At 40.5% G+C, this 72,089-nt stretch overlaps 1 non-coding gene across 1 annotated transcript; it reads right to left on the bottom strand.

The window, feature by feature from the left end:
* Nucleotides 1-32,934: 32,934 nt before the first annotated feature.
* On the bottom strand, nt 32,935-33,014 carry MIR9312 (microRNA mir-9312). Its single transcript, NR_129056.2, has one exon. It is a non-coding gene; the product is annotated as a microRNA mir-9312 (primary transcript).
* Between the last annotated feature and the right edge of the window lie 39,075 nt (nt 33,015-72,089).

Here is a 72,089-nt window from a genome sequence, read left to right as displayed (position 1 = left end):
AATTCTCAATGTTATAACTTAGTTTCTATAACTCAATGGGAGTTATAGAATCAGGAAAACATGCACATTTTTATCACAAATCCTTTGTATAAAAAAAAAAAAGGTGTTAATTTGGGAAAGGTGACCATTTTCTCAATCTAATTACTTTTTTAAATTTCCATGCATATATACCCTAAACAGTATTTGAATGTTTATTTCAAAACACTTAAATGTTAATTAGATCCTGCTATTCCACCTGGATGTAACTGTAAAATCTGAAACATTAAATAATTAAAAATGCTGTATATTATATTATATTCCATGACTTGCTTCATTTTTTAAAACATATCTTAATATCTACAAAGAACAATCATATACTTTTTAAAAATGCTTATTCTACTTTATGTAGTTACTTTGAATTTGAAAAAACTTCATATGCATTTACTCAGCAATTCAATAGCTTCAAGTTGAAACTTCATTTTATAATACATGTACCGTTGATAACCTTGCTAGCTAAGCTTTAATTCTTCTATTTTCTGCCTTTGTGATTTTAAGTTTTGGCCTAAAACTTTCTAAAATTCTCCAGCATACCTATTATTTCTATATATTATTTTTCATGTTCTCTAATAGAAGCAGCCACTAATGCAAAAGTAATAAATTGTGTTTCTAGTAGCTGTTTACAAGGAATAATTAGGAATGCAACTGGGAAATTGTGTTTTTGAATTAAAAATACAGATTTTCATTATATTTTCATGGAAATAGGTGTTTATTTCTAATTGAATATAACATGTTATTGCTTTAAAACAGTATATGAATCAATTAAGTATTATAGGCATATGTTTATATAATCAAAGAAATATGTAAGTTATATAAACCAGATTAACAGTGGCAGTATTTAGGAAGTCAGGTTTCAGATGGAGGGAAGTGGGATGAGAAAACCAATTGAGATATTTTTCTTCATAACCTTTCTTTGTATTATGAACTGCTAAAAAACATGTATTAATTTTATAATATCAAGTTATGGAATTAAATTTAATGTTGTTATTTTAAAACACTGGAAGGGCAGGAGGAATTTAAAGAGAAATACAATAAAATATTTTAGTATATTGTACTTGAAACACAATTCTCATACACATAATTTATTTTTGTCATAAAAGTCAGGTTTTTTCCCAACATAATCAGAGTTAAAGATATGATCATCAACCACTTAGAATTTGGGAAAAGGGGGTATTTCTATACTTTACACATTATCTTCCTAGTGAGTAGGTGGTATTGTGGTAAACATGAAGATGAAAAAATATGAAATCTGCAGAATATTTCATTTTGAGTTTCAAACTCTATATTAAATAACAATGATCTTTGTTTCTAAAACTCTGTGGTGTACCATTTTACTTAGCCTTAAATAAGTTACTAGATTATATTGTACATTTTTTCATTATAATATTCATGATATATATTTATTTCCTTACATGAGATATTGAATATTTTATAATTTTATACATTATAATTATAACATAATTCCTGTAAGTTATGTAAAATTGCTATAACATAATTCCTATAAGTTATGTAAAATTGCTATAAAATTTTTTCTCCATAATCAATTCAATATTATCCTTCCTTTGGAATATAAAATTTAGAATGGGCTTATAGTACATAGCCATATTTCATTAATTGTTCTTAAAATTTCCACTGCTTCCATTAGAAAACAACAGACATTTTATCCTCAGTCTTTACTAGATTAAGTTTATTTTTTACAATATTTATTTTGGCATATTCATAAAGCTTACTTTGATTTTCTACATTTAATTTTTCACTTCTCATTTTCAAAGTCCTTATTAGGCTTAGAGAGCATGTGGGCATTAAATTTCAGTTGTATTATTTTCTTTTCTTTTTTTAAATATAAAGGTTTGAATGATGACCATTTACAATATTTTTTTCCATGTCTTTTAAAAGGAATTCGGCAACATAGTAGGATACAAAATTAACACCCAGAAATCTATGGCATTTTTATACACCAATAATGAACTTATAGAAAGAGAAACTAAAAAAAATCCCATTTACCATTTCAACAAAAAAATTAAGATACTTAAGAATAAACCTAACCAAGAAGTTAAAAGATCTGTACTTGGGAGAAACCAAGATGGCGGCATAAGGTAAACACCTAACTGTTGCCTACCACAACAATTTTGAAACTACAACTGGAAAACAGAGCGCACACTGTCCAGAACCACCAGAAAGCTGGCAGAGTGGAAAACCTACAACTAGAGAAAAACAGAGAGTCCGCCCCATCCAAGCTGAGCACAGAAGCTCTCACAGCAGAGACACTGCTGATCCTCACAGCCAACTGGCTTGGAGATCAATTCCCACCAGTGATACCAACAATCCCAACCACTCTGAACTCCAGTTTCTGGGGACACGTGGGGGACCCAGACGCCTACGGGAGGGACTCTCGGCCGGTCGGAGAGTGAGAGTGACTTTTCTGTCGGTGTGGATGACACCAGATTTCAACCACTCTCATAAGGGACACATTCAAGAGGCAGACTCAGTGAGCACCAAAGCCCTACTGTGTCTCCAGCACAGCAATTCTTCCGTTATAGACACAGCAGGCCCTCACAGCCAATTGGACCAGAGGTCAATTCCTCCCAGTGTACCAACAGCAATCAGGGCTTTTAACTACACCAAGACTTTCCACTCAGCCCACAAAGGGGAGTACCAAGAGCGACCACCTACGGTGATTGGGGAAGCTGAGCTACAGGCCCCTATAGTCACCGACCACACAAAGCCACTCCATCAACACAGGGAGGCAGCCAAAATGTGGAGACATCGAAGTATGTCACAAGTAGGAGAAATAGATGAAAGCAAACTAATGTACGACACAGTGTTCAGAACCATATTTATAAGGTTACTCAAGAATCTTCTAAAAACCGCTGAGAAACTTGAAGAGACCTTCAAGGACCTTAATGAGAATACCAAAAAAATGGAAAAGGACCAGTCAGAAATTATGCATACACTGTCTGAAATAAAGAATATACAGAGTAGACCACCGCACCCGAAGAGTCAAACCGAAGAGCTGGAATATGAGGAAGAAAAAAACACCCAACCAGAGAGGCAGAAAGAAAAAAGAATCCAAAAGTGTGAGGATAGCATAAGGAGCCTCCAGGATGGCTTTAAGCGTACCAATATCCGAATTTTTGGGGTGCCAGAAGAGAGAGAGCAAGATACTGAAAACCTATTTGAAGAAATAATGACAGAAAACTTCCCCCACCTGGTGAAAGAAATGGACTTACAAGTTCAGGAAGCGCACAGAACTCCAAACAAGAGGAATCCAAAGAGGACCACACCAAGACACATCATAATTAAAATGCCAAGGGCAAAAGACAAAGAGAGAATCTTACAAGCAGCAAGAGAAAAACAGTTAGTTACCTACAAGGGAGCACCCATACGACTGTCAGCTGATTTCTCAACAGAAACTATGCAGGCCAAGTTTAATGGGAATGGCAAGAAATATTCAAAGTGATGAATAGCAAGAACCTACAACCAAGACTACTCTACCCAGCAAAGTTATCATTCAGAATTGAAGGGCAGATAAAGAGCTTCACAGATAAGAAAAAGCTAAAGGAGTTCATCACCACCAAACCAGTATTATATGAAATGCTGAAAGGTATTCTTTAAAAAGAGGAAAAAGAAGAAAAAAGTAAAGATAAAAATTATGAACAACAAATATCTATCAACAAGTGATTCTAAAAATCAAGTGAATTAAAAATCTGAGGAACAGAATAAACTGGTGAACATAATAGAATCAGAGGCATAGAATGGGAGTGGATTGATAATTCTCAGGGGGAAAAGGGTGTCTGTGTGGGGGGTATGGGAAGAGACTGGACAAAAATCATACACCTATGGATAAGGACAACGGGGGGGAGGGAACCGGGTGATGGGGAGATATGGGGGGAAAAAAGGAGAAACAATTGTAATAATCTGAATAAAGATTTATTAAAAAAAAAAAAAAAAAAAAGATCTGTACTTGGAAATCTACAGATTTGGTTGAAAAATAGATAGAAGTGTTGTAGTGTAACCCCATCTTACAAAGGACGCCTCAAGAAGTCGAATTATGGAGCCATTTATTAAAAGCCGGCGGCATACGAGGGAGCCATTCAGCACTCCAAACCTTGCAGCCCTGAACAGCTTGCCACATCTGGCTTATGTTGGCAGAATATCACAAAGGTATCGATTACATCTTTGGGTCTGGAATGCCAAACCTGTTTTGTGCAAAGCATTTACAGAAGCGAAATTGAGCAAGTTAGTTATCTAAAGTATAGTTTTTGGATCTACAGATCACTGAATCAACAGAAACACATTATCTGGGACCACCGGGGCAATTTAGAATAATTGTGCTGTCCAGATTCCGGGACCACTGAGTCAACTGGAATGCATTATCTGTAGCTACTGAGGCGATTTAGGGTCTGTTCTGATTCCGGGACCACTGAGTCAACCAAAACTCATTATCTGTAGCTACTTAGACAAATTTGAATAATTGAGCTGTCCTGGTTCCCAGAAGAATGTGCTTACATCAGTAAGATCACAATCAATGGGATATTCAAACCATCATCAATGGAGTATTGGGATAGCATACATAAGTTCAGAAATCAAAATAACTTTCTATTGTTTTAGCAAACAAATAAGTACAGAACCCAAACAGCAGTTTCTACCTGAAATGATTGCTACCATACTTCAGAAGAAGATATAAACAAGTGGAAGAATATACTGTGTTCATGGATTGGTAGAATCAACATCATTAAAATGCCCATACTACTCAAGGTAATCTATACATTCAATGCAATCCCTATTAAAATACCACCAGCATATTTCACAGATCTAGAAAAAATACTCCAAAAATTTATATGAAACAAAACAACAACAACAAAAACAAATAGCCGCAGAAATTTTGAGAAAGAAAAAAAAAAAGTTGGAGGGATCACAATATCGGATATCAAATTATACTACAGAGACCCCAGAAATCAACTCAAGCCCTTATGCACAATTTATATTTGACAAAGGAGGCAAGAATATATAATGGATTCAAGACAGACTCTTTAATAAATGGGTACTTTTATGTTTATTACATTTAGAAATCAATTAAACATAAATAGGTAAAACTATGTAAAATAATGATATGTAGAATAAACTTTAATTAAGAAAATTAGCTGCTAGAAAAAAATTTAAGATTTATAAATTTATAAAGAACCACCATTTATGAAAAGTAATAATATAACCAGTGATGTTCTACTTATACCACAATGCATCAAGAAAAGGGTAAAAATTAAGGCTATAAAAATTTTATTGGACATATTCCGTATATTTTAGAATATAAAACAGAAATCAATATGCCAATGGTATATTTTTAAAATATCAGAACATGCAATTGGCAAAGTCAGAATTCTTAAAGAAGTAAATTGTGAAGGAAGATGAAAAATTAGAGTAAATCAATAGGACCATAGAGTATTTATCAGAAAATCCTAGGAGAATTAAAATGTGAGCCCTAGCCAGTTTGGCTCCATGGTTGGAGCATTGGGCCATGGGCTGAATAGTCCGGATTCCATTCTGGTCATGGGCACTACGTTGGTGGTAGGCTCTGACTCCTTGCACAGGGTACATGCATGGAGGCAACCAACTGATGTTTCTCTGTCTCCCTCCCTTCCTTCCACTCTCTAAAAATCTATAGAGAAAATATCCTCAGGTGAGAATTAAAAATAAATAAATAAATAAATAAATAAATAAATAAATAAATAAGAGTTAGTTGCCGAGAACCAATTCCAGCATGTAATAATTACAAGAGTTCCATCAAAAGGTTGATGGGACTTGGGTGGCTCAACAAGGGTGAGCCACACATGTAGTTTACCTGTTGGAAATGGCTAACTGGCACTTTCTCCAAACCTGAATAGGATTGTTTGCTGCCAGACAGCTCAGGGCATTTTATTGCCTCCTGTTGGCCAAACACCTGAACAGCTGTAGGCTATTCCCCAAACTGATAATGCTTCTGTATTCTACCCTTTGATACTTTACCATTTGAGGTGTATATTTCCACCTTGCTTTGGGACAAATTGTGTTATAATAAATAGCATGGGGTCCTAGACAAAGAGAGTCTTTAGCTCGCTTTAGCTGAAGCTCCTCTGACCCCCAATGCCTTTCAAAAATATCTTTGGTCTCCAGACTCTTTAATCATCTACTCGCAGCCCCTTTCTCCAGAATGCTGAACCCTTTGTAAGGCTGGGAGTTAGTGGGGACATTGACAGAGACATACAATCCTATATAATAAAAGCCTAATATGCAAATCGACCAAACAGTGGAACAACTGGTTGCTATGACACACACTGACCACGAGGGGGCAGATGCTCAGTGCAGGAGCTGCTCCCAGCTTGCAGGCTCCAGGCCAGCCAAAGTGGGTGCCAGCGGGGGCCCCCCGGTTACCCTGCCAGTCGCTCCGCAGAGGGAGGCAACTGGCGGCAGCAGGGGGCAGGGCTGGCGAACAGGTGGCACCAGGCCAGCCAAGGCTGGTGCCAGCAGGGCCCCCTCATTGCCCCTGCCAGCCAACCCAGAGATTGGCCCTGATCGCCAGCCTGGCCTAGGGGCCCAACCTGTGCATGAATTTCGTGCACCGGAACTCTAGTGAATAGATAAAAATGTTAGCATTTATGAAATATTAGAGCAGTGGTTCTCAACCTTTCCAATGCCACGACCCTTTAATACAGTTCCTCATGTTGTGGTGACCCCCAACCATAAAATTATTTTCGTTGCTACTTCATAACTGTAATTTTGCTACTGTTAATGAATCGTCATGTAAATATCTGTGTTTTCTGATGGTCTTAGGCGACCCTGCTAGCGGTTCTCAACCTGTGGGTCGTGACCCACAGGTTGAGAACCACTGCTGTAGAGCCTAAGACCATCGGAAAACACAGATATTTACATGACGATTCATTAACAGTAGCAAAATTACAGTTATGAAGTAGCAACAAAAATAATTTTATGGTTGGGGGTCACCACAACATGAGGAACTGTATTAAAGGGTCGTGGCATTGGAAAGGTTGAGAACCACTATATTAGAGAGTAATATGTTGCATACTCTTTAAAAAGAATTAGAGTTATTGTTTGGAAAAAGAGTTCACTCTTCTTACGAATAAAAAGCCATAATATTTTGCTACCAATGCTGATAGAATTTTTACTGTGGTTTTCTCATCCATCCATGTCTTTGACCAATATTTACTGAGAACATTTGATATTCCAGGAAAACATAAGGCTTTGTATTGATACAAGTACAATGGATAATGAGGACAATTAAGGTTCTCACAATCTCTGAGTGAATACTGATACATAACAAATTATTACAATAATGATTATGAAGTGTTAATGATATGGATTATCATGGATATGATATCTAAATGAAACAATTTTTATTTAGATGGCAAAGAAAATAATAATTACATAATAAAACTCTTGACTTTCTACAAGAATTACATATATTACATAAGCAATAACTAAATTTTTGACAGAAATAAAATCTTAAAAATAATCTAACAATGGCTTGAAAATAAAGGGGAGGCCCTAGCATAACAACTAGAATATATAGGGTGTCCCCCTTCAAAGTATACTTACTTTACATCAATTTAACCAGTTCAATTCATGTTTCTTTCTTTTCAGATTTAACCCATTGCAATTAATAATTATTCAAATTGTGTACTACTATGTTTTTGGGACACCCTGTATTTACTTATATATTCAAATATTTATTGAGCAACTACTTTATGAAAGATACTATGTATACTACTATTCTGAAAATTAAGTTTAGCCCTTGCTTGTTGTGGAAGGTACTTGCTGTATAGAGCTATGTAAAGGGAAAATTCAGCACTTCCCTTGACCAGTGGTCGGCAAACTCATTAGTCAACAGAGCCAAATATCAACAGTACAACAATTGAAATTTCTTTTGAGAGCCAAATTTTTTAAACTTAAACTTCTTCTAACGCCACTTCTTCAAAATAGACTCGCCCAGTCCGTGGTATTTTGTGGAAGAGCCACACTCAAGGGGCCAAAGAGTTGCATATGGCTCACGAGCCGCAGTTTGCTGACCACGGCCCTTGACTATCGTTATTTGGGTTTACCTGTTTATATTTGTAGAAATTCTAAACGAAGAGCAGATTTGGTTCCTTTTGGAAAGTGGCCCAATCTAGTGTGTTTTTGCGCCCCGTGTGTGTGCTTCTGGAAGGGGGCTACATCCTTATCTAAAAAGGGGGTAGAGATTCAAACAAGTAAATCAAATGTTTCTGAACTCTTGAGGTTAAGACCCTGTAATTCTTCTTTCAATATTATTTATTCTTTTCCTTATAGAATTTCTGTAATTTCCTACATACTTTTCTCCTCACTTAAATTTATTATACCTTTATTATACAGATTACACATGGATTTTTCATCTAAGTTATGACACTCTAAAGGGTGTAGTTTATCAGATTTGTTTGGCTACTGTAAGCATTTACTGAATGAATAAAACAATGACCAGTCATTCATCATTCAATACCAGTAACATTTATGAAAACCACACATTGTCATTTGGGTAGAGAGGGAGACAGGATTTTTAGAATAAAGTACTGAAATACAGTTACCAAGTTATGAGCATTGGTTTTTAGTGCAGATTTTTAACACTATTCAACAGTGAATGATATTGGAGCCAAGAATCCAAGAGGAAAAGTTAACCAGATATTATATTCTATTAATATGTAAGGGAAACAGTGAAGCATTTAGAGTTGAGTTTGGCAAGGTGGAAAAATAATAGCCAGAAACCATGGTGACTTTAAAGATATGAAGGAGCACCGCTCATTAGCCATTAATAATGGCCTTTTTTTGTTTGTTTGTTTTTAAATTCTTTATTGTTTAAAGTATTACATATGTCTTCTTTTTCCACCATTGACCTCTCCCCCAGCATTCCCACCAGCATATGCCCTCACCCAATTCTGCCTGTGTCCATGGGTTATGTGTATATGCATTCATACACTTCCTTTGATTGATCTCTTACCTGCCCCCACACCCCCACCCATCGCCTCCCCTGCCTTCCCTTTGAGGTTGGATGGTTTGTTCCATGCTTCTATGTCTCTGGATCTATTTTTGTTCATCAGTTTATGTTGTTCATTATATTCCACCAGTGAGTGAGATCAGGTGATATTTATCTTTCTCCGACTCGCTTATTTTGCTTAGCATAATGCTCTCCAGGTCCATCCATGCTGTTGCAAGTGGTAAGAGTGCCTTCTTTTTTAACAGCAGCATAGTATTCCATTGTGTTGATGTACCACTGTTTTCTAATCCACTCATCTGCTGATGGGCACTTAGGCTGTTTCCAAATATTAGCTGCTACGAACATAAGGCACACATATCCTTTCTGATTGGTGTTTCTGATTTCTTGGGATATATTCCTAGAAGTGGGATCACTGGGTCAAATGGGAGTTCCATTTTTACTTTTTTGAGGAAACTCCATACTATTTCCAACACTGGCTGTACCAGTCTGCATTCCCACCAGCAGTGCAAGAGGGTTCTTTTTTCTCTGCAACCTCTCCAGCACTTGTCCTTTGTTGAATTGTTGATGATAGCCATTCTGACAGGTGTAAGATGGTACCTCATTGTTGTTTTGATTTGCATCTCTTGGATGAGTAGTAACTTTGAGCATGTTTTCATATGTCTCTTGGCCTTCTGTATGTCCTTTTTCAAAAAGTGTCTATTTGGGTCCTTTGCCCATTTTTGTTATCTTCCTTTTGTTAAGTTGTATGAATTCCCTATAAATTTGGATATTAAAACCTTATTGGATAAAACATTGGCAAATATGTTCTCCTATTCAGTGGGATCTCTTGTTGTTTTGTTGATGGTTTCTTTTGCTATGCAGAAGCTTTTTATTTTGTAGTCCCATTTATTTATTTTCTCCTTAGTTTCCATTGTCCTAGGAGCTGCATCAGTAAAGATATTGCTATGACATATGTCTAATATTTTGCTGCCTATGGATTCTTCTAAGATTTTTATAGGTTCCTGTCTTAAGTTTAAGGTTGTTGTTTTTAAAGTTTTGTTCCATGTTACTTCTTGTTTTAATTAATAAAATATCTATCTATCTATCTATCTATCTATCTATCTATCTATCCATCTATGAGGTTCAGAAGTAAGATATTATTGTAATTAGAAAAAAAAACACCCGAACACCTCATCACCACTCAGACTAGATAATATGGTCCTTCCCACCCCTCTAATTTCTTCTCCTAATGGATTTTCTTCCCTCACTTTATTGCAACTACACTGAACAAAGAGTGTCTTTCTATTCTCTATTCAAATAAAGCCATTTTTATTTCACTAGCATGAGTAAGTATTCCCTTTGCCTGAAGCACTCTTTCCCAGATCCTCACATGACTGGACTCATCTCATTAATCACTTCTCAGTTCAAATGTCATCTCTGCGAAAAAAGCCTGACCTAAACACTATTTAATGTAACTCTCCCTTCCCTCTTTCCATATCAAATTACCCTCTCTGGTATCTTTCATAGTACTCATCACTCTCTGAAACTGTCTTATTTATGCATCTTCTTATGTATTTATGTCTTCCAAGAAGACAGGGAGATTGTTTTGGTTGCTTCCATGTGTATCTGTAGTATACATATATTAGATATATTATATTATATTAATTATATTATATTATATTATATTATATTATATTATATTATATTATATTATTATTATTATTATTAATTATATAATTATATTACATTTATTATATTATACTAGAGGCCCAGTACATGAATTCCTGCATGGGTGGGGTCCAGCCAGCCCAGCCCCAATCAGCGGATCAGGGCAGGGCCTGTCTGGAGGAGCAGAAGGCTGGAAGTTGGCTGGCCAGCCCACCCTGATCAGGCCGATCAGGGCCAGGCCAGCTAGGGGGAGGGGCTGTGGGGAATTGGCCAGTGGGCCCCGCCCCCGAATGGGGTGGGGTGGCTGATTGGGAGCCAGCGACCTGGGGGAGGTGCCATGGTGGTTGGCCGACCGGTCCTGCCCCTTGATCAGAGTGGGGGACCGATCGGGGGCAGAGCTGGCTGGGGGGAGGGGCTGCAAGAGTTTGGCCAGCTGGCCCCACCCCCTATTGGGGTGGGGGGACAATCAGGGGCAGGGCCAGCCAGGGGGTGGGGCTGTGGGCCAATCGGGTTGGTGGGGACCCATTGGGGGCAGTGCTGTCCAGGGGGAGGGACTTCAGAAGGTTGGCTGGCCGGCCCCACCCCCTGTTGGGGGGGTGATCAGGGGAGAAGCCAGCCACTGGAAGGGCCGCAGTGGGGTTGGCCAGCTGTGTTCACTCCAGATAGGCTGGCCCCACCGCCAGATCGGGTCAGCTCACTGGCTGCAGTGGGCATCATAGCAAGCACAGTGGGTGTCATAGCAACTGGTCGTTCTGATCATTACGGCGTTCCAGTTGCTGGCTTTTTAAATATATAGATATTATACTAGACGCCTGGTGCACAAAATTCGTGCACGGAAGGGGGTTGTACCTCAGCCCAGCCTGTACCCTCTCCAATCTGGGACCCCTCAAGGGATGTCCGACTGCCCATTTAGGCCAGATCCTGGTGGGATCAGGCCTAAACGGGCAATCGGACATCCCTCTCACAATCCAGGACTGCTGGCTCCCAACTGCTTGCCTGCCTGCCTTCCTGATTGCCCCTAACCGCTTCTGCCTGCCAGCCTGATCACCCCCTAACCACTCTGCTGCCAGCCTGTTTGCCCCCAACTTCCCTCCTCTGCCGGCCTGGTCACCCCTAACTGCCCTCTCCTGCAGGGTTGATCACCTCCAACTGCCCTCCCTTGCAGGCCTGGTCCCTCTCAACTGCCCTCCCTTGCAGGCCTGGTCCTTCTCAACTGCCCTCCCTTGCAGGCTGGGTGCCTCCCAACTGTCTTATCCTTCTAGCCATCTTGCGGTGGCCATCTTGTGTCCACATGGGGTCAGAATCTTTGACCACATGGGGGCAGCTATATTGTGTGTTGCAGTGATGATCAATCTGCATATTACTCTTTTATTAGATAGGATAGAGGCCTGGTACAGGGGTGGGGGCCAGCTGGTTGCCCTGAAGGGTGTCCCTGATCAGGGTGCGGGTTCCCTTGGGGCGTGGGGCGGCCTGAGCGAGGGGCCTGTGGTGGTTTGCAGGCCGGCCACGCCCCCTGGCAACCCAACCAGAGGCCCTGGTATCTGGAATTTATTTTCCTTCTACAATTGAAACTTTGTAGCCTGGAGCGGAGCCAAGCCTGGGGCTCCCTCCGTGGCTGGCAGCCATTTCTGTTGGGGTTATAATTGAAACTTTGTAGCTTAAGCGGGTGGGCCCGGCCAGGGTTTTCGGAAAGCTTTGCTTCCCCTGTTGCCGGCAGCAACCCTGGCCTGCTCTCTCAAGCTCCGTTCTGCCACCATTTCTGTTTGAATTTGTTTACCTTCTATAATTGAAACTTTGTAGCTTAAGTGGAGGCTTAGGCCTGGCAAGGGCAGGCAGAAAGCTTGGCTTCCTCTGTTACCTAGGAAACCTTGCTCTCTGTGTCTGTAGCCATCTTGGTTGGGTTAATTTGCATACTCGCTCTGATTGGATGGTGGGCGTGGCTTTTGAGTGTGCCGGAGGTATGGTCAATTTGCATATTTGTCTATTATTAGGTAGGATTAATTATACGACAGGCCCAATGCATGAAATTCGTGCAAGGGGCTCAGCCCTCGAAGCCATGGTGGCTGCCTTGGCCCTGGCTTCATCAGGAAGATCATTTGGCTGCCCGGTCTAATTAGCATATTATGCTTTCATTATTATAGACTAGAGGCCTGGTACACAAAATTCGTGCACAGGGGTCCCTCAGCCCAACCTGCACCCTTTATAATCCAGGAGCTCTCAGGGGATGTCCTACTGATGGCTTAGGCCCACTCCCATGGTTCTCTGCTCTCTGCGGGGCCTGGGGGTTTCGTTGCAGCCATGGAGATGAAGTCCCCATGCCCTGCTGTCTGCTCTCTGCCTGCCGCCACCCTGCGCCATGCGAAGGAAGCCCCAATGCCCTGCAGTGTGCTCTGTCTTCCAGGCCTGGGGGCTTCACCGACACTGACACACTAAGGAAGCCCCCAAGCCCTCCTGTCCGGGCTCTGTCTGATGGGCCTGGGAGTGTTCCCGCTGCCTCTGCGCTAAGGAAGCCCCCAAGCCCTGCTGTCTGGGCTCTGTCTGCCGAGTCTGGGGGCGGATCCAGCCTTGCCGCTTGGTCCCTGCGAACCCCTGCGTGGTTGATGGGCCCAGATGCTGCAGCACCGGTGGAGCGGGGAGGCTGGATCTGCCCCCTCCGGCGGACAGGCCCAGACACTCCAGCAGCGGGGCTGAGGGGACTGGGTGCCGCCATCCTGTGGCTATGGGGGCCGCCATTTTGTCATGGAGTAGTGGTTAATTTGCATATTACTCTTTTATTTGATAGGGTTATATTTATTATACTATATTTATATTATATTATATTATATTATATTATATTATATTATATTATATTATATTATATTATACTAGAGGCCCAGTGCATGAAATTCATGCACGGGGGGGGGGCATCTCTCAGCCCGACCTGTACCCTCTCCAATCCAAGAGCCCTCAGGGTATGTCCTGCTGATGGCTTATGCCCGCTCCCTGTGGTTCTCTGCTCTCTGCGGGGCTTGCCTGCTCCACACTATAGCGATAGGCAAGCAAGCCCTGCTGGGTGCTGCCTGCAGCTGCGCTTGTCTGCTCCCGGGTCGCCGTAGCAACAGCCAAGCAGGCCCTGCTGTCTGCTGTCAAGCTGTGCCGCTGGACCCACCCCCAGGCCCACCCTGAAGTTGCCTGTCCAGCCCTGCCTGGCTCCCTGGCCCTGCAGCAGCTGCGGCCGCTGGGGTCTGGCCCTGCCTCCCTCTTTGGCCCTTGAAGCAGCCTCGGCGGCTGCTGACCAGGCCCTCCCCCAGTGCAAGTGCATGGAGGCGGGTCTGGGAGTGGGTGCCGCCCCGACCCGCGAATGCTGATGGGGCGGGTCTGGGCCGATCCGGCCATTGAGAGGCCACCCCGAGTCCCGACCCCCAGCCTCCCGCCAGCCCAATCGTGGGCGTAGCGGAGTGATGCTTATTTGCATATTACTCTATTAGATTGGATATTATATTAATTATATTATATTAGAGGCCTGGTGCATGAATTCGTGCACCAGTGGGGTCCCTCGACCTGGCCTGCAGGATTGGGCCGAAACTGGCTCTCTGACATCCCAAGGGCTCCTGTATTGCAAGGGAGCACAGGCCAGGCCAAGGGACTCCACTAGTGCACAATCGGGGCCAGGGAAGGATGCGGGAGGTTGGCCAGCCAGGGAGGGACTGCAAGCAGGCTCCAGGGCATGTCCGGCCCATCTCAGTCCTGATCAGCTGGACCCCAGTAGCAATCAAACCTACCTGTCAGAGCATCTGCCCCCTGGTAGTCAGTGCACTTCATAGTGAGTGGTTGAGCAGCCTTAGCATATCATTAGCATATTATGTTTTGATTGGTTGAATGGATGACCAGACACTTAGCATATTAGGCTTTTATAATATAGGACTAGGAGCCCAGCACGTGATTCGAAATCGCGTGGCACTGCCCACCCTTGAGTAGCCTCGGGATATTTTCCATTGATTTTTTGAGAGCTTGGAAGAGAGAGGGAAAGACAAAGAGAAACATCAATGTGAGAGGGACACATCTATTTGTTGCCTCCTGCATGAGCCCTGAACTGGGCCCACAGTGCAGTAGCACCTGCAGCCACTGCCAGTCCGGCACTGCCTTGCTCCTCAGGCCCCACAGCCTGCTGGTCTGGCCCTGCCTCACTCCCCAGGCCCTGCAGCCTGCTGGTCCCACCCTGCCTCACTCCCTGGACCCCATAGCCTGCTGGTTCTGCCCTGCCTTGCTCCAAAGACCCCAAAGCCTACTGGTCCAGCCCTGCCTCGCTCCAAAGGCCCCACAGCCTGCTGGCCCCACCCTGCCTCACTTCCTGGGCCCAACAGCAGCCGCAGCCACTGCTGGTCTGGCCCTGCCTCCCTCTCCCGCCCTTGAAGCAGCCGCAGCCACTGCTGATCAGGCCCTCCCCCAGTGCAGGCGCGGGGAGGCTCCTGCTGCCCCTCCCCCATCACTGCATGCACAACCTCCTCCTGTCCAGTTGACCCAATATGGCATCCCAGCCTAATTTACATATTACCTTTTTATATAATAGATTATATTATACTAGAGACCTGGTGCACAAAATTTGTGCACAGGGCAGGGTGTGTCTCTCAGCCCAGCCCGCACCCTCTCCAATCTGGGACAACTGGCTCCTAACTGCTCGCCTGCCTGCCTGCCTGCCTGATTGCCCCTAGCCATTTCTGTCTGCCAGTCTGATCATTCCCTAACCACTCCCCTGCCAGCCTGAATGACACCTAACTGCCCTCCCCTGCCGGCCCGATCGCCCCTAACTGCCCTCCCCTGCCGACCATCTTATGACAACATGGGGGCAGCCATCTTATGACGACATGGGGGTTGCCATCTTGTGGCAGCTATCTTGTGACGACATGGGGCAGCCATCTTTTGATGAGATGGGGGTGGCCATCTTGTGACAATGTGGGGGTGGCCATCTTGTGATGCGAGGATGTGAGGATCAATTGCATATTACCTCTTTATTATATAGGATTATACTAGAGGCCCAGTACTCGAAATTAGTGCATGGGTGTGGTCCCTAGGCCTGGACAGTGATCGAAGCAGGAGCATCTGGCATGGAAGGGCAGGTCCCAGTTGACCTCCGGGCCCTGGGCAGCACCTGGGCCTCCGGCCCCTGCATGCCCCACTCCGCCTGAGTCATGGCACCCAAGTCCCCATGCAAAGATGCGGTGAGCATGGCCGCATGCTGCACTCTGGGCACAGCATGAGCATCTAGGCCGCCAAGCAGCACCACATGGGAGTCAGGCAGGCAGCATGCTCTCTTCCAGCCAACCTCGCAGACCAGTTCCTGTGTGAACCCACGGGGAGCCCGACAAGCCCCTATGATCCTGGTGTTTGTAGCCCGGCTCACCAGGAAGAGGCCACGTGGGTATGAGGTGGGCTCCTTGCGAGCACCCAGTACCTGAGTGTGGGGGCTTCCCTGGTGCGTGAGCCCTGTTGTCCCCGGGGGAAGGTAGCAGGGAGAGTGAGAGCAAGCTTGGCGGACATCCCACATTCTCACTGCACCTCTGTCCATGTCACCCCCACCCCCAGGTAGCTGGCAAGAGGTCACAGCCCCATGCATGGGTTCTGGATCACTGACATCCACCATGTTCTGTGCCACCCGCTTTTGGTCAATACACATCTTAGCAAGTGGTCAAACTCCATTCTCCTGGTTGAACTCCTGGTGGAACAACTGCCTAAGGGGACAATTTGTATATTATATAGATTCTATTCTATTCTATTCTATTCTATTGGTCTAATAGTAGACCTAGCACATAATAGATGCTCAAGAACTAACTAGTAATCCTACCTTATAATAGAGAAACATGCAAATTGACCGCACCTCCGCTATGCCCATGATTGGGCCTGCGAGAGGCTGGGGGCGGGACTCCGGGTGACCTATCCGGCCGTTGAGAAGACCAAGATGGCGGCGCCCAATCCTCTTAGTTCCGGGGGTCCGGGCGGCAATCGCCACCCGGGGGGGCGTGTCCGGGCCGAGCCTGGCGCTCCCGGGGGTCCCGGGCGGTGATCACCACCCGGGGGGCATGTCCGGGCCGAGCCAGGCGCTCCCGGGGGTCCCGGACGGCGATCGCCACCCGGGGGGGCGTGTCCGGGCTGAGCCAGGCGCTCCCGGGGGGTCCCGGGCGGCGATCGCCACCCGGGGGGGCGTGTCCAGGCCGAGCCAGGCGCTCCCGGGGGTCCCGGGCGGCGATCACCACCCGGGGGTGTGTGGCCGGGCCCAGCCTGGCGCTCCCGGGGGTCCCGGAGGCGATCGCCACCCGGGGGGGCGTGTCCGGGCCGAGCCTGGCGCTCCCGGGGGTCCCGGGCGGCGATCGCCACCCGGGGGGGCGTGTCCGGGCCGAGCCTGGCGCTCCCGGGGGTCCTGGGCAGCGATCGCCACCCGGGGGGGCGTGTCCGGGCCGAGCCTGGCGCTCCCTGGGGTCCCAGCGGAGATGGCCACCCTGGGGGGGGGCGTGGCAGGACTCGCCCAGCCCCTCCCAGGGTCCCTGGGAACATTGCAGGCATGTGGTTGCTGAGACCCAGACCAAGCCTCTGGCCACAGATTCATAGCTTTGCCAAGACCTAGGGCAGGGATCTGCCTTATCTGCAGAGAGACAGAGGTTCTGCAGTGCCCCCAAGATGTGGGTGGGCCCAGCCAGGGATCAAGGGGCATGGAAGGACTCCTGGCAGAGGGGCAAGGACCCTCACCCCTGAGGCGGGGGTTGAGGGGTGGAGCCACCTCAGTGAAGGGGTGCTGCACTGCAGGGTACTGGACTGACTGACGTGATTCAGAGAAGCTCCCAGTGCTAATGGGCCTCGCACAGGCGGCCTTCACACTTCAGAGGCAGTGACTACTGCTCCTGCCTTCACCCAAAAGCAAGCTCGCTACACCCTGCCCCATAGCAGAGCATGCCTAGGCAGTGAGTGGGAAGCCTTCCACCTGCTTCGGAGAAGGGGGGGCAGTAAAGAATGGGGGGAGAGGAAAGAATGTGGAGCATCCGCAATGAAGAGGTGCTTGAGAAAGAGGCTCGGAAGCCTGACTGGAAGGTTTGTTCTGTTTGCTGGGCTGCTGCCCCTTAGGAAGCGCAAAGAGCATGGCTCTGAGGGCTTCCTGTGTGCTCTGAGGGCTTCCTGAGTCAAGTTCCACAGCCAACTGGAATTGGCCTGTTTCCTGGTCTGTAAAATGGATGAAGCGTGTCCCAGTGCCTTCACTGAGCTTTGATGGCCAATTGAGATACTATATAAAGAAAATGAGGGAAGAAGTGAGAAAGAAAAGGAAGGACAAAAAACACAAAAGACTGAAAGGAACCTGTAAACCCATTGTCACTTAAATAGGGAATATAGTCAATAGTGTTGTAATGATGGTATGATGCCAGGTGGGTACTAGAAATATCGGGGAACACTTTGTAAAGTATATGATTGTCTAACCACTATTCTGTAACTAATATAAAACCTGAAACCAATACAAAATAATGTTGAATGTAAAGAAATGAAAATTGGAGTGAAATCTTTATAAATTTCAAAGTTTAAATAAAAGCTGTAAAGGAAGGAAGGGGAGAATAAAAAGTGTTTTTCATTTTGCCACTTCATTAAAAAGACAGTTGTCTTTATGTGGTGCTTTTATACTTTTCTAAGTCATTATCTCATTTTAATTTCCGGGCAACTTAAAGACAAGATAAGTATTCCCTCCACTATTCAAAGAAAGGAAATCTTGGTGTCTGGTCCTAATGATTCAATCATCAAGCCCTTATTGTACAGCAGGGTTAGTAAAATTTTCTGTGCAGGGTCATATCTATACTAATAAAAGCCTTGGGGGTGATCAGGCCAGCAGGGGAGGGTATTTGGGGGCAATCAGGCCCGCAGAGGAGCAGTTAGGGGTCAATCAGGCCAGCAAGGAAGCAGTTAGGGGGCAATCAGGCAGGTAGGTGAGCGGTTAGGAGCCAGCAGTCCCGGATTGTGAGACGGATGTCCAACTGCAGGATTAGGCCCGATTCCACAGGAATCCTGCAGTTGGACATCCCCCGAGGGGTCCCATATTAGAGAGGGTGCAAGCTGGGCTGAGGGACACCCTCCCCAGTGCACGAATTTCGTGCACCGGGCCTCTAATAAATAAATAACTGTGGTAAGTAAGTAACTATATTTGCTTCTTTATATGCATGTATCCTCAGAATGTACATTATTCATTTGAACTTTGCAGATTTGTGTTCTATGGAATTTTCTATGCAGCTTATAATATCCTAATTATGATGCATATGCAGGAAATCAATGAACTGATGCCTTGGATATAAAAATTAATGCCTTACTACACACAAATTAAAGATCCTAAAGTCCCAGAGTAATATAAATTGAGATAGAATTCTTTTTTTTTTGTTTTTTGTTTTTTGTTTTTTTTTAGCTGACAGTGTTACAAAAGTTGAATGATGTATGGCTTAAGAAATGTGCTGGAGCCCTCCTGGCTTGGATCAGTGGTTGTACTTCAACCTATGAACTAGGAGGTCATGGTTCGATTCCTGGTCAGGGCAAATGCCCAGGTTGTGGGATAGATTCCCAGTGTGGTGCTTGCAGGAGGCAAGTGATATTCTCTCATCACTGATGTATCTCTCCCTTTCTACCTTTCTTTTCCTCTCTGAAATCAATAAAAATATATTTTGAAAAATAAATATGGTGTAAATTAGAACAGATCTGGATTTAATTCTCATTCAGTTAGATAAGCTTTCTAAAAATGTTTATAAATGACTAGAGGCCCAGAGCACGAAATTTGTGCACTGGTAGGGTTCCTAGAGGCTTGTGGCAGGTACTCCCTCCCTTCCCCCAGTTGCCTGCCACTGGCCAGGGCCTCCCTCCCTTTCCCTTGGCTGCCTGCCGCCACCATCCAGTGCCTCCCTCCCTTCCCCCGGCCAGCCCCACCCCCTGGTCGAACTCCCAGTTGAGGGGACAATTTGCATACTATGGTTTTATTATATAGGATTACCTCCTAGTTCAATGATATCTGCCCTTTCCAAACATAAGAAACAGCTCTCTATATAGAGAAAGTTGAAAGATAAAGAAGGTACATTATTGCACCCTAAAAGACCCCCTACAATCTGTTCTTTGTGGAATATAGTTACCTGCAATTTCCAACAATCTTATGGCAGAATCTGGGCTTTTACATACATTATGGCACTTGGGGTCTTTCCCTATTCTAGTAAAATCAAGTCATAAACTATTCATCTATCTATCTATCTATCTATCTATCTATCTATCATCTATCAATCATCTATCTATAAACACACACACACACACACAAATATATCTCCTACCATCAACCCCCAAAATACACATACTCTGGCATTGCATGCACACACAAAAAGAGAAATATCAGGATATAAACACTATATGGTTATTTTCACAGATCAGGGGCTATTGACTGAAGAACTTAATATGAATTAGCTCTTCCTAATACTGGTGCATCTGTGTGTCCATACTCACAATATTTCCCCAATATTAAAGACCTTTTATTAAATATGTGAGGAACTGTACCAGAAGATTTTCATATATTAACTCAATCTCTTTAATGCCCATAAGAGCACTGAAAGAGAAAGAGTATCATCATCATTTGACAAAGAAGTTGTTATCGCTCTCATTCCAAAATTATGCTCTACCACAATGGGATGTGTTCTTCATTGAAGAATAATCAGTATTAATTCATGAGTAATCTGATCATGGGATAAAAGTTCATTAGTATATTATCTATGATTATAATTCATGAAGGGACACATATTACTGTCTTATGTTAGATGTGATATCTGATCAAGGAAATGTTACAAATATCACTTTAGAATTTAAAAAAAAGTACTGTTTAATTATTAACAATCAAGTTCCATTATCCCATGCCATGTTGACCAAATACATGACCTATTCCAAATAATGCACCCGCAGAGTGGTAAAGCCTGTACCAAACTAGGTATTGTATTATGCCACGGAGACTTTTATAGGGAATTATCAAGGCCTGAGAAAGATTGTGAGTGAGCAATAAATCTTGGTTATAGTAAACCTCTAAGAATTTGGAGTCATTTGTGAAGCATATATCTTGCTATCCTGAATAATCAAACTTGAATAGGATGTAAAATGTCTATCTTAGTCAGTTTAGGCTGCTATAACAAATATCACCAAGTGGGTAGCTTATAAACAACATATTATTGCTCACAGATCTCGGAAATCCAAGACCAAGGCACCAGCATGGTTACCTTTTAGTGACTGCCCTCTTCCTGGTTTACAGATGTTGCCTTCTCACTGTGTCCTCACATGGTGGACAGTGCAAAGGATCCCACTGGAGTCTCTTTTATAGGCCACTAATCCCATGCAAGAGGGTTCCAACCTCATGACCTAAGCACCTCCCAAAGGCTCCATCTCCTAAGATTTATCATCGAGGGTGAAGATTCCAATTACTTTTTAAGGGCAAAAGAGTAAAATCATAGCAGTTGCATACCAGTGTTATGTCTATCTTATAAATAGGTAAGCTGAGATGCAGAAAAATTAAGTAAATTATCAAAAATCAAACAGCTATTAAGAGGCAGAATAAAGGTATCAACAAGGGAAGTCTAATCCAGGATTTCAGCTTTCAACCAGCATAGTTCAGGAAATAGATTGACCATTGCTGAGCTAGAGTTCAATAACACAGCACAAATTATATAGTCAGTGGTTAGAATAAAATTAGAAGAAATATCTGTAATAATCTTATAACAGTGTTTAGGTATTGACAGTTGGTTGCCAACTTTTTAGGCTCATTCTACAAGGAACTGATGCCTATCGCCAGAAAGAAGGGAGAAACATGTAGATTTGTGTTTTGTTTTTTATTTTTTAATTCAGTTATCATGTGAGTATATAAAAAAAATGACAGGAGCTTTTAAGTCTGAGGCCAAACATAAATGGATTCCTCTAATCTTCTACAACTGTTATTCTATATACCATTAATTGAGATCTGGGGGGAGATCCTTACTAAATCTGTTAGGATTTGTTAACTGTATATGGTGCACACACACTTAAATATCACATCTTTAGGTGCCACATGTGATCTAAACAACATTCTTGCCAAGGCTGATTCTTTTATCCTAAGGAGAAAGAGTATTTGGATGATATTCCACATCATGATTCTTAAGTGATTGCCTCATCCCATAAAGTAGTTACCTTGAATTTCAATGCTTTATTAATGTAAAATGTGAGCTATACCATCAAGTAGTTGTACCTTAAAATATAAACTCCAGTGTATTTATTAAAACTAATGTATTACAGTTTTTAACAATGTAAAATGTAAAAGACTTATTAAATACAATGTATAATACTTTGGTATTCTTAATGATTATTGTATTAGAGTATGTTTGAGAATAATACATTATCTTAAGTGCTCTTAGTTTAAAAAAAATTAGAAAATTATATTGATATTTTGTAACTATATATGAATCTCGGTTTAAAGGCATATGGTAAACACACAAGTATTTATGGTGATTAAATAAATCCATATCCATACACTTATAAGAGTATTACATAAGAGCTGGCAAGATCTCATTCCTTATTTCTTAACAAATATTTATATCTTTAATATGAGAAGGGGGATTCATATAGGATTATCTTTTTAGAAGAATGAAACAGGATGGGAATACAAAAATAATTGCTAGGCAAAATAAAATAAAATAAAATCACAAATAATAATTTACAACTTTCATTATGATTAATAGTTCTACCACAGCCTCAAATGTAGTCCTAGATAAAGTATTACAGATATTTAGATTACTTGATGATTATTTTATCTTTTTCCACTTTAATAACTGAGTCTAAGCATTTTCTTGAATTGTCTAATTCTCTTCTATTACATGTTATTCATGAGAATATAGATCTAAACTACATATTTTATGTGATTTACATTGTCTTGTCATAACATAACCTTTTCTCATAGAGAAAAAAATTAATTTATGAACACTGAATTATTTGAATCATAGTTAGAATGCTGGTTATCCTTAAACATTTATTTTCTATTGCTTTAATATTGGTTTATCACCAATATTTAGAATACGTTAAATAGTGGCAATGTAAGCAGTAAATAAAGCTACATTGTTTGAAGAGGCTATGGTTTTCACAATAAAAAGAAAACAAATAGTGCTTACTATATACTATTTTTCATTGCTACAGTTTAAAAGGAGATTCATTTAAAGCAAAGTATCCTATCTAAATTCCAGTTAGAATAAATAGCAGGTACTTATCACACCTATTTAGGTTTGAACAAATGGACAATTTAAGATCCTAATACAAGTGGCTTGGGTTAGTATGATAGTAAAATGTTGTACAGGTGTCAAGGTCCTATACCAATGCAGCTACTCAAAATATGTGAAAAAACATGTAATTATTTCATTCCACTCTGAGATAAATTTCTATAAGAGGAAGAATACTGTGAGTAATTTTTCCCCTTGGCATCTTTCTTTGCAGAGGAAATGTTACTACACAAAAATTTATTGTAAATTCTACTTCATGTTATCAATTATGTATACACCAGAATTTCACACTGAGGTGTTAAAACACATCTGAGCAAAATATCAAAATACACCTTCACATATAATTTTGTGAAGTAGCTGATAATCAATTCAATTTCCAAATAGAATTTCATAAGTTGGCTTATTTTTGCCCTCTATCCACATTGTATAAGACTAAGGTTTATACTTAACATTTGGAACATTTAGTTTCCTACTTGGTACATGGAAATATTAGGGTCTCATTTAATTCTCCAATTTTAAGTGTTTAAAATGTTAATATTCATGGCCTTGTATTCCTTCTCTTAAGAGATAATATATTTATCCAAATTTTAGACCTCACACATGATATCATCCAATACCTCAATGAGACCGTTATCACTAATGTGCTAAGAATGTAGAGGTATAGAAGATAGAAACATAGTCACCAATATTAGGTCAGCAATGTGCAAGTGCTGGTGGAACACTGTACATATCCTCTTGATCTTCTATAATAACTAGAGGCCCAGTGCACAAAATTCATGCACTTGTGGGGGAGGGGGGAGATCCCTCAGCCCGGCCTGCACCCTCTTGCATTCTGGAAGCCCTCAGGGGATGTCTGACTGACAGCTTAGGCCCGCTCCCCATTTAGGCCCAGGGGGAGCCAGCCTAAGCCGGCAGTTGGACATCCTTAGTGCTGCCACAGAGGCAGGAGAGGCTCCCGCCACAGCCACTGCACTCGCCAGCCTTGCCAGCCGTGAGCCCAGCTTCTGGCTGAGGGGCACTCCCCCTGTGGGAGCGCACTGACCACCAGGGGACAGCTCCTGCATTGAGTGTCTGCCCCTGGTGGTCAGTGCGCATCATAGTGACTGGTCATTCCGCCATTTGGTTGATTGCATATTAGCCTTTTATTATATAGGATACTAGAGAAAAAAAAACAATCTTCCTTTCACAGATGCAAGGAGGATGTCGCTGTTGTAAATGCTTATTACACATTTCTTCTGTGATTAGATAACTAGTTCTGCTCAATGGGGCTGTTGTAATATTTTAACTTGGATTGACTCTTTTTCCTACTTATTCCAGGACTAATATTCCAGTCCTTATCCAGTCACTGGTCTTGGTGGGGTAGGGGGGCAATGAGGGGATAAGGACACATATGTAATACCTTAATAAAGAAAAAAATTAGAGTAAGATTGGTTAATAACTATTGTTTTTTGCCTTTTTCAAAACCACCTTTACTATTTTTCTCCTTTGTATATTCATACCCATTTTAGGATTAGCTTGTTTATTTCTATAAACTTACTGTACAGGTTTTGCACATTTTTGTTATAGTAATTTCTAGGTACTTGATATGTTTGATGTCATTTAAAATGACCAAATTTTATTAATATATACCTTAAAAGAAATTACATGTATTAATTAGGTCCTAAGTCTATTAATAAAATATGTTTACTAAAAGCTTGTTTAAATCAAACAAAAACTAACACAGTCCCTGAAGCATGAAGCAAAGGTATTCAGACAATGACATCATTTTATGAGATTGTTGCATTGACCACTGTGCCAAGAAGACCGTTGACAGCGACATCATTTTAATATGCGTGTTCCGCTTCTTCAATGAACATAATGCTCCCTCAGGCTTAGTGTGGCACTAAAAGCTGAATATTCACCTACTTCCACTGAAACTTATAAAAACATATAACCTCATTATAGATAATTTGGAAAATCCAAGAAAGACAATTTTTTTTATAGTATCATCAATGAAAGACAGTAACATTTAACTCTCTCTCTAATGTTAGTTTTTCTACTTATGTATTTACCTTCTGATGTATATTTTAGTAATGTATTCTATCATTACTAAAGTAAAATACTTATCAACTTAATATATGGATATTCTAATTTTCTTATTACACTTAAGAGCAAATAGTTGACCTGCAGGTTAGTTTCGTTCCAGATACATGGTCCTTACCTTTCATCACTTTCCCTCCCATCCCATACTCACAGACAAGGACAAGATGAGCATATTGGGGGGCTACATAATTTAAATAGGGTTATACAGGGTTGTCTAATCTAAGCATCTAAGTATCTTTGTACAACAGATAGTATAGTGAAAATAGATAGTATATTTCCACTTAGCGAAGAAGGGAACTGTGGCTGAGAGAGGCAGTGTAATTTCCCCAAAGTCACCACCATTCTGGAACTGGAGCTTATGTTACCTTGATTAAAAAGTCCCCCTCTTTCCACTAGTCTAATAGATTGTCCTTTTTTAAGGGGATAATTTTATTGGGGTGACATTACTCAACATGAACATATAGGTTTTATGTGTGGATTACGAATTTATAAAATCTGTATATAGGACCATGTTCCCACCACCCAAAGTCAAATCTCCTGTCACTACTTACTGAGCATCTTCTTTGTGTGAGGCACAATACTAGATGCTTTTTTTTGGAAAGTTTCACTAATTCTCACAAATACTCCATGGGGAAGATATTTTGAGCCCCAGTTTGTCAGTGAGGAAATTTTGGTCTGTCATCAAAAGTTAGTAAATCCAGATCTGGCACAAACCCTGAAGACTCCCATATTAAGTGATATGGCATTATTTTAAAGGTATTAAGGAGTCCCTTTATACAATCTTCTCCCCCTATGCTTGCTGTAAGGATCATAATTTAATCATTAGACAATTATTTATTTGGGTTAATTTCTCATTAGCATCAGAAAATATTACTATGGAGACAAAGATTCTGATGGAGAGCAGAAAGAAAGAGATCTTTTAGGAATATGGGCTCCAACGTTCAGAAAATTAGGCTAAATGGGGAGCCCGAAGGAGAGCTCTAGGAAACCAGAGGCCAGGAGAAGGCATGGTAGTGTTGTAGGAAAAATAAACAAAGAGTAACTACTTGCAAAATCTACCTAGGAATTCACACTAGTACAGTCTGACTCACTAGTAGATGAAACAAAAAGGTAAATGTCCCTCAAATTTATAGAATTGACTGAATTATCTAACTCATCTCAAGTTACAGTTGTAATGCTATATATATAATACTTTATCCAAAACATCCTAAATCCCCCTTATTTCTAGGTATCCTTTTTGTTACCATGACTATGTGAAGGCATTTATTTTCATGTTAAGTAAGCACAACATGTTACCTAGAGAACAGAAAAGATAAACACTAAACTTTTTTAATGTCAGCAAGTGTCAAATTAGGAACCAAGCAAAGTTTACAACCTAGAAGCATAGAAATTAGGAAGGTGGTCAGTTGGAAAAAGTGTTCTCCAGGGAAGAGAGAGTTTCGGCAGTGCTCTTTCAAACTGTTGCCTACGTTCAACCACCCTGCCATGTTGATGGCCGTGATGCCTCTCATCGGGCTTTGATCTCTCCCCCATTAGTGTACAGAGCAGATCAAAAATCAGGCCCCATTCCATCTGGAATTTGTTGGGTCCGTTTATTCAATGTGGAGATGGAATGGTAAAGACTTGGCAAAAATATTGACAAAATATGGAAAGTTTTACATCTTTGATTGGATTTCAGCCATCCCAGCAACAGCCTCCACCACTGTGTTATAAATGTTGGATGCAGCTATCTAACAGAAGGCTAACTGAGATCATGAAGAGACAACTGTTTGGCTCATTATAAAGTCAGATGTGTTCTTTGGCATTTGAGTGGACAGCAGAGACTTTGACATTAACACATGGCTCATTAGGAATGATTTTGAGCTTGGCCTTTTGCTGCACTTAAAACAAAATATCTAATATAGAGAAGCAGTAACTCTGAAAATGCTGATACAATCTCTTAAATATACATAGCTCTAATTTAAAATGAAGGCATCGTTCTTCTAGGCATGAGCTATTAAGAGCACAGTGTGTATCTTAAAATTGTGAAGAAAACAATGAAATGGTACAAGATCATGTTCCTTTTATCTTTCTTGTTCCTGGTGACAAATACACTGACTTTCCCTGTTCCTCCTAACTGTTTGTCATGTTGTAGGACAGGCTGTCTTGTACTTTCACAACAGGGTCATGTTTACAGCATTACATAGTAGCTAATGGTCAGTTATGACTTTTATGATAAATTTGATTTTGCAACTCGGCTGATTCAATTTGCACCAAGCTGAAACCTGAAACATAAAGCGGTTTACTACCTTGAATCTGCAAAGCCGAATATTCTTTGATGTTAAGGCAGTTTAGCAATGTGCACTGGAAGCATCATGAGCATTACTGGCACAAATTGTGTATTTAACTCACAGTGTTTACCAGCTTTGCATTTCTTCTAGCCTGCATCATATTTGTTGCTTCAAATACTTTCAACTTTCTACAATAAAATACAAAGTGTTTTATTCTAAAATAACTTGAATATCATTTTCATTTAGTTTTGAACAAGTCTATGTTATAATCTGTTTTGTTGCTCTGAGAATTTAAAATTGTAAACTAATAAATGCTGCTTTCATAATTTATGTATATAAAAAACATGCACCAAGTCAATTGAGAGAAGAGTGCTTTGCAGTCCTGTCAGTTATGATGAAAATTAAAAATTCCTTATTCTGTGAGATATGTTTGTGGGAAGCAAGGATGATGCTCAAGGAAAGAACATGTCTGTCAGATATTTCATGGACAATATGGCATGACTAAAAGCTTCAGAATTTGAGTAATGCTGCAATGTATAAAATGAGTTCATGCATTTTTAAACCTTGAAGATTTTAAATAAAAAGTATGAAGATTCTATGAAATAACAGATAACATAAATTTCTCTAAGCACAGTTTAGTTTGAAACTAAACAGCATCCAGAGTGCCTCTTCTGCTGCTTATTACTGGTAGTGCCCCAAACAAGGAGAATTTCATACTGCAAATGATGGAATACTCTGCTAGGCAGAGGTGGACTAAGAATACCTCAAAACTTTCCGAAAGGGTCTGTCTTGTGTTTAACTGAAATATATTCTAACCATAATGAATCTATATTCTAATTTATTATTGGATTCCTTCATGTATCCTCATGTATAGGAGACAGTTAAATAGATATTTTTAAATGACTAAATGTCTTTAAAATTATTTTATCTTTGTATAAGATTTCAAAAAAAAAAAATATGTATGGGTTGAACCTGAATAAATATGAGCCCAGATTATAAAAGGAAAATAAGTAAGTAGTTAATAGCACTGAATCAGAATTGGGATAAGCTGTCTCAATTTTTTAAAATGTATAAATAGATTATATTTGCCTTTCTAAATTCCAAACTTGTGAAGAACAAAATAGAAAACCTATAATAACACTTAACAAAAATTGTAAATATATAAGGTTTTGGGAAATGGTATGCAGTTAGAAGACCAAACTTTGAAAATAATATCTTAAAAGGATTTATGAAATTTACTGACAGTCTAAATTCCCAGTAGAAAGTATATTACTTGCATGTATGAATTTAGCTTTTTGGAGTAAACAATATATATCTTAATTAAATAGGTTAAAAGCTTTTTATTTATCCACTAGAGGCCCGGCGCACAAAATTCATGCACTGGTGGGGGGTTGTTCCTCAGCCCAGCCTGCACCCTCTCCAATCTGGGACCCCTCGAGGAATGTCCAACTGCCCGTTTAGGCCCAATCCCCCCTAAACGGGCAGTCAGACATCCCTCTCACAACCCAGGACTGCTGGCTCCCAACTGCTCACCTGCCTGATTGCCCCTAACCTCTTCTGCCTGCCAGCCTGATCACCCCCTAACCACTCCCCTGCCAGCCTGATCGATGCCTAACTGCTCCCCTGCCAGCCTGGTCACTCCTAACTGCCCTCACCTGCTGACCTGGTCACCCCTAACTGCTCTCTCCTGCAGGCCTGGTCACCCCCAACAGCCCTCCCCTGCAGGCCTGGTTACCCCCACTTGCCTTCTCCTACAGGCCTGGTCCCCCCCAGTTGCCCTCCCCTGCCAGCCCGGTCACCCCTAACTGCCCTCCCTTGTCAGCCTCGTCATCCCCAACTGCGCTCCCCTACAGGCCTGGTCCCCAACTGCCCTCCCCTGCAGGCCTGGTCACCCCCAACTGCCCTCTGCTACAGGCCTGGTACCCCCAAACTGCCCTCCCCTGCAGTCCTGGTCCCCCCCAACTGCCCTCCCCTGCTGGCCCAGTCACCCCTAACTGCCCTCCCTTGTCAGCCTGGATGCCCTCAACTGCCTTCCCCTACAGGCCTGGGTCCCCCACAACTGCCCTCCCCTGCAGACCTGGTAACCCCCAACTGTACTCCCCTGCTGGCCATCTTGTGGCAGCCATCTTTGACCACAAAGGGGGAAGCCATCTCGTGTTGGAGTAACGGTCAATTTGCATATTACTCTTTTATTAGATAGGATTCATTATTTTAAAGGATAATTATCACCTGAGAATTCAAAATCTGAGCTAGACTTCTTTCCTGAGCTAAAAATCCAAGTGTCCCTAACCTCAGAGATGTGTTGAGGTATAGATCAGAATTCTCTGAATAATTATTCATTCTGTAATATTTCTGGGTCCTTCTGGCCAACTTGGGTCATTACTCATTCAAAAATAAGTCTTTTATAAACAAAGGAAACATTTAACCCTGTTTTGTAGATAGAAAAAATGTCTATGTTGCTTATTCTACATGAAGAGTGCAAAGAGAATAAACAGCCCCAAAATATTCCTGGCCCAACTATTTTAAATAGATTCACTTGGATTTAGAGGAAACAGAGTAAAGCCACTAAGGAGTGGACATGAGAATGAGAGAGACAAAGAAAGAGAATGTAACAACTGAAGAAGGGTTTTATAGCTATGATCAGTAAACAGGGTAAAGTATGAGCTATCATAGACAAATGTAAGGATATTTGTGCTGAAAAATACAATATTCTGCTGATACTTTGCAAACATTCATTCAGTTCCCAGCATGGAAGCAGGAGTAAGACCAAGTAAAATCCATTTGTAATAATGCCAGCATTGAGGAAAATATGGATTTAAGAAATGATTATTCAGAAATTACTATTTTATCAAGTATAGCAGAGCACTCTATTCAATTCAAATAGTCTTTTATTAAAGACTAGAAGCCTGGTGCATGAAAATTCATGCACTGGAGTGGGGGGGTCCCTCAGCCCGGCCTGCCCCCTCTCACAGTCCATGAGCCCTCAGGAGCGGGAGGAGACACAGTGATCAGGGGAAGGCGATGCCCCCATCACACCTCTGCTACTGCCACTCCTGGCAGCGCAAGCCTCAGCCGGCCCTGGTTACCTGTGCCACACGCCTGCCACCCCGGCAGAGCTGAGGGGACTGGGTGCCGCCATCTTTGAGGGTGTGACAGTCAATTAGCATATTCCCTCCTTATTGGCTGTGGGCACCACCATCTTTGTGAGGGCATGATGGTCAATTAGCATACTCCCTCTTTATTAGATAGGATTTTGTAGACTCCACCTCTCTCTCTCTCTCTCTCTCTCTCTCTCTCTCTCTCTCTCTCTCATACACACACACACACATACACACACATTTATTTTGTTCATTTAAATTGTCCCAATTATCATTTATTTAAAAATTAAATGATCAATCTGTAATTTATGTATAAATAATGTATATGTCATGTGGCACTAAGAAAAATGGACTCTTAAGCTCCAAAGTCACTGCACTGCTTACCTAGCCTCCTCCCTGATCTTCAGCTCCCAAAATGCACAGAAACATATCTTCTAAAAAGTTTCAGATAAAAAGTTCTTATTTATCCCATATTTCCCCAAAGTGTATAAACAAGCTAAGTGATTCTAAAAATGATCTGGGGTTATATATGCATGTAAATCTTGGGGATAACAAAGTTTTCCAAAATTGTTATCTTATAACAATTTATTGTACCTAAGTTTGCCACACTATTCATCCCCAGTTCTATCCATCAACACCCTAAAGTCTGAGGTTAAGAGGACAGAGAGAGAGACTCGGAAACTTATCCTTCAGTTATGCCACATGTATGACTACTTCTGGAAATGAAAGGCTGGAGACTGTTCTCAGCACACAAGGTGTGTTTTGTTTTAAGGTCTGTGGCCTGATTTCTACTTGACCACCATATGCATTTTTTTTTCTTGTGAAGCCTTTGTTTATAGGTATAGAGAAGAACTTGTGTTCAGTTTTATTCTGTCATATATTTTTGCCACACTCTTTTTTTGCTTGTTCTTGACAGTGCTTCCTACCTTTTGGAATTACATTTGAGGAGAATCTATATCCCATTATTTATCTAACAAGGGACACTTTAAACAGACATTGGTAACTGCTGAAATTGTAAGTGCTGACCTCTGAATGTCCTAAAGGGAAAGACTCTCATCCAGTGCCAGGAAAGGTCTCTCAGGGATATTCCTTGTATTTGAATGGATTTCTGAGCCTGAGAATCTTTGTGCATCACAGAGAAGGTTATCCCTCCTGGTATAATCATCCCATCAAACAGTCATTTATCCTGAACAATACTGTGCTGCTGCCTACATTTAGTCTCATAGTGAGAATGAAGTCATTTCTCATGAAATCCCTTAATAGATATCTCTACAACTCATTATTTTTTATTGTAACTAAGGTGCTAGGCAGTAATATAACATGATAAAATATAAAATGCATTAATGTTTTTGTGAAGTCTCAAGATGATGTATGTTAAGCCATATTTTTCAGAAAAAAAGTTTTGTTTTTTTTTTATCTTTGAAGAGATAGGGCTCAAAATTGCTTCATTTAATAATTTTACTTTCATGGGTAAGTGAAATAATCAACAAAGAAAGGAGTAAGGAAATGGGGATTGTAAGCATCGGGTATACTGTCTGCAGTGACAGTATGTGCAGCCATGAGGAGAGCTGAAGAGAAAGAATCATTTTCCTATGAGATCAAACCTGATATGTGAACCCAGCATATCTGAACACAGCATTTGAAAAACCCACCCACAAGAAGAAAGTCAATTATAAATCTAAAGGGACTTTTATCATTTGAATATCAAAACAGATTTCAATATATTTCCATGTATTTATTTCAGAATTTTGTTTGTAATATGCAAGGGTCAAGCAACTCCCTTCTTCATATAGCAAAATGATTGAGTTAATTCATACATTTATGTATATAAAATGGTCTTAGGTATTTAAAAGATGGTTTTATCCTTTGATCTGATTTGGATAAAACTGAAAAATAGGTAAAATTTTATAAAATGTTATTTAGTTCTTATTTCATAATTATAAACAATTCTGCAATCTAGCTAGACTCGGAGGGGAATAAGGAAAATATATAAATTAGGGAACTAAAGTGAGTAACAAAGATGATAGGATACTGAGAGCTTATGGAGGTGAAGGGGTGCTCTCTTGAGCTACAAAAGAAATGATCTGGTGGTTTAGATAAAACACAAGTCAAAGTTTTTTGAGCAGTGGGTGTGGTGATATTGCTGGTTTTGCCATTCCTAAACCCAAAATGGATTCACTTATGTCTCATTCAGCTTGCCAAAGACCACCCAACCACTCAGTCTTGGCAATGCAGATTAAAAACTGGGAACTGTTTGTGTTGAGTCCAGCATTTGCCATGGACAAGATTCCAGGACCCATATTCTTCAAGGTGAAGTTCTCATCATCAAGTTCCCTGTACATGGACTTGCTGCAGCTAATGCTGTTATGGCATGGGGACTCACCACCCTGGCACATTAACCCCAGAATAATATTAAAACAGGAATCCTTATAATATTTTCCCCCAGTGCTCAGAGAACAAAACTTTTCGGCTATCTTTGGGAATTTGTCTTCAAACAGCTCCAAGGAGATGCAATCTAAGGGCTCATTGTTGGTGATTATGTTGAGCCCTAACCTTGCTCAAGCACAACATGGTGTTGTTAATTTATATTACACACACACAACATGGTGTGCTTGAGCAAGGTTAGGGCTCCTGGGGGTGGCAGCAGTGTTGGCAAAACCCAGAATACGTAAATTTTTAATCAAATTCTTGACTCAACTTTTCCTTCTCTCATGGTCTTTCAAATCCTCCACAACAGCACCCCACATGTATCCTCTGGCCTTACTGTTCACTTCCTCTTTAGTCATAAAAAAGAAGCTGATAGCTCTAGCAAGTTTGGCTCAGTGGATTAGAGCATTAGTCCACATACTGAAAGGTGCCACGTTCGATTTCAGTCAAGGGTACGTACCTCCGTTGCCGGCTCCATCCTCAGCCCAGGCTGGGGTGCATGCAAGAGGCAACCATTTGATGTGTCTCTCTCACATCAATGTTTCTCTCTCTCTGTGTCTCTCGCCCTACCTTCCAATCTCTCTAAAAATCAGTGGAGAAAATATCCTCGGGTGAGCATTACCCCAAAAAATTATTTTTCTTTGAAAAACTACTGGGTAATTAATTTTCTTTTATTAAACAAAACAAACTTTTTATCTAAATGTGGCAATTTAACAACCATATGCTTTCTAGAAGCATATAGTTGTTGCTATTATTGTTTCATAATATTTTATTTTGCCAAATTTGATTTCACTAGTTTCCCAATGACAGGACATACCATTTTTTCATTGTTATATATTTAAATGTATTCAACAATTCCTGAAAGCCTTTTACTAGTATACCATAATTTTTTTATTACCCTTGATTCATTTTAATTTATATTACACCAGATGGCTGAATTTTAACATTTTCAGGGTTTTCCCAGGAGTGCTTGGATGCTATTATTTCCAAGTGCTTTAGATATATGTGTTTTGAGATTTTCTGTCTTTATACTTGGCTGGGGGGTAGAGAGGGATGAAATTCTTGGTTCATGCTCTTGTTCCCTTAATATTTGTAAAGTATTTTTTCTCAGTCATCTTATGTTGAATGGTGTGTAGAGTACTGAGACAAGCCAGATTTTTTTCTATTTTTTTGTAATTTATCTTTGCTTGAATAGCCATAGGACTTTTTAACTGAAAGCTGAGATCCCCCAAATTTCCAGAGGATATGTTATTTTTTCCTTTTTTATTTATTTTATTGGGGTGACATTGTTTAACAAAATTACACAGGTTTCAGATGCACAATTACACAACACATCATCTATACACTGTATTGTGTGTTCATCACCCCAAGTCAAGTCTCCTTCCATCACCATTTATGCCCCCAAAACCCTCGTCCTTCTCCCCCTCCCAGCAATCACCACAACCTTGGTTTCCATATCAATGAATGGATAAAGAAGATGTGGTAAACCGGCCAGTGTCAACCTATGGACCAGGAGGTCAAGGTACAATTCCTGGTCAGGGCACATTCCCGGGTTGCAGGCTCAATCCCTGCAGTAGGAGGTATACAGGAGGCAGCCGATTGGTGATTCTCTCTCTCCCTCTCCCTTCCTCTTTAAAATTAATAAAATATGTTTTTTTAAAAAGAAGATATGGTATGTATACACAATAAGATATTACACAGCAATAAAAACAAATCTTGCCATTTGTGACTACATGGATAGACCTAGAAGGTACTATGCTAAGTGCAATAAGTCAGACAGAAAAAGATAAATACCATATGGTTTCATGTGTATGTGGAATTTTAAAAAAACAACAAATAAACAATCAAAACAAAACAAAAACAGACTCATAGAACAAAGTGATGGAGGGCTGCCAGAGGGGAGGGTGGGGAAGGGATGGGTGAAAAAGGTGAAGGGATAAATAGTCAATAATATTGTGATAAATTTGTAATGGTGACAGATAAATTAGTGAGGTGATCACAAGGTATAAGAATGTCAAATCACTATATTGTATACCTGAAACTAATATAACTAAAATGATATTGTATACTAACTACACAAATTAAAAATAAAAACAATATGTTTTGAAAAATAACAAAAGGGTAAAAATCATTTAAAAGTATTTGGGACATACAAAAATTTTACAAGTTGAAAGTAAAATCAACAAAAATATTCAATAAGATGGACAAGAATACAATAGTCATTAAAGAGCTTTTTAAGATTCCTAGGTACCAAAGAGGGCACAGAACATGAACTATGGAAATAAGCTAGGAGAGAACTTATGTAGGGTTTCTTAGACTAAGCTAAAGAACTTGATATTATCTCATAGGTACAAATAAGTACATAAGTTTAAGCCGAGTTGGTATACACACCTTTAGTTGTATTTCTTTATTTTCTTCTTAATATAGCCAGCAACACAGTACATGGTAAGCCAGTTTGATGAGAGATTTCTGGTAGAGAGGCCTGATAATTCTTTTGGAATAGTCCAACTAAAAGTTAATCAGTGATTATTTAAACAGTGGCATTGTATTGAAGAGAAAAATCTATAAAAAAGAGAAAATTCATCCATAGATTTTATAAAATAACTATAGAAATGTCAATGAAGTTGGGTTATACAAAAAAAAAAAAAAAGGAGAGAACAAATGATAATAAAATTTGTTGACAAGAGAATTTACATATACATTATATAATATCTTGGAAGGATAAGTCATGAATCCAATAAAATAGTTTGAGTTAAAATAATTCTAAATGAGCCCTAGCTGGTTTGGATTAGTGGACAGAGTACCGGTGAACTGACGGGTCCTGGGTATGATTCCAGTTAAGGCCACTTACCACGGTGCAGACTTGATCCCTGGCCCCTGTTGGGGCATGGTTGGGAAGCAACCAATCAACGTGTCTCTCTCACATCAATGTTTCTCTTTCTGTGTCTCTCCTCTTCCCTTCCACTCTCTCTAAAAATCAATGGAAAAGAATCTTTGGGTGAGAATTAACAAAACACTTAATAGTAATAAATGATTTTTTAAAAAATAATTCTAAATGAAAATACTATGTGGAAATTCTTATATGCCCTTTCAGTGATGTTGTTATGAAATTCAGTGTAGGTTAGAGAAAGAGATACCAATTAGAGGGTTCCCAGCTTAGAAATAAAAAATAAAATTACCAGTGTTAACATAACATTAAATATTTGTCAAGTAAGAGTTTAAGTAAGAACATAAAGTAATAAAGTTTAAAATGTCTAGAAAATCTATCATTTAACGTGTGAGAAGGGGAGGATAACTCAAGAATTATCAAAAATAAAGTAGGAGTATCAGATGCTACCAGAAGAAACTAATTTTAGAAACCAAAGGAGATAATTTCATAAAAATTCAGGGTATAAAAACACTATAAAAAATACTGCAGAAAGATAAAATATGGTAAACATTTTGTATAAGGCCAACAAGTATAATTTTATACAAGTATAATTATGTATAAGCCAATAATCATAAGTTGATATTGAACATAATTTTAGAAAGATCGAGTAAAACAGTTTGACTAATGTCCAGATACTAATGTCTTAAGAAATGTGTGCCATTGAGAAATTAAAGGAAATTGAGAAAACAAGCACAAAACATTTTTTAAGATGATATGTGGTAATGGAAAAATTTTTCTAAGAAAAGGAATTATGATAGTCTTTCCCCTCATTGATTATTTTAATTACAAAAAAATGCTTACACACAAAATTTGGGACAAAGATGAAGATTGAACAAGGGATTAAAAAGAGAAAGAAGGAAGGAGGGCAAATGGAGGAAAAGGGGAGAAAGAGAGAGAGAGAGAGAGAGAAACCTTCTGACAAAGGTTTATAGGAGGCAGAAGGGGGGGGGGGAAAGACATGAACCTAATAAGTGAGAGAAATTACAGTCTTTATGACAAACTGGAAAAGTGGAGTAGATATGATTAGGAAGTAAAAATAAGTGTGTTTTTTTTCTGAGATCTTTAACCTCTAAAATATGATATATGAATATTGGCTTTACAATAGGGATGTAGTGTGTTTCTATACAGTTAAAAATGGTATGTATGAGTTATGCAAAGAGCCTATGATAGCACTACAAAGAACTTGGTGACCGTGCTTAGATCCCAGGTATGTCAGGAAAGTGTGGACTTATAGGTCCAGTCTTCAATGTTTCTCCAACAATGTCAAGCAATGTTAAAATAATAAAGGTGAAAACAAATTACTTGTTTCAGGCAATGTTGGACTAGTCAGAGTTTAAGGATAAACATGAGGTTGAGACAGTAGATAGTCTTGAGGAAAAAGTGTTGTTTGTAGTCAAGTCTGAAAACAGGTGTGGACAGTTCTTAGCTCATATTTCACTTTAAAATCAGTGCATAAATTTGTGCATAAATCCATATTTTCACGTTGAAACATCTTAGTCTCTATCCTTTAGGCTTCCCTGCATTCACACAGATATAACTGTTTTTCCATTCCTGCCTAAAAGTTTTACTTCTGTGTTCTCAAAATTGTTTCCCTCCTACACACACACACACACACACACACACACACACACACACACACCAGGGACCTAGTTCCCTCATTTTTCATTCTCAAAAATGTTTTAAATCTCATGTTCTCCACAACCTTTTGTCTGTAGTTTCAAATATTCATAGACAAATTCTTCATATCTCCTTTTTCTTTATTTTCCAATTACCATATGCTTCATACATTAACCTTTCAGTCAAATTTTCAGTTTATAGCTATTTTTCCATATTTTTACCACACATTCACTCCCTCTTAATTTAGTCTTGCTTCTGACATTACCACATTTCAGAAATACTAAATTATCAAAAGATCCCCAGATCCTTTTTGCTCGCTTTACTTGCTTTGACCACTATTGCATGTGGCAGCCAGCCTCCAAGATGCTCCCTTGTGTTCCCCACCTGCTGGCTTTCATACCTATGTGTAGCCTTTTCCCACACTGTAACAGGGTTGGTATGTGTGGTCAACAGAATATGGCAGAAGTAATTAAACCTGCCAGAATAATATCTGGCAATGACTAGCTCAATATGTTTATTGAGTAAGAGAATGCCTTTTCTTTATAAAAAAAGAGAGAGAGAGAGAGAGAGAGAGAGAGAGAGAGAGAGAGAGAGAGAGATATTGACAGGGAGTATTATTATCCATCCCCATATGTACCACAAGAAAAGCACAATGATTTTAAATGCTATATGTACAGTCATATTCCATCAAACCAAGAATCATAAAAGATTATTTTATTTCTTTATTTCTAACTAGAGGCCTGGTGCGTGACATTTGTGCACTGGGGGGGTGGGTCCATCAGTCCGGCCTGCACCCTCTCGCAGTCCGGGACCCCTCGGGGGATGTCCACCTGCTGGCTTAGGCCTGCTCCCCATGGCCGGTGCTGGAGGCTCTGCTCCTAAGCTGGCAGGCAGACATCCTCCCAGGAATCCTTAGCGCTGCTGTAGAGGCGAGAGAGGCTCCTGCCACCACCACTGCACTCACCAGCCATGAGCCCGGCTTCTGGCTGAGCAGCACTCCCCCTGTGGGAGCGCACTGACCACCAGGGGGCAGCTCCTGCATTGAGCGTCTGCACCCTGGTGGTCAGTGCCCATCATACGACTGGTCATTCCACTGTTCGATTGATTTGTATATTAGCATTTTATTATATAGGATGGTACCCTGCAGCTTGCCTGATTATGGGCTATTTCTATGTACTTAGTATAAATATTACTTTGACATCAATTTTCTATTTCAGGTGTACAAACTCTTACTTTATTATTTTTCCAAATAACTTCCTCAATTTTGCTCTAAGATATACCCTGGTTAATAATATCATCATATGCATTTCATAGTTCTCACAATTGAAGTAAAAAAGGAATCTGCTTCACATGCCACCATCCCAATATTGCCCATCCAAAATAGTGTTTTAATACTTGATGTCTAGATATTGGTTTGACTACATGCGGCTTGCAGGAGATTCAATCAATAAGGTGTTCTGTAAGTGAAAACTTCTGATTTGCTGATGTTTCTGGCAGAGACAACAAGACTTTGGACTACTGATATCTAGTCTACTTTTTGAATCTTTAAAATTATAGTTAAACTAGTGACCCGGTGTATGAATTTGTGCACATTAAAAGAAAATTAATTTGAAGGTGGCCAGCAGGGCGGGACTGAGCCACATGGGCTGGACATGCCCTGGAGCCAAACTCCTGAGGTCCCTCCCCGGCATCTGTGGAGTGAGTGGGGTCCCTCCAGCAGGTGGGGTCCCTGGGCCTCGCCTGTGGGGATCAGGCTGAAACCGGTTCTCTGACATCCCCCGAGGGGTCCCGGTGTGCAAGAGGGCACTCTGCAAAGTTGCTGCCGAACAGGGTGTGGAACACAAACACAAGTGTTCAGTAAACCAGATTCGGGGCTGACAGTGCCCCAGCAACAACATAACCCACGGCCGAACGTGAAATCGCACAGCCCCGCAGGGAATCAGGTTCCCTCCACTTGGTTTTGGGGTGTGTCACCCGAGAACTGCCTCTGCCAAGTCACTGCAGCTCGGCAACTCCTGCATTGAGCATTTGCCCCCTGGTGGTCAGCACGCATCATAGCAACTGGTCAGATGACGGTAGGAGGGACATTTAGCAGATTAGCCCTTTATATATATATATAGATTACGGTCATTTTCATAATCATAAAGTATTTTTCAAAATATTAATTGTATATGTATACTTTCTATAAAATGCTCATAATCATTGTTTTGAACCCTTAGAACTTAAGAAGAAACTTTTACATATGCATTAAGATATAACTTATTAAGTAAATCCAGTCTTAAAGATACCTGTTTCTATAAAATTTGCCTAGGTCCAGCTATATGATAAAAATGATGTCATTGAAATACAAAGTATAAAACCATTGTAGATGATCTAATCTATATGCATAAAACTCTAATATGCAAATAGACTGAACAGCGGAAAAACCGAACAAGTGGTCACTATGACATGCTCTGACCACCAGAGGGGTGCGTGCAGAACATGGTGGGCATTGGTAGCAGGTGGCAGAGCATGGAATATGGCAGGCGTTTGCCACCGCGGGATGGTGGAGCAGATGAGCAGGGGCTCCAGACCAAGGCAGGGCGCCGGTGGCTGTCATCGGGGTGAGCCTCTGGTTGTTACTGAAAATTTTTTGCTCCCACGTACCATGGTCCCGCCCAATGCTCGCACCTGCTGCTGGAGCTGCCGCTCACACCCGCTGCTGGCGCCCAACGCTGTTCCCAATTGCTCAGCACAGTCAGCAGGTGCGAGCAGCAGCTGCTGGCCCTGATTGCCCCTGAGGGCTTCGCCACCTCCCCCTGCTCCTGAGGGGCAATTGGAGCAGCAGCCGCTGCTCACACCAGCTGACAGCATCAGCCTCACTCGCACCTGCTGCTGGCGCCGGCCCCAATCGCTCCACACCATTAGCAAGTGTGAGTGCAGCCAGTGCCATCAGTGTGTGGGAGTGGCGGGAGTGGGGCTGCCAGCAGATCAGGGACCAGGGGCCATGGCAGGAGGGGCCAGGTGGGGGCGCGGAGGATGGGCCAAGACCCACCCCTGTGCCCACCGCAGCCTCGCGGCCCACAGTTCCTTTCAAGGTGCACGAATTCATGCACTGGGCCCCTAGTATTCTATAAAATACCCAGAATAATTCTAAGATAAAAAAGTAATAAATAATAGGTATGAATTACAACCATTTACAATCTTTTTATCAGAGTAAAGCCCAGGAATCAGAAACTAGCTAACTAGCCCACCCAGTGTGGCTCAGTGGTTGAGTGTCGGCCTATGAACCAAGAGGTCACTGATTTGATTCCTAGTCAGGGCATATGCTCAGGTTGCAGGCTCCATCCCCAGTGGGGTCGTGCAGGAGACAGCCGATCAATAATTTATCTCTCATCATTGATACTTCTATCTCTCTCCCCCTCTCCCTTCCTCTCTGAAATCAATAAAAATGTATTTAAAAAAAAAAAAACTTGCTAACTATATAATGTCTGGACTTGTATAGATTAAATCTCATAACACAAATCATAATATATGAATACTTGTTAAGATTTTTAAACACAGAAGGAAAGGAGCTGTTTAAAGCCTGTAAATGCATGATATTGCATTGGCTCTACATTTTTTAAAGCATTTTGTTCTTTATCACTCGCCCTGTACTCAGTGGTTAGGTTTGAATTACTGCACTTTCCCCACAGAGTTATTAGAATTGACACACTTCATTATGACTATGCTGTTACATTCGTGTTATTTAAACCCCCTCATAATCTCTACATCCAAACCTAGTAACTTGGTAGCACTTATACTTGTACTGCAACCTGTCTTCCATTTGGCTGTACACGTTCAGAAGCCAGTTTCTTAGGGATTAATAAATTGAATCACATAACTTCAGAAATGAACTTGGCTATTACAGCCAAATTTCCACTAAAATATCAAGATGTGCCCTGCCTATTTTATTAATGCATTTTAAGAATTAATTAGTAATAAGTTTTCAATTCCCTTATCTTGGCTTTATGCAGTTTATAAGTTATTTCACAGCTTCTGCATAATTAATTCTGCTACTATTCTTTGATCTTTAATCAACATTTCACATTATTCTGTTTATTTCTATGGTAACATGCAGCTCTCAAATTACTCTATTCTCACTTTATTTTCAAGGCCTAAAAGCAAAGTCTAATTTTCTAGACATAATAGGAAAAAACTGCTGTGCCTCAATTTTAATAGCAAAATAAAATAAATATAATTAAATAAAAATAATTGAAGAAAAAATTCAAAAAAATAAAAAAATACCTTCTACCAGGTCATTAGAATCTCATTCATTGCTGTTACTGAGGTTTTCTAAACTTTAGCATATTTGTGCTATAAGCATACAGAATTTAAATATTTTAATAACTTAAGATCTTAAGATAATAAATATCTTGATGTGCCTTTAGTATCTAAAACATGTAAAAAAAAAATGGTGATGCCTAAAATGTATCAGAATAAAATAGTGTAAAAACACTCTAAATATGGAATCCATCTAATTGGAGATAAGGCTAAAATAAAAAGGTTTGGATTTAAAAAGTTTGGAGAACTGAACTCAACCAGTAAAATCATCATGATGTTATCAAAAAGTTGCTTAATTTGTTATGAAAAAATACTTATTTAATAATGGAGGAAGTACAATATGATATTGAATATAAAGAAATTATGATAATGACTTAACAAAATTTACAACTGCCTAGACTTACCATCCCATTTTATATAAAGTGCATTTGGCTTCACTCATTTTTAGATACCTAATATTTGTCTTCATATTTCTTTATATCAAGGCTTAAACAGAAAATGGAAAATTAATTTCCAAATGTAAATTCATTCCTTTTCTAGATAAAATAACTCTCAGAAGTCCAACACTCCCACGGAATCAATCAGATTGATATTTCCATATACATAGATATAAAGATAGATATGAGGATATAACAAAAGCCTTAGGGATCTGCCGAGAAAGCAAAGGTTTCAAGTGCTAAGATCTCAGAACAAAAAGGAAATCCAACAGAAGTCAATTTTGTCTCAAGGCCAGTGAGTGGCCTTTCTTGGCAAATCTAAGCAGAAGGCTCTGTGCTACATGCCATTCAGCTGGAACCAACTCATAGTGACCCTATGAATGAGTGATGTCCATAATGTCTTGTCCTCAACAGCCTTCTCATCTCCTATAGACTCATGCCTAAGGCTTCTTCTATGGAGTCAATCCATCTCATATTTGGTCTTTCTCTTTTCCAGCTGCCTTCTATTTTTCCAGGCATTACTGTCTTTTTCAAAGAATCCTGACTTTTCATGATGTGTCTGAAGTAGGACAGCTTCAGTTTTTTTTGTTTTGTTTTTTCTTTTTGCCTCCATTGATATTTTGCTCAAGGACTCACTCATTCATCTTTCTGGTGGCCCAGGGTATATGCAGCAATATCTTCTAATACCAGATTTTGAAGTTAATTTTTTTCCTATTAGCCTTCCTTACTGTTCAACCTTCACATCCATTAATAGTAATTGAGAATACAAGGGCATAAAATGCAGATAATTATTATAATTGAAATATTTGTAAAACAGTCAGTTTACTAGATTATTTATATAAACATTTAACTGAGGTTTAAATATTCTTTTCCTAAACTATTAAATTAAGAAAAACAAGTATCAGAATAACTACAAAAATGCCTATGATAACTATTTTAAGTAATATACACTATGGTAGTTGAATGTTATTTAGCTCAACCACTTTGTCTAAACAAGATTTAGGAGATGAAGTTAAGTTAAAGGCAATACAACATAATTATTAATTGCCATGTAAATACTAGTACTCCATCATTAAAGTGTAAATATGTGATTGCTTCTCTCCTTTAAAAAAGACTCATTTCACCCTAACTGGAATGGATCAGTTGGTTGGAGTGACCTTTGATACACCAAAGAGGCGCGGGTTCAATTCCCAGTAAGGGCACTTGCCCAGGTTGTGGGTTCAATGCCTGTCAGGGAGTATACCAGGAGCAGCCAATCGATGTAATAAGATACTCCAGTTTATATTGTATTTACTTAAGGACTATTAAATGTAATTAAAGGGTACATTTCAGGAGAATGGAAACAAAATAAATTTTGGTTTTGTATATCTACACATTCTAGAAATGAATATTTTCCAAAAGACATTTTGCTTGTATATGAGTGCATTGCTTATCCCTTTCCATAACCAACTGATAAAGTTACAGAGATGCACCAGAAGAATTTTTGACATGACATAACCTGCTTAATATGTTGTATATCTTATTTTTAAAATGAGTGTTACAGCTAAGAAATAAAATTAACCTAGTGCTTAATAAATTTGTCAATGATAATAATGCCATACATTGTGTGTTCATTACCCCAATCAGTCTCCTTCCATCATCATGTATCCTCCCTTTACCCTCTCCTACCTCACCCCACCCCAATTTCCCTTTGGTTGCCTATGAACTTTTTTTTTTTATTTTCTTGGTGTTTTGTTTCTATTTTTGTGTTTTGCTTAATCCCTTCAACTATTTTAACTCAATCCTCCTGTAACCTCCCCTCTAATAGCTGTCAGTCTGTCCTCTGTATCTATGATTCTGATAGTTCATTTTATTCATTAGATTCCACATATAAGTGAGAACATATGTTATTTGTCTTTCTCTAACTGGTTTATTTCACTTAGCTTAATAATCTCCAAGTCCATCCATGCTGTTGCAAAAGGTAAGAGCTCCTTCTTTTTTATACCCACATAGTATCCCACTGTGTAAATGTACATAGCTTTGTTACCCATTCATCTACTGATGGACACTTTGACTGTTTCCAGATTTTGGCTATCCTATATAATAAAAGCCTAATATGCTAATTTGTCCGTTCAACCACTCAAAGTGTAACATGCTAAAGCTGCTCAACTGCTTGCTATGACGTGCACTGACCACTGGGGGCAGACAGTCGACTGGTTGACCAGTCGCTATGACATGCACTGACCACCAGGGGGCAGACGCTCCAACTGGTAAGTGAGCTTGCTGCTGGGGTCCAGCCGATCAGGACTGAGCAAGATGGGCTGGACATGCCCTGGAGTCCTCCCATGGTCCCTTCCTGCTGGCCAACCTCCTGAGTCCCTCCCCAGCCCCAATCATGCACCAGTGGGGTCCCTCGGCCTGGCCTGTGCCCTCTAGCAATCCGGGACCCCTCGGAGGATGTTGGAGAGCTGGTTTCAGTCCGATCCCACAGGCCAGGCTGAGGGACCCCACTGGTGCACGAATTCATGCACCGGGCCTCTAGGTGTAAATAATGCTATAGAGGTACATATATCATTTTAAATTAGTGTTTTGGGTTTCTTTGGATATATCAGTAGTCTCAGAAGTGGAATCACTGGATTATAAGGCAGTTGCATATTGCCTTCCACAGCAGCTGCAAAAACCTGCATTCCCACCAACAGGGCAAAAGGGTTCCCATTTCTCCACATTCTTGCAAGCACTTGTTTGTTGATTAATTGATGGTGTCCATTTTGACAGGTGTAAGGTAATAGCAATCAGGCCAGCAGGGGAGGGCAGTTAGGGGAGACTGGGACTGCAGGGGAGGGCAGTTAGGGGTGACCAGGCCTGCAGGGGTGGGCAGTTGGGGGAGGGGACCAGGCCTGCAGGGGAAGGCAGTTGGGAGGGACCAGGCCTGCAGGGGAGGGCAGTTGGGACGGGACCAGGCCTGCAGGGGAGGGCAGTTGAGGACAACCTGGCTGGTAAAAGAGGGCAGTTAGGGGTGACTGGGCCAGCAGGGGAAGGCAGTTGGGGAGAACCAGGCCTGTAGGGGAGGGCTGTTAGGGGAAATCGGGCCGGCAGTGGAGTAGTTAGGCGTCTATCAGGCTGGCAGGGGAGTGGTTAGGGGGTGATCAGGCTGGCAGGCAGAAGAGGTTAGGGGCAATCAGGCAGGCAGGCAAGTGAGCAGTTGGGAGCCAGCAGTCCTAGATTGTGAGAGGTATGTCTGACTGCCTGTTTAGGCCCGATCCCATTGAACTCTATTTTTTTTTCTACTCTGCTCTTCATTATTTCTTTCCTTCTACTTACTCTGGGATTTGTTTGTTATTCCTTTTCTAGTTCTTTTAGGTGTAGAGTTAGATGCCATTGGGATCGGGACTAAACAGGCAGTTGGACATCCCTCAAGGGGTCCCAGATTGGAGAGGGTGCAGGCTGGGCTGAGGAACACACACCCCAACTCCCCGTGCACGAATTTCATGTACCGGGCCTCTAGTAAGTTTTATATTCTGCTACTTTGCTGAATTAATTTATTAGATCTAGTAGTTTTTGGTGGAGTGTTTAGGCATTTCTATGTACAATATCATCTATGAATAATGATAGCTTTATTTCCTCCTTTCCAATTTGGATGCCTTCTATTTCTTCTTGTCTGATTGCTCTGGGTAGTATTTCCAATACTATGTTGAATAATAGTGGTGAAAGCAGATATACCTGAATTGTTCCTGATATTAAGGGAAAAATTTTTAATTTTTTTCCATTGAGAACTATGTTAGTTTGCCATACATGGCCTTTAGTAAGTGGAGCTATGATACCTCTATTCCCACTTTGCTGAGAGTTTTTATCATAAACTAGAGGCCCGGTGCACAAAATTCATGCATGGGGGTGGGGAGGGTGTCCCTCAGCCCAGCCTACACCCTCTCTAATCTGGGACCCCTCGAGGGATGTCCACTGGGATCGGGCCTAAACGGGCAGTCGGACATCCCTCTCACAATCCAGGACTGCTGACTCCCAACTGCTCGCCTGCCTGCCTCCCTGATTTCCCCTAACCGCTTCTGCCTGCCAGCCTAATCACCCCCTAATCACTCCAATGCCAGCCTGATCAATGTCTAACTGCTCCCCTGCCAGCCTGTTTGCCCCCAACTTCCCTCCTCTGCCAGGCTGGTCACCTCCAACTGCCCTCCCCTGCAGGCTTGATCACCTCCAACTGCCCTCCCTTGCAGGCCTGGTGCCTCCCAACTGCCTACCCCTGCTGGCTATCTTTTGGTGGCCATCTTGTATCCACATGGGGGCAGGATCTTTGACTACATGGGGGCATCCATATTGTGTGTTGGAGTGATGGTCAATCTGCATATTACTCTTTTATTAGATAGGATAGTGGCCTGGTGCACATGTGGGGGCCAGCTGGTTTGCCATGAAGGGTGTCCCTGATCAGGGTGGGGGTTTCCTTGGGGCATGGGGAGGCCTGAGCGAGGGGCCTGCGGTGGTTTGCAGGCTAGCCACGCCCCCTGCCGACCCAAGCGGAGGCCCTGGTATCTGGAATTTATTTACATTCTACAATTGAAACTTTGTAGCCTGGAGTGGAGGCTTAGGTCGGGAAGGGCAGGCAGAAAGCTTGGCTTCATCCATTGCCTGTGAAATCCAAGCCTCCCTCTGTTCTCTGAGGCTATAGCCATCTTGGTTAGGGTTTATTTGCATACTCGCTCTGATTGGCTGGTGGGCGTGGCTTGTGCGTGTAGCAGAGTGATGGTTAATTCGCATATTACTCTTTTATTAGGTAGGATGGTTGCTTGATTTTATTACATGCTTTTTCAGCACCTATTGATATGCTCATGTGACTTTTACCTTTCATTTTGTTTATGTGATTTGTGAATGTGTACCAGCCTTGCATCCCTGGAATAAATTCCACTTGATCATGGTGTATGATCTTTTGAATGTACTGCTGGATCCACTTTGACAATATTTTGTTGAGGATTTTAGCATCTATGTTCATCAGGAATATTGGCCTAGGAATTTCTTTCTTTGTAGTATCTTACCTGGTGTTGAATGATGTTGGACTGTTAGGAGTTTTAAACTCTATTTTGTTGTTGTTTTTTCTACTCTGCTCTTCATTATTTCTTTCCTTCTACTTACTCTGGGATTTGCTTGTTGTTCCCTTTCTAGTTCTTTTAGGTGTAGGGTTAGATTGTTTGAGATTTTTGTTTGTTTGTTTCTTGAGTAGGCCTGTATTATGAATTTTCATTTCTGGTTTCTTTTTCTTTGTCCCATAAATTTTGAGTTGTTGTGTGTTCACTTTCATTTGTTGCCAGGCAATTTTTTACTTCTTCTTTGATCTCATTATTGACCATTCATTGCTTAACAATATGCTATTTAACCTTCATGTGCTTGAATGTTTTTCAGTTTTTATTGTAGTTGATTTCTAGTTTCATTCCATTCTGATCTGAGAAGATGCTTGATATGATTTCAATCTTTTTTAATTTGTTAAGGTTTATTTTGTGTCCTATCAAGTGGTCTATCTTTGAGAATGTTGTATGTGCACTTGAGAAGAATGTATATTCTGCTCCTTTTGTATGAAATGTTCTGTAAATATCAATTAAATCTATTTGATCTCATATGTCATTTAAGGTCACAGTTGCTGATTTTTTGTCTGGAAGCTCTGTTCATTGATGACAGTGGGATTTTAAAATTCTTGACTATAACTGTATTACTGTTGATCTCCCAGTTAAAATCCACAATATTTTCTTTGTGTGTTTAGGTGCTCCCATATTGGGTGCATATATGTTTACAAGGGTTATATCCTCTTGTTGGATTGATCCCTTTAGTATTATGCAGTAACCTTTTCTGTCTCTTATCTGCCTTTGTTTTGAAGTCTATTCTATCAGATATAAGTATTACAACCCAGCTTTTTTTTTTCCTCTCATTTCCATTTGCATAGAATATTTTCCCCATCCCTTTAGTTTCAGCCTGTGTGTATTTTTTGTTCTGAGGTGAGTCTCCTGTAGACAGCAAATATATCGGTAATATTTCCTTACCATTCAGCTTTCCTATGTCTTTTAATTAGAGCATTTATTCTATTTTCACTTAAGGTTATTATTGATAAGTAGTTGCTATTTTTTTTCTTTATAACTATGTTCCTCTTTCATTTCTTCTTCTTAAAGCAGTCCCTTTAACATTTCTTGCAATACTAATTTGATGGTAATAAACACCTTTAGCATTTTTTTTTTGTCCAGGAAGCTTTTAATTTTGCCCTCAATTTTAAATGATAGCCTTGCAGGATAGAGCAGTCATGGTTACAGGCACTTGCTTTTCACCACTTGTAGTATTTCATGGCAATCCCTTCTGGCTCATAGTGTTTCTGTTGGGAAATTGGTTGTCAGCCTTATATGAACTCCCTTGTAGGTAACTGTATCTCTCTTGCTGCCTTTAAGATTTGTCTTTAAACTTTGCTATTTTAATTATGATATATTTTGGAGATGGTCTCTTTGAGTTCATCTTGAATGGGACTCTCTGTGCTTCCTGAACTTGTCTGACATTTTTCCTCACAGTGTTAGGGAAGTTTTCTGCCTTTATTTCTTCAAAGAGGTAAACTATCCATGCTCATTCTGTTCTCCTTCTGGTAGCCCATGTTGTGGATATTGTTACACTTGTTGTCCCAGACATTTCTTAGACTTCCCTGATTTCTTTAATTTTCTTTTCTTTTTGATGATCTACTTGGGTTCTTACTGTTATCTTGTCATCTAATTAGCTGATTCAATCCTCTGCTTCATCCAGTCTTCTGTTTATTCCTTCTAGTGTATTCTTAATTTTAGATATTATATACTTCATTTCTTTCTTTTTATGGTTTCTATGTCCTTTTCTATGCTTACTATCTCTTTGTTTAAGTGTTCACTGATTTCATCCAGTCTTCCTTTAAGTTCCTTGTTGAGCATCCTTACAACTATTGTTTTAAACTCTAGCTGGCAAAGTGCTTACCTCTAAATCAGCTCTTTTTTCTGAAGATTTCTCCTGTTTTTTCATTTAGGGTATATTTATTTGTCTCCTTATTTTGGCTATTTCTTTTTCATAGTTATATGTATTAAGTAGATCTGCTGTGATTCCAAGTGTTGCTAGGCTGGCCTTATGTAGTAGGTATCCTGTGGGACTCCATAGGACATTCTCCTTGATATTCTGCACTAGGTGCTCCAGAAATGTCCCCTATGTGGATTATGTGGGCCCTCCTGTTATAATTTAGTCTTTATTGCTATTGGCCCATTCGTGTGTGGGGTCAACCCTCAAGGCTGACTCTGAGGATCAACCCTGACCACAGTATTTGAGCTGCTGTGTAGGTGCTGACCACACAAAATGCAATTCACCTCAGCAGGGTTTGAGGTGCTGAGATCTCCCTTTAGATATATTGCTTGTGAGTTTAATTGTATCCTTCTCTGATGTTTGAAACTAGTCATTGGGTGTGTTGGGTTTAGGGCCTCTTGGGAGGCCAATGTCAGATGCAGCCTATGACTAGCCCTAGACAACCTGTTTGGAGCTAAAAAGCAATCCACAGTTTGTGACTGCCTCTGCTCAGCCTGGGTGTGTGCAGAAAGGATCAAGCTGCCCACCAAGACTGGCTTTTACCAGCACTGGGCCAGGGGCAGGTCTGCAAAGATTCCTAAGAACCTGGAGATCCTCCTCTGCCTGCCTCTACCTGCCAGCTGCCTGTTAGGCTCAATCAATGAAAAGGCCTCTGGTAATACTCGAGTTGCATGTGATTGGTTCTCAATAAGTCCCCAGGTAGGGGCAAGAGGTGTTCACCAAATCTATATAGGTTCAAACGTGGTGCTAATGCTGAGTCTGAGGCAAATGTTCCAAGGCATATACCAAGTTTTGCTCCCACCTGCTGGGTGCTTGCACACTTTTTGGTGGGGGGGGACCTCAGGGAGTCATCAGAGTGTGGCCATCAGAATTTATCAAGCCCAAAGAGACTGTAAAGAGAAGGCTCTGCACCAGTCGGGTATATGCGGGGAAAATATCCCCCGTTCCAGAGCCATACAACTCAGTCTGTCCCAGATTATGCTGGGAGCCCATCCTCAACAGGGCAGGATGACTGGGAGTTGAGAGAAAGAGAGCTCCGGTCAGGCCCAACCCCAGAGCCTCACAACTCAGTCTGTCCTGGTTTCTGCCCAGACTTGGCAGGGTGAAGCCACTAAGAGTCAAAAAGATGGGGCTGCCGTAGCCTGGAGAGTGGTGCTAGCAGATCTCCCATGAGGGAAAGGCTCAAGTCAGGTTTATGCAAAAGTGGGGGGGAATGGCCCCCGTCCCTAAGCCACAAATTTCAGTCTCTCCTCATGTAACTCTAGTCTGCTCTACCTTCCCTCCACTGGAGACCAGGGTAAGTGGCTGCGAATTAGGTTTTGTGCATTGACCTTTTAAGAGGGTGCCTGTGTCTCAGCAAACTCCTGTCTCTCCCTGGCAGACAGAATTCCTGCTGATTTTCACAGCCAGATGTTATACGGGTACCTCTTCTTGGTTCTAGTGTACTGGATTGGAAGCCTGGCTTGGGATTGATACCCCCCTCAATTTTTAAGGGGAGCCTTTGCAGCTGTAATATTCCTCTAGAATCTCAGCCACTGCCCATGGGAGCAAGACCAGCCCTTTTTTTGCGTCTCCCTCTTCCTACCAGTCTCAGTGTACCTTTTATGTAAATCTTTGGTTATAAGACTTCTCTTTAGCTAGACTTCAGTTCATTATTCAGGTTGATTTTTCTATATTTTAGCCGTAATTCCAGTTTAATCCTGGGCGATGGTGAGTGTAGTTTCCACCTACTCCATTGCCCTATTGGACCCTCTGATGATCTTAAACTGCTTTTGTTTTATTCTTTTTTTTTTTTTTTCATTACAATACTCTTTATAATATACTAGAGGCCCGGTGCACTAATTCGTGCATGGGTGGGGTCCCTCAGCCTGGCCGGTGATCAAGACCTATCAGGGTGGGGCTGGCCAGCCAGAGGTAGGGACCCCGGGAGGTTGGCTGGCCTGGGAGGGACCACCGGAGGTTGCCATGCTGGCCAGGGTGGCTGGGAGGGAGGGGCCACGGGAAGTTGGCTGTGGGAGTGCACTGACCACCAGTGGGCAGCTCCTGCGTTGAGCATCTGCCCCCTGGTGGTCAGTGCGCATCATAGCGACTGGTCAACTGGTCATTCCAGTTGTTCTGGTCTTTTTGTTGTAATGGTTGCTTAGGTTTTTATATATATAGATAGTTAACATAGAAATTAGGGCTATATAACAAATATTATGTTTATGAAATATGTTTCTACTGCCTGCTGGGTAAACCAGAATACATTTCCCAGCATCCCTCTGGGCAAAGGATTGTCCCTGGAGTTGATGTACTACCACTTCAAGGCCTAGCTCATAAAAAAACTCCTCCAAGTAATTTGCCCTCCATTCCCCTAACTGTCAGTCAGAGGCAGAAAATCCATCGGAACCTTTTGAGTCCCCAAGGATAGCCAAGACAAAACATGAAAGGGGTCTAAGTACATGGATACCAAGTCCCAGGCTGTGCAAAGATTGAAAATTCCACATTATACTTTATGTCAGAAACTTATTGTGTTAAGTCACTAAAATTCTGAGGTGTGTTTGTTGCAATACTTATACACTTACCCTAAATTATTTACCCTAAAACAAACAAAAGAAAAAACAAAACAAAAACTCTGGTTGATATGCTGCCATTAAAAACTAAACTGTGTGGCATTTGTTCAATAGCTGAGAAATGGACAATGAGAAAACAGATATTGCAGGCTTGAAACCTAGACAGTCTGTTGAGCTATTACAAAATTTCCATCTGCCATAACTTGGAAGGCAAATCATATACATAATGGAACTACTGCTGTAGAGAAAGTGAAAATGTGTTTTGGTTACTACTGGCTGCCTTTAGCAAATTGTTTCTGGAAAGATATGTTACAACATTTTTTGGAGAATGTCCAGAGACCAAAGCCTTTAAAGTTTGGAAAGGCAGCTGTCCCAGCCTTCCAGTAGAAAGTGCTAAGTATTGAAAGAAAATTAAATAGGTAAAATCAAAACAAAACAAAACAGTTTAGAGAGATAAAGACAGGGAGAAAGCTAGCAAACACAAAGCTAAAATGTATTTGAGAACTTTGAGTGTGCTTATTGGCCCATGGAACTGAACAGACTTAAATAGTTCAGAAGCTTAAAAAGATTTTCTGGGAATTATATAGCCAAAAGAAACTGAGAATGAATTTTTCCAACATGCCTGTGGCTTTTCATACCTAAACAATAACTAAAAAACAACAACAACAAAACCTGACTATGTAAGCTGCAAGCACATGCGGACCCCAGTCAGGACATACTCTGCTTTGTTCATATAGGATATGATCACAGATGATCGGACGGTAACAAATAAGACTCTACAAATGGTGAAGCCAAGGCCCTGTGGGAACAATGGATAGAGAGAAGGATATTTCTCTCAGAAGTCAAAATCAGAGTTAAGAAATTTGCCTCACAAATCTCCACCCTAAATGTGAGTCTTTATAAAGCATGCCTAACAAGACATAAAACACATGAAATGTATCTGTAATGCTGTCTTTTAATTTCTATATTTTCTTTTGTTATTCTGGACCATCTCCACCATCGTTTTTGATGTATTAAGGGCATATAACTGGTTTGTTATTCTAGACCAGTGGTCGGCAAACTCATTAGTCAACAGAGCCAAATATCAACAGTACAACGATTGAAATTTCTTTTGAGAGCCGAAAACTGACTTCTGCGCATGGGCCACGGAGTTTCAATTGCACTGTACGTGCGTGCCCGCACATGGTATTTTGTGGAAGAGCCACACTCAAGGGGCCAAAGAGCCGCATGTGGCTCGCGAGCTGCAGTTTGCCGACCACTGTTCTAGACCATCTCCATCATCATTTTTGATGTATTAAGGGTACATTTCTGGTTTATTGATTGCTGGTTCAGGAGAATATGGCTGGACCTACAGAAGAGGCCAGTGTATTACCAGCAAATCTTGAGGTAGAGGGAGTACTAGACAGAATCTTGTATTACCTTCCAAGGTGAGTGTGACCTATATTTGGAGGGAAGGTAAAACAGATATTGCTTATTAAAAGTCAGACTATGCCGAGACTTCTCGTCCTTTCACCTAAGGTTGAAATTCAGCTTAAGAATTACAAAACATCAATATATTCTTTTGAAGCACATTATTTTTTTCTTTATTGATAAAGTGTTACATATGTGTCCTTATCTCCCCATTGACACCCCTCAAACCCCCCCCCACTCATACCCTCACCCCCCTGGTATTGGGTGTCCATTAGTTAGGCTTATATGCATGCATACAAGTCCTTTGGTTGATCTCTCCCCCTTACCCTCACCCTCCCCTACTTTCCCTTTGAAGTTTGATGGTCTGATCAATGCTTCTCTGTCTCTGGATCTGTTTTTGTTCATCAGTTTATGTTGTTCATTATATTCCACAAATGAGTGAGATCATGTGATATTTATCTTTCTCTGACTGGCTTATTTCGCTTAGCATAATGCTCTCCAGTTCCATCCATGCTGTTGCAAATAGTAAGAATTCCTTCTTTTTGAAGCACATTATTAAAGGTCAGCTAAAATGGGTTTTCAATTTGGTTCCTGTTAACTTATCTTGGAAAATGAGTTTAAGCAATCAAAGAAGTTGCTAGATACATTTCTTTCAGGTAGAATTGAAAGTTGTGGGAGAACATGAACTGATAAAAAGAGGTAATATAACTTTAAAATAACAAATTTTTTAATGAAAGTGGTAATTTATTCTAAAATAGAAAATATAAGAGATCAAATTTATTCAACTATGACTGATAAATCAAACTGATGGAAAAATATAATGTACTAGAGGCCCGGTGCACGAAATTCGTGCACTGGGGAGGGTGTCCCTCAGCCCAGCCTGCACCCTCTCCAATATGGGACCCCTCAAGGGATGTCCAACTGCAGGGTTAGGCCCGATCCCTGTGGAATCGGGCCTAACCCTGCAGTTGGACATCCCTCTCACAATCCGGGACCGCTGGCTCCAAACTGCTCACCTGCCTGCCTGATTGCCCCCTAACTGCTCCCTTGCTGGCCTGATTGACACCTAACTGCTCCTCTGCAGGCCTAATTGCCCCCAAATACCCTCCCCTGCTGGCCTGATCACCCCCAAGGCTTTTATTAGTATAGATATGACCCTGCACAGAAAATTTTAATAACCCTGCTTTACAATAAGGGCTTGAAGATTGAATCATTAGGACCAGACACCAAGATTTCCTTTCTTTGAATAGTGGAGGGAATACTTATCTTGTCTTTAAGTTGCCCCAAAATTAAAATGAGATAATGACTTAGAAAAGTATAAAAGCACCATATAAAGACAACTCTTTAAAATGAAAAACACTATTTTTATTCTCCCCTTCCTTCCTTTACAGCTTTTATTTAAACTTTGAAATTTATAAAAATTTCACTGCAATTTTCATTTCTTTACATTCAACATTATTTTGTATTGGTTTCAGGTTTTATATTAGTTACAGAACAGTGGTTAGAAAATCATATACTTTACAAAGTGTTCCCTGATATTTCTAGTACCCACCTGGCATCATACCATCATTATAACACTATTGACTATATTCCCTATTTAAGTGACAATGGGTTTACAGGTTCCTTTCAGTCTTTCTTTTGTGTTGCTCGTCCTTCCTTTTCTTTCTCAATTCTTTCCTCATTTTCTTTATATAGTATCTCAATTGGCCATCAAAGCTCAGTGAAGGCACTGGGACACGCTTCATCCATTTTACAGACCAGGAAACTGAGGCCAATTCCAGTTGGCTGTGGAACTTGACTCAGCACACAGGAAGCCCTCAGAGTCATGCTCTTTGCGCTTCCTAAGGGGCAGCCGCCCAGCAAACAGAACAAACCTTCCAGTCAGGCTTCCAAGCCTCTTTCTCGAGCACCTCTTCATTGTGGATGCTCCACATTCTTTCCTCTCCCCGTCCCCTGCCCCCCATTCTTTACTGCCCCTGCTTCTCCAGAGCAGGTGGAAGGCTTCACACTCACTGCCTAGGCATGCTCTGCCATGGGGCAGGGCACCGCGGGCTTGCTTTTGGGTCAAAGCAGGAGCAGGAGTCACTGCCTCTGAAGTGTGAAGGCTGCCTGAGAAAGGCCAGTTAGCACTGGGAGCTTCTCTGAATCACATCAGTCAGTCCAGTACACTGCAGTGCAGCACCCCTCCACTGAGGTGGCACCGCCCCTCAACCACCGTCTCAGGGGTGAGGTTCCTTGCCCCTCTGCCAGGAGTCCTTCCATGCCCCTTGATCCCTGGCAGGGCTCTAGTAACCACCTGGCATCATACCATCATTACAACACTATTGACTATATTCACCATTCACCGGTGTCTGGGGCTACTGCAGAACCTCTGTCTCTCTGCAGATGAGGCAGATTCCCTTGGTCTCCGTGAAACTATGAATCTGTGGCCAGAGGCCAGGTCTGGGTCTCAGCAACCCCCTGCCTGCAATGTTCCCAGGGACCCCGGGAGTGGCTAGGCGGGTCCGGCCTCACCTCCCCAGGCGGCGATGATCCCAGGGAACCCTGGGAGCGGCTAGGCAGTCCGGCCTCGCCTCCCCGGGGCGGCGATGTTCCCAGGGACCCCCTGGGAGCGGCTAGGTGGTCCGGCCTTGCCTCCCCGGGGCAGCGATGCTCCCAGGGAACCCCGGGAGTGGCTAGGCGGGTCCGGCATTGCCTCCCCAGGTGGCGATGATCCCAGGGAAAGCTGGGAGCGTCTAGGCGGTCCGGCCTCACCTCCCTGGGGCGGCAATGTCCCCAGGGACCCCTGGAGTGGCGGGCAGCGATGATCCCAGGGACCCCTGGGAGCAGTGGGTGGCGATGCTCCCAGGGACCCCCGGGAGTGGCTAGGCGAGTCCGGCCTCGCCTCCCCGGGGCGGCGATGTTCCCAGGGACCCCCGGAGTGGCGGGCAGCGATGCTCCCAGGGAACCCCGGGAGTGGCTAGGCAGTCCGGCCTCGCCTCCCCGGGGTGGCGATGAACCCGGACCCTTCCTGTGCAGTCTGGCGCTGCCCACCCCACCGCCTCCCCGGCCATGGGGTGGGCAGCACCAGGGCCTACTCCGCTCCCGATGGACCCGTACTCCTGGAAGCAGGCCATGGTGCTGCCCGCCTGCCTTCATATGCAAATTAACCGTCATCTTTGGTGGGTTAATTTGCATACTCATTCACTCTGATTGGCTGTGGGCATAGCGAAGGTACGGTCAATTTACATATTTGTCTATTATTAGGTAAGATTCTTCTGTAAAATTATCATTTGAAATAAAAAACAGTAGGTTGTCTGAAAGTATTAGTTTATGGTTAATTATGTTTGGAATGTATCTGCTTGGAAAGCTTGAAGTGATGTCAGAGCAATGATACTTTATATATTGTGACAGACTGAACAACCAGGAGGATGCAGAACAAAACAATGCAGAAATCTGCTAACCAGTGAAAAGTCTATGGAAATAATTCTTTAAGAGTAATTCCCAGTTCCAAATTTTCTTTGCTTTTTAAAGTGAAAAGACATTGCACATCTTGCTCTTACCTTATCTGGTGTAATAAGAGTACAGAAGATGCTCAGTGAAGTGCATCGTTGCTTGGAGAATTTAAAATTCATAGAAAAGAATGTAACAGATAGTTGTCATTCCTCTATGAAATGCATTTGTGCCACCAGTGAAGTGGAGAATTAGATGTTTTCTATATACTTATTAGAGACATTAAAGATGGGGTTTTAATTTTTAAATTTTAGAAATTTAATCAGAGAAAACAGAATCACCCAGACCTCAGGCTCTGTGAATATGAGTATATACATGTACATATAAATTTAAATTCTTTCTCTTAAAAGACTCTGAAGTCCTTTAATTTATGTATGTCTGTGCACTAAACAGTTCAAAGATCTCTTATATTAACCAATAATAGTAAAGCTAGTAAGTTTTGAAATAGATTCAGCAGGAGAATAATTTTTAAAATAACCTAATATAAATAAAACATCATTTCAAGTGAGAAATACCATAATATTAACACTCTAAAGAGGAAAACAAGAATTTATAACATAAATGAGCTTAATATTGCTTTCTGAAAATGATGTCTGAATATTTGAGAAATTTTAATTATGATTAAAGAAGCACCAATATTTAAAAGATTAATATCAATGCATCATTAACAAAAGGGAATGACAAAGAAACCAAGTGCTAATGCCTTTTTCAAGTATTAGCAATAAAAACCAAGTTTCCTAAAATTCTCTACTGATACAGATTTATTTCATGAATACCCATTACAATAATTATGATAGAATTGTATTTCTTAAATTTTTATGTTTTAATCTAGGCCCCAAAGAGCCCTTTTTAAAAGAATGTTGTTTTATTTCATTAACATATATATATGAAAATGCCCAGAAGACTAAACTTTAATGGGTTTTATATGTCCTACTCACTGCATATAAGCCATAGAAACGAGAACAGTATGTATATTAGAGTTGTTTTTAAAGTGTAGAACTCTCTAAGTGTGTACAATATTTTAACACAGCTAACTCCTTTGATGAAGAAAAAAAGCTGTAAACTAACAATTTTCATTAAATTTATCTTAGCTTCTTTTATCAGCAAGTGGCCTTTGTTGTAGGTTCTTGGCATCTTTTCTGTCCCGAATAACCTTACATCATTTTCTATCCTATTTATTTATTCTCTCTTGCTTAAAGCATAATCAGCATTAAACAAGCTGTTCAATCTTGAATGAATACCATTTCAATAATACACTGATTTTTTTATAAAGCACGAGGTGGCTATTAATTTTACTCGAAGCCCTCTCTCCTGGCTATTGCCCATACACAATTTTAGAAGCTGTATCCGTTTGCTGCTAAACAGTACTATCCCTGGTACACTCATTACACCAATGGAGTCTCTCAGAATCTGACAATATGACTGGCCAGACAATTATTAATAGTCAGGAAAGACACCTTTAAAGGAGAAGGCACCCTTATTATTATGAGTGATTGGACTATGGAAAATCTTTCTCATGACACAAGAAACAGACCAATTTATTGAAAAAAGGGGGATTTTTTTTTTCTGGAACCTATCTCTACGAGGATATAAGTAGTCCATATATTAAGATGACCTACATGCGAAGAAGCCACTGATAGAAAGGTGTTGATAATCATTCAATCAATAACAAAATGAAATTGCTGGCAGTAAAGGCCTTAAACACTCCAGAAAGAAGCACATTAATCATGAACATGCAGTGTCTAGGTCTGAATCTTGGCCAGTGATGAAGCATAGGACTTACAGTAAATGAATTACATGGGTTTTGGCATAAATTCTAAATATCAAATTTCACCCTGGGTGACCCATGCAGCTTTACAGAATTATGAAGTTCTAAAAAATGATTGTATGCCATCATTCTATCCCAGAGAGAATGTCATAAAATCATTGATTATTAGTGCTGGAAAGAACCTTGGTGACTCAATCCAATTCTTTAATTAACCAATAAAAAAGAAAACAAACTAGGGAAGCTCAAGTAAATTACCAACTATGCAAAGCCTATTTCTTTCTGTAAGTTTTTCTTATCACCATCATTACTACTATTATTTTTAACTTTGAATAAAGTCATCTATTGTCACAGTATGGATCTCTATCAGCATAAATAATAGTGCCTTCTATAACCACTCCAAAATCTCTGTTCTTTAATACAGAATGGGTTCATTTGTCCTTATAAAAATCCAAATTTAGATTATTTCTTGTCAGATGGCAGTGTTCACCCTGATCAGTCGGGACCCAGGGTTTGTTACCCTTTGGGATTTACTGTGGAGCCTGTCCTTGGCTGGATCCTCTGCAATAAGCAGTAAGTGAAGGGAGACAGTGTGGCGGATCACACAGAAGAACTGTATGAATCCAGCCTGAGAAGTGGGTACCTTGGTCAGAAAGCTGCACCTGCCTGTGAGAGTGGCAGAGCAGAGGGTGTAGTTTTGTTTTCTGGCCGGGAGTGTAGTCGAAGCTGTGGTTTGTCATTCCTATTCCCTTTCAGGGCTGAAGTGCTTATTTCTTCAGCTGCTTGGAGTACTGGTAGGAAATAATTTTCAGCTATTTTCTGGAAATTGTTCTCAGGTGAAGATGCCTGAAAGCTAAATTCTTACCCTCGCCCTCAGAGGCAGCCCATTTCCATGACCAGACAATGTGAACTGTAAAGGCCTGTCCCACTTGCCTCAAGAGAGGACAGCTCGGAGGGGCCTTTCCAGTGCTAGTGCTTCCAGTGGATGGCTGAGGCCTTTGTGGTGAATTCCTACCCTCCCTTCACATAATCCTACTTCTGCCACTCCTGTGCAGAGGGGCACAAACCCACCTGCAAATCTGCATTTCAGACTCTGTTTCTCAGGAATTGAATCTTAGACAGGAAGGCAAAAGGAAATCAGTCTCTGCATCACCTGACTTTTATTCAGCAAATATCTATTCAAATAATATGAATACATGCACAAAAATATTTGGAATGTGGATTCATATTTTTCTTCACCATGTAATTTTTTTTCAGCAAAATAATTATAAGGAAATATAATTATAAAAGAGCTTGTAGTTATTATTAAAATTAACAAAATATTTAGTGTGTAGTTAGGACACATTCTGCTTCAAAGAAAAATAAAGATTCATAATTCAAAGTGACGTATAACAATAAAAAATTAATTAACCTTATATGTCAAGAAGGCCAGGCATAGAAGATTCTAGACTTCATTAACTCAGCACTCAAAAATATGGTAAAGATTCCAGGTTGTGTTCATCTTAAAATCCTAGGTATTTCCTCAAACTAGACAACTTTAGCAAATCTATTTGTCATTTCTAGAAATAAAAAATCAGAGGAAAGTCTTTTTATTTTTGTGTCTGGAAGCGTGCCAGAGATGTCTCATCAGCTGGAGTGATACTATGTGCCTACAGCTAAACCAATCACTATCAAGAGGAAAGGGACACAAGGACACTCATGATTAGCTCAGACCAGTCAGAATCTACCACTAGAGCAAGGTATTATGTCAGTCTCCCCTGAGGCACAAACTACAAGGAGGAAAACACATACTAAAAAAAGGTCTCTTTTAGAAAGGAGGAAATGGTCTGGAGGGCTTAAATTAGGTAGGTAGTAGGCAATGTCAGAATTAGTGACCAAAAATGTAAGGTAGTGAGAAAAACTAGATAATTTTTATTATTGATATTTTTTATTGTTTAAAGTATTACAAATAGTAGTACATATGTCTCCTTTTTCCCCATTTACCTTCCCAGCATATGCCCCCCTCCCCCCAGTGTCTTGCATCCATTGGTTATGCTTATATGCATGCATACAAGTCCTTCGGTTGATCTCTTACCTCCCCCGCCCCAACGCTCCCCAGCCTTCCCTCTGTAGTTTGACAGTCTGTTCAATGCTTCTCTGCCTCTATATCTATATTTTTGTTCATCAGGTTATAATGTTCTTTGTTATCCATAAATGAATGAGATTATATGGTATTTTTCTTTCACTGACTGGCTTATTTCATTTAACATAATGCTCTCCAGTTCCATCCATGCTACTGCAAATGGTAAGAATTCCTTATTTTTTACAGCAGCATAGTATTCCATTGTGTAGATGTACCATAGTTTTCTGATCCACTCATCTGCTGATGGGCACCTAGGCTGTTTCCAAATCTTAGCTATGGTAAATTGTGCTGCTATGAACATAGGGGTGCATATATCCTTTCTGATTGGTGTTTCCATTTTCTTAGGACATATTCCTTGAAGTGGCATTACTGGGTCAAATGGCAGTTCCATTTTTAAATTTTTGAGGAAACACCATACTGTTTTCCACAGTGGCTGTACCAGTCTGCATTCCCACCAACAGTGAAGGAGGGCTCCTTTTTCTCTGCATCCTCTCCAGCACTTGTCATTTGTTGATTTGTTAATGATAGCCATTCTGACAAGTGTGAGGTGGTACCTCATTGTTGTTTTGATTTGCGTCTCTCAGATGATTAGTGACTTTGAGCATGTTTTTATATGTCTCTTGGCTTTCTGAATGCCCTCTTTTGAAAAGTGTCTATTTAGATCCTTTGCCCATTTTTTGATTGGATTGTTTATCTTCCTTTTGTTAAGTTGTATGAGTTCCCTTATAAATGTTGGAGATTAAACCCTTATCAGAGATAACATTGGCAAATATGTTCTTCCATGCAGTAGACTTTTTTGATGTTTTGTTGATGGTTTCTTTTGCTGTGCAGAAGCTTTTTATTTTGATGTAGTCCCATTTGTTTATTTTCTCCTTAGTCTCTCTTGTCCTAGGATCTGTGTCTATAAAGATATTGCTACGACATATGTCTGCATTTTGCTGCCTATGGAGTCTTGCAGGATTTTTATGGTTTCCCATCTTGCATTCAAGTCCTTTAGCCATTTTGAGTTTGTTTTTGTGTATGGTGTAAGCTGGTGATCTAGTTTCATTTTTTTGCATGTATCTGACCAAATTTCCCAGCACTGTTCATTAAAGACACTGTTTTAACACCATTCCATGCTCTTTGCCACCTTTTTCACATATTGAGTATAATGGCTTGGGTCAATTTCTGGGTTCTCTATTCTGTTCCATTGGTCTATATGTCTGTTCTTGTGCCAGTAACAGGCAGTTTTGAGAACAGTGGCTTGGTAATATAGCTTGATGTCTGGTATTGTGATCCCTCCAACTTTGTTCTTCTTTCTCAGGATAGCTGTGGCTATTCAGGGTTTTTTTTTTGTTGTTGTTTTTTTTATTCCAGATGAATTTTTGTAGAGTTTGTTCTAGATCTTTGAAATATGCCATTGGTATCTTAATAGGTATTGCACTGAATCTATAAATTTCTTTAGGTAGTATATTTTAATGGTGTTGATTCTACCAATCCATGAACATGGTATGTTCTTACATTTGTTTATGTCTTCCTCTCTTTTTCCAATGTCCTGTAGTTTTCTGAGTACAGGTCTTTTACCTCGTTAGTTAAGTTTATTCCTAGATATCTTAATTTTTTTGGTGCAATGGTAAATGGGATTGTTTTTTTCACTTCTCTTTCTGTGAGTTCATTATTGGTGCATAAAAAGGCCATAGATTTCTGGATGTAAATTTTGTATCCTACTACATTGCCAAATTCATTTATTAGGTCTAGTTTTTTTATGGAGTCTTTGGGGTTTTCTATGTATAGTATCATGTCATCTGCAGATAAGGACAGTTTTACTTCTTCTTTCCAATTTGGATGCCTTTTATTTCTTCTTCTTGTCTAATCACTATGGCTAGTAATTCTAGTACTATGTCAAATCCTTGTCTTATTACTGTTCTTAGGGGAAATGAGTTTAGTTTTTGAACTTTGAGTATGATGTTGGCTGTAGGTTTGTCATATAGGGCTTTTATTATGTTGAGGTATGATCCCTCTATTCCCACTTTGCTGAGAGTTTTTATCAAGAAAGGGTGTTGTATTTTGTCAAATGCTTTTTCTGCATCAATTGATATGATTATGTGATTTTTGTCTCTCAGTTTGTTTATATGCTGTATCATATTTATTGACTTGTGGATATTGTATCATCCTTGCATCCCCGGAATAAATCCCACTTGGTCATGGTTTATGATCTTTCTAATGAATTGCTGAATCCGATTTGCTAGAATTTTGTTGAGGATTTTAGCATCTATGTTCATCAAGGATATTGGCCTGTAGTTCTCTTTTTTTGTGGTGTCTTTATCTGGTTTTGAGATTAGGGTAATGCTGGCTTCATAGGAAGAGCTTGGAAGTGTTCCTTCCTCTTGAATTTTTTGGAATAGTCTGAGGAGGATATGTTTTAGTTCTTCTTTGAATGCTTGGTAGAACTCCCCTATAAAGCCATCCAGACCAGGGCTTTTGTTTGCTGGAAGATTTTTGATCGCTGTTTCAATTTCTTCGGTAGTTATTGGCCTATTCAGGTTTCTTGATTCTTCTTGGTTGAGTTTTGGGAGCTTGTATTTTTCTAAGAATATGTCCATTTCATCTAGGTTGCCCATTTTGTTGGAATAGAGTTGTTCATAGAATTTTTTCATAATCGTTTGTATTTCTGTGGGATCGGTTGTTACTTCACCTCTTTCATTTCTGATTTTGTTTATTTGGATCCTCTCTCTTTGCTTCTTGTTGAGTCTGGCTAGAGGTTCATTGATCTTGTTTATCCTTTCAAAGAACCAGCTCTTGGTTTTGTTGATCTTTTGTATTGTTTTTATCATCTCTATGTCATTTATATCCTCTGATCTTTATTATTTCCTTCCTTCTGCTTACGCTGGGCTTTTCTTGTTGCTCTCTTTCTAACTCTTTGAGTTGTAGGGTTAGATAGTTTATTACCATTGTTTCTTGTTTTTTGAGGTAGGCCTGTAGAGCTCTGAACTTCCCTCTCAAGACTGCTTTCACTGTGTCCCATAGATTTTGGATTGTTGTGTTTTCATTGTCATTTGTTGCCATGATGTTTTTTATTTCTTCTTTGATCTCTCTGATAACCCAGTCATTGTTTAATATCATGCTATTTAGCCTCAAGGTGTTTTTTTATTGTTTTAATTGTAGTTGATTTCTAGTTTTATGCCATTTTGATCTATGAAGATGTTTGATATGATTTCTATCTTCTTGAATTTGAAGAGACTTTGCCTGTAACCCAATATATGGTCTATCTTTGAAAATGACCCATGTGCACTTGAGAAGAATGTATATTCTGTGGTTTTGGGGTGAAATGTTCTGAAGATGTCAATTAATTCCATCTGATTTAGTGTGTCATTTAGGATTAATATTTCTTTGCTGATTTTTTGTTTAAAGGATTTGTCCAGTGGTGTTAGTGGGGTATTAACGTCCCCTACTATGATTGTATTGCTGTCAATCTCTCCCTTGCTATCCTCCAGAAGATTTTTTATGTATTTGGGTGCTCCTGTATTGGGTGCATATCTGTTTACCAGAGTTTTATCTTCTTGTTGGATTGCTCCCTTTAGTATTATGAAGTGGCCTTCCTTATCTCTTGTTATGTCCTTCACTTTGGGATCTAATTTGTCAGATATAAGTATTGCTACCCCAGCTTTTTTTTTTTTTTTCATTTCCATTCACCTGAAAAATGGTTTTCCATCTCTTCACCAGCAGTCTGTGTGAGTCCTTTTTTCTGAGGTGGGTTTCCTGTAGACAGCAGATATGTGGTTCATGTTTTCTTATCCACTCAGCTACCCTATGTCTTTTGATTGGGGCATTTAATCCATTTACATTTAAAGTTATTATTGATAGGTACTTGTTTGTCACCATTTTTATTTTTTATGCCTGTTCCTTCTTTGCTTCCTGTTTCTTCTTTTTACAGCAGACCCTTTAGCATTTCTTGCATTGCTGGTTTGGTGGTGATAAACTCCCTTAGTCCTTTTTTGTCTGTGAAGCTCCTGATTTCACCCTCAATTTTGATTGATAGCCTTGCTGGCTACAGTATTCTTGGATTCAGACCCTTCCTTTGCATCACCCTAACCCTAACCCAATTCATTACACAATTTTCATTTGTAATTTGTATGAGACATTTCTTACCCTTTAAAATGAAAAATAATATAGGCTTGATGTATGAACAGGGTTGTGCAATAATCAGGCTGGGCATGGTAGTTAAAGTTAAGGGAAAATGAAGTCTGTAAAATTATAAAAGTGAAAATAAATTATTATTTTAAATAAATGATCTTCCCTCAAATAATGTATTCTGTCTATGTTATATGACAAAGTTATGACAATGAGATACCTTTTGTCTTGGGAAAAATATAGATAATAGAAAGATAGGTAGATACAGGAAATATGTTCAAGAAAAGCAATGAATGAAAAGGTTACAAGAGATGTGAAAATATGAAATGATTTTAAAAATAAAGGTGGGGGTGAGTGGGTTAGAAGAGATCAACCATGTCCCTGTATGCATAACCCATGGACAAAGACAAGAGGGTGGTGAAAGCCTGGGACAGGAGGCATGGGGGGCTCTAAGGGGTCAATGGGAGAAAGAAAGGGGCATATGTAATACTTTCAACAATAAAGATTTAAAGTAATAATAATTATATATTCTTTATGTGATTCCAAAATAAGTGTTCTACTTTTTTCTTTATTTTCCTTTTCTTTTAATGTGCTAATGCACTACTAATCCACTTAGTTGAAATTGAATGTGATGTTCAATTAACATGTGTTCCTGGTAGTCAAAAATATTATGAAAAGCATCATCACATAATACTAAAATCTCAATATATTCAAGCAGGGAAATTATTAAACCATCATTACCATTTATACCTTGTTCTAATACTAGTAAGTGCTGAGTCTTGCAGCAAATTACACAGATGTTATAAAACAGCAAAAAGCAATATTATATTCAGCAGTGAACCAAAAATAACATGTATAATATCTATCTTTTATTAAACAACTAGAAGCCTGGTGCACAGATTCGTACATGAGTGGGGTCCCTTGGGGTGGCCTGGGGGGATCAGGCCCCAGCTCGCAGCCCCAGCCTCACGGCCCCACAGCCCTGCCTGGCACCCTGTGTTGGCCTGTTACCACCCACTTGCCTGCTCCACCATCCCGTCATAGCCCCCACTCTCGTCGGGGCCAATCGGGGCCAGCAGTGCCTCCACTGCCGCCCGCTGCCAGCACTGTGTTGGTGATGCCTGCCATGTTCCATGTCACCACCTGGTGGTCAGCACATGTCATAGCAAGTGGTCGAACTCCCAGTCAAACTTCTGGTCGAAAGATTGCCCAAGGGGGACAATTTGCATATTAGGCTTTTATTATATAGGATTCTTTACTGGCCCCAACCATTCAGTAGAGCCCACAACCCCAATTCCTTCATCCACCATGATTAATGGTTTTTCCCCTATATAATCCATCCTCTGGGAGCCATCGGGGAGTCAGATCTTTGAGCACTGTTTACCTGTGACTCCGGGCTTAGCACCATTTCCTCAACTAATAAACCCTTACTTTCTTAGAAACAAAAAATAAAGAAAATAAAGAAAAATTATCATTAAGTAACACTAGTTTTATCATGGCAAAGGTGATTTCCAACAGCTCTAGTTTTATACTGGATAGAAGTAGTCTGTTATAGTAGTATTACAACTTCTCTTACTAGAGTTAATCATTGATTGTTAAAGAACAATGTATCTACTATGGGCATGGTTCAGACCCCTTTGTTTCTACTCTATTGCTTTCTTTCCTAACTTATGACCATTTCAAATATTGTTAGCATATCCAATAAAATAAGTGAGTCAAAGTGAAAATAAGGCCTAATACAAATAAGTGATCAAAGAGGAAAGGACGGAAGACTTTACTTGAATATCAATTACTGATCATAGCAATATTATATTCAGCGCTGGCAGCTGGTGGCAGTGGAGGCACTGCCAGCCCCGATGGGCCCCAACGGGCCCCAACAAGGGTGTGGCCACAGCAGGATGATGGAGCAGGCAAGTGGGCGGCAACAGGCCAACAAGGGGTGCCAGGCAGGGCTGTGGGGCTGCGAGGCTGGGCTGCGAGTTGGGGCCTGATCCCCCCAGGCCACCCAAAGGGACCCCACCCATGTACAAATCTGTATACCAGGCCTCTAGTTGTTTAATATAAGACAGGTATTATACATGTTATTTTTGGTTCTCTGCTGAATATTGCTTTTAACTATTGATGAAAACATTCAGAATTCATTACTAAAAGAGTAACATTTTAAATTATCAATAAACTGAAGCATAAATTATTTGAGTGGTGTATTTCCCTTGAAAATTTCAAAACATTTAAAGGAAGGATGAAGTAACAGAAACACTACATTACAAGAAATCAGAGGAATCTCCTATAAAATTGATGTCAATTCTCAAATTAGTGTTCTATCATGTCATCCTACATTTTAAGACACTAAGAAAAAAAAAACATATGTTGACTTCTAACAACTTTATTCAGATATAACTGAGGTAAAATAAATTTTATACGATTAAGTTTTTACATATCTATACCATGACCACAGACATGATAACGAATATATTCATCACCCCAAGTTCCATATGAATTTTAGAATCAACTTTTCCATTTCAGCAGCAAATCCATTAGAATTTTGATAGAAATTGAACTGAACCTGTAGATCACTTTGCAGAAGTATGCCATTTTAACAACTATAAGTCTTCTAATCCATGACTATAGGATCTTTCCATTTATTTAGCTCTTTAATTTCTTTAGCAATGTGTTCTGGTTTCCAGTGTGCAATCTTATACCTTATAAATTTGGGTAAATTTATTCATAAGGATTTTATTATTTTTGATGTTGTTGTATAAATAATTGACTTTAAACTTTTTTTGCAGCTGTTCATTGCTATGTATAGGAATAGGACTGATTTATGTGTGTTGATCTTGTATCCAGCAACTTTGTTAAATTTGCTCATTAATTCTGGTAGTATTTTTTGTTGTTGATTCCTTATAGGACTTTGTATGTATAAGATCATGTTATTTAAAAATACAAATAGTTTTACATCTTCCTTTACAATTTGGATGTTTTCTTTTTCTAGCCTGATAGCTCTAGATAGAAATTCCAGTATAATGTTGTAGAGCAGAGGTGAAACTGGAAATCCTGTCTTCTTCCTGATCTCGAGGAGAAAGCTTTCAGTCTTTCATCATTGTGTAGCTGCAAATTTTTCATAAAAACCTGTGTCATGTTGAGACAGGTTTCCTAGTTTTCTGAGTGTTTTCTTAAATCATGAAAATCTGTTAGATTTTCTGAAATGCTTTTTCTGAATCAGATGCAATGATGATGCCTCTTTTCATTCCTTCATTTTATAATGTTGATGGACTACTTTTCACACCATGAACCACCTATGCATTCCTGGAAGAAGTCCAACTTAATCACAGTATATAATTTTTTAATGTGCTGATGGACTTGGTTTGCTAGTATTTTGTTTAGGATTCTTGCATCTATAGTTATAAGAGATATTGGTGTGTGATTTTCTTTTCTTGTATTGCTTTCAGTAATGGCTTCTTGTTATGGCTTCATTATCACAATAATAAATTAGGAAGTGTTACTTAACTCCTCTCCTATTTTTTGGAAGATTTCAAGGACTGTTGTTAATTCTTCAAATGTTTGGTAAAATTTAGCAGTGAAGCCATATCCTCTAGGCTTTTTCTTGGATGAGAGGTTTTTAATTATTTATTCAATCGCTTTCATTTTTATACATCAATTCAGACTTAGTAATTTTTCTTGAGTCAGTTTCAGTATTTGTTGTGCTTCTAGGAATAAGTCTGCTTCTTATAGGTCATCTAATTTATTGGCATATAATTATTCACAATATTCTCTACAAATCTTTTTTTAATGTATGTAATGTCCCCACTTTTATTTCTGATTTCAGTATCTTGAGTTTTATCTCTTTTATTCTTGGTCAGTCTAGCTAGGATTGTCAATTTTATTGATCTTTTCTAAGAACCAACTTCTGGTTTATTTTCTCTATTGTTTTTATAATCTTTATGTAATTTGTCTCCATCTTTATTATTTCCTTTGTGTTTACTTTGTTCTTTTCTATTTCATTTGTTTAGAAGATAGGCTATTGACTTCATATCTTCTTACTTTTTTTAATGTGCGCATTTACAACAGTACATTTTCCTCTAAGCAGTATTTTCACTGTAAACCCTAAGTTTTGGTATATTGGGTTTTTGTTTCCATTCATCTTATCTAATTTATCCTGTGATTTGTTCTTTGACCCATTTTAACATTTTTTTTTCACGTTTGTACATTTTTTAGGTTTCCTTCTGTTACTTCCTTTATGATTTCAATCTTTTAAGACTCATTCTGTGACCTAATGTATGGTCTATTCTGGATAATGTTCCATGAGCACTTGAGAATATATAATCTGCTGTTGTTTGGTAGAAGTTCTATTTGTTTTTAGTGCTGTTCAAGTTTTCTATTTTCTAGTTGCTATTCTGTGTAGTTGTTCTAATCATTATTGATAGTGGGGTACTGAAGTCTCCAAATATTATTGTAAAATAAACTATCGTTTTAAATTTGTCAGTTTCTGTTTCATATCTTTGTAGACAGTGTTGTTAGATCTGTATATGTTTATATTTATTACTAGAGGCCCAGTGCACAAATTCGTGTATGGGGGGGGTCCCTCAGCTCGGCCTGCACCCTCTCCAATCCAGGACCCCTCAGGGGATGTCCAACTGTCATTTTAGGCCCGATCCCACAGTCTGACATCCCCCTCGCAATCTGGGACCACTGGCTCCTAACCACTCGCCTGCCTGCCTGCCTGATTGCCCATAACCAACTCTGCCTGCCAGCCTGATCACCCCTAACCACCCTCCCCTGCCAGCCTGATAATCCCTAACCGCCTTCCCCTGCCAGCCTGATCCCCCTTAACTGCTCCTCTGCCGGCCTGATCACCCCTAACCACCTCTGCCTTGGCCCCTGCCACCATGGCTTTGTCCAGAAGGAGGATAGGATGACCAGATGTCCCGTCGACCCAGCCTAATTAGCATATTACCCTTTTATTAGTATAGACTAGGGGCCAGGTGCACAAAATTCGTGCCCTGGGAGAGAAAGGTCCCTCAGCCCAACCTGCCCCCTCTCACATACTGGGAGCCCTCAGGGGATGTCCTACTGATGGCTTAGGCCCAATCCCCACGGGAAGTGGGCCTAAACCGCAGTCTGGCCTCCCTTTGTGGGAGGCAACTGGGCTGATCAGGGGAAGGCACCAGCCCCATCACCCCACTGCTGCAGCCACTGCCAGTCACCAAAGCCACCAAGGTGTTTTCATCAACACGATTCCAGTCCCTTCACCAAGAAAAAATGACAACTTTCTTTAGGCATTTTCAAGATGTGTCTTTCATAGGATATGCATTTCTTTCTTTCTTTCTTTTTTTTTTTTTTTTATCCTCGCCTAAGGATATGTTTCCATTGACTTTTAGAGAATGTGGAAGAGAAAGGGAAAGACAGAGAGAAACATCAAAGTGAGAGGAACACTTTCATTGGTTGCCTCCTGCATGAGCCCTGATCTGGGCCCCCGGCCAGGGAGGAGCCTGCAACCTAGGTACATGCCCTTGATCAGAATCAACCCAGACCCTGCTGTCAGCAGGCCGAGGCTCTATCCACTGAGTCAAACCGGCTAGGGCAGGATATGACATTTTTTAGTCCTCCAGCAGCAGACCTTCGTTTTTTTCTCCAGAAGTGTGGTGGAAAAACCCTAGATCACCTCTTTGGATTCTTATTACCCACGTTACTAAGAATATTACCAGTGGCATACAAGAAGCTTAGCCAATGTGCAGTCAGAAAAGTGTTTCCTCTATAGTTCACACCAATCACGGGCTGTGCCCTGCCCAGGCCTAAAGCCTCTGGCCAAAGCTTTAGGCCTAGGCAGGGGACCTCCAGCTCCCTGTGATCGCAGACACTGCTCATTGGGCTGGGGACCCCAGCTCCCTGAAATCCACCACAGGAGCAGACCCCCTCACAGGAGCAGACCCCCAGTGACCTGTGATCCATCGCAGGCTCCCCGCTCGTGCCCAAGGCCAGAAAAGCCTCCAGCGGAGGCTTTCCTGGTGGACGTGGCTGGTGGGTATAGTGAAGGTATGGTCAATTTGCATATTAGTCTTTTATTAGGTAGGATACTGTCCTCTGTCTCATGTAAAATTTTTAGTTTTAAATTTAAAAATATATTTTGCCTATTTATGTCTTATTTCTTTTTCTGCTGCTAGTTTCTTCTATTAATGCTTTTGTTTGCTTGTTTAATTGCTTTTTCTGTGTATACCATTTTGATTGCTTTCTCACTTCATTGACTATGTAGTCTTTAGTTATTTTCTTGGTAGTTATCCTGAGGATTATAGTTATCTTAAATTATTACTGTCATATTTGAATTAATACCAACTTAGTTTCACTAGATAACATAAATATGTGTATATATAGCTTCATATCCCCACCACTATATTGTTATTGTCAAAGATTACACCTTTATAAATAATCAACACTTTGATATAGATTTATGGTTATTGTTTTATGCATTTACCTTTTAAATCACATAGGTAAAAAAGAGGAATTACAAACCAAACACATAATAATACTGGCTTTTATATTTACCTATGAAATACATTTTCTGGTATTCTTTGTTTTTCATATGACTTCGAACTACTCTCTACTGTTATTTCAGCCTAAAGAGAGATTCTCTCTCTTTTTTTTTTTTTTCAGTGAAGTTATACCAAGTTATTTTTTTTAATTTTATTTTATTGTTTAAGTATTACAAATAGTAGTACATTATGTCTCCTTTTTTCCCCACTGATCTCTCCCTGGCCTCCCCTACCCCCCATCACATACCCTCATCCCCTCCCCAGTGTCTTGTGTCCATTGGTTATGCTTATATGCATGCATACACATCCTTAGGTTGATCTCTTAGCCCCCTAACCCTGCCCTGCCTTCCCGCTATTTTTGACAGTCTATTCAATGCTTCTTTACTTCTGTATCTATTTTTGTTCATCAGTTTATAATGTTCTTTACATTCCATAAATGAGTGAGATCATGTGGTATTTATCACTGCTGGTGGGAATGCAGACTGGTGCAGCCACTGTGGAAAACAGTATGGTATTTCCTCAAAAAATTAAAAATAGAACTCCCATTTGACCCAGTGATCCTACTTCTAGGAACATATCCCAAGAAAACAGAAACACCAATCAGAAAGGATATATGCACCCCTATGTTCATAGCAGCACAATTTACAATCCCTAAAATTTGGAAACAGCTTAAATACCCATCAGCTGATGAGTGGATTAGAAAACTGTGGTACATCTACACAATGGAATACTATGCTGCTGTAAAAAAGAAGAAATTCTTACCATTTGCAACAGCATGGATGGAACTGGAGAGAGATTCTCTTTAGCATTTCTCATAGGGAAGGTTTACCAACAATGAGCTCTCTCTAAAAATATCATAATTTCTCCTTCATTTTTGGAGGATAATTTTGCCAGATATAAAACTCATGTTTGACACTTGTTATTTGTCAGGACTTTAAATATGTCATCTAATATTTCTTAG

Source organism: Eptesicus fuscus, chromosome 5 (assembly GCF_027574615.1).
Source record: "Eptesicus fuscus isolate TK198812 chromosome 5, DD_ASM_mEF_20220401, whole genome shotgun sequence".
Classification (NCBI taxonomy): Eukaryota; Metazoa; Chordata; class Mammalia; order Chiroptera; family Vespertilionidae; genus Eptesicus; species Eptesicus fuscus.
Note: the sequence above shows the minus strand (reverse complement) of the source record. Positions and strands in the feature narration are given on the sequence as shown.